This window comes from Humulus lupulus, chromosome 6, assembly GCF_963169125.1.
Source record: "Humulus lupulus chromosome 6, drHumLupu1.1, whole genome shotgun sequence".
NCBI classification, from domain to species: Eukaryota; Viridiplantae; Streptophyta; class Magnoliopsida; order Rosales; family Cannabaceae; genus Humulus; species Humulus lupulus.
In genome coordinates, this window is record NC_084798.1 from 54,354,548 (window position 1) to 54,426,636 (window position 72,089).

The 72,089-nt window shown below is 37.1% G+C and overlaps 3 protein-coding genes and 1 non-coding gene across 4 annotated transcripts; 2 read left to right on the plus strand and 2 right to left on the minus strand.

The window, feature by feature from the left end:
- Nucleotides 1–31,310: 31,310 nt before the first annotated feature.
- Nucleotides 31,311–42,176, plus strand: LOC133782180 (putative inactive cadmium/zinc-transporting ATPase HMA3). Its single transcript, XM_062221394.1, has 10 exons — nt 31,311–31,466; nt 32,025–32,246; nt 37,162–37,419; nt 37,553–37,650; nt 38,440–38,695; nt 38,781–38,918; nt 39,039–39,366; nt 39,481–39,683; nt 39,881–40,083; nt 40,455–42,176. The coding sequence occupies exons 2-10, from the start codon at nt 32,036–32,038 to the stop codon at nt 41,820–41,822; spliced, it is 3,063 nt and encodes a 1,020-aa protein (XP_062077378.1). The 5' UTR covers nt 31,311–31,466; nt 32,025–32,035; the 3' UTR covers nt 41,823–42,176.
- Nucleotides 42,177–50,181: 8,005 nt separating this feature from the next.
- LOC133785106 (uncharacterized) lies at nt 50,182–52,347 on the minus strand. The gene is made up of 4 exons (XM_062224363.1): nt 51,853–52,347; nt 51,404–51,720; nt 51,070–51,310; nt 50,182–50,616 (listed from the first exon to the last, which is right to left on the minus strand). Exons 1-4 carry the CDS (start codon nt 52,345–52,347, stop codon nt 50,182–50,184), a joined length of 1,488 nt encoding a protein of 495 aa, XP_062080347.1.
- Nucleotides 52,348–52,797: 450 nt separating this feature from the next.
- Nucleotides 52,798–54,780, minus strand: LOC133785107 (uncharacterized). The gene is made up of 3 exons (XM_062224364.1): nt 54,265–54,780; nt 53,544–54,126; nt 52,798–53,426 (listed from the first exon to the last, which is right to left on the minus strand). Exons 1-3 carry the CDS (start codon nt 54,778–54,780, stop codon nt 52,798–52,800), a joined length of 1,728 nt encoding a protein of 575 aa, XP_062080348.1.
- A 130-nt stretch (nt 54,781–54,910) lies between these two features.
- LOC133787701 (small nucleolar RNA R71) lies at nt 54,911–55,017 on the plus strand. The gene has a single exon (XR_009872704.1). It is a non-coding gene; the product is annotated as a small nucleolar RNA R71 (small nucleolar RNA).
- Nucleotides 55,018–72,089: the final 17,072 nt, after the last annotated feature.

Below are 72,089 nucleotides of genomic sequence, written 5' to 3' on the forward strand. Positions count from 1 at the left end.
CCCTATCAGATCGCAAGATCTTTAACGTTCTACCTAATTTGGTTTTAAATCCATAGTAATGAAATCTTTGAATTTCTTAACAAATTCACAAAATTCCTATGCTTTAGGTATTTACATGAGTCTCTAGAGGAATCGTCGATGAAGGTGACAAAATACTCATAACCACCCCTCGCTTGAACATTCATATGTCCCCAGACATTTGAACATACTAGCCCTAGTGGTTCTTTGGCCCTTTCTCCTATCACAGAGAATGGACGATTTGTCATTCTGCCCTCGAGACTAAATTCACAAACAGGTAGGTCACCCTAGGTGAGTTCCCTCAAAGGCCCAGCCTTTGTTAGTCTTTGAATCCTATCATAACAAATATGACCAAAGCGAAAATGCCAAAGGTACGTCATTTCTAATGTTATTGACATTTTGTCGTTTAACAGTCCTAGAATTAGCTGTCTTAAACAACTCATTATTTATAACATCCGGTTCGTTTAGTTGCAATAGGTATAGCATGTTTTTCATACATCCACCCCACAATTCATATCCATTTAAAGAAATAGGATTTTATTACCTGTGAAAGTAACTACAAATTGTTGTTGATGTAATAAGAAAAACTTAAATTAAAATTTCCATTGAAAATCGGAATAAAATAAACATTGTCTTAAAACAATATATTTATTTCCAAAATTCATTCAAGCTTATCCTTTTGCCTTGTTTGATACGAACAACCCTTGATGGATACCAAGCCGTGGCTTTTTATCCTTCATGGTTTTCCCAATGCTAAAAGTGTAAAAAGGTACATGCATGTGTTAGTAGATTGTGATTCAACGATCCAAAACCGAAGTATCATCCTCTAAAATCACATGCATCCAAGACAAATTTAATTATTTTGGGTTCCATATGCCTTGAGTTCCGGGAAATCTTGTTCCAATTCCCAGTCTCCTTGCAGTTGGAAACACTCCCCTTTTTGTGTACTTATAATCAGGCCTTGCTCCAAGATGCTTTGCAGCATTTGGTGCCTTGCCAGTTGACTTCTTGTTCTTTTTGTATGAATTTCTTCCTCTCTTGCTCTTCGAAGAAGAAGCTCAAAGCAACTTCTCCTTGAGCTTGTTTAGTAGTATTAGTATTCTTTCATTTGCTCGAACTACCATCAACAATCCTCTTTGAAGGATTTGGTGATCGTTGCATGGGAAAAATAGGAATATCTTTGATTATCACGAATTCGATGTTGTCTAAAATCAATACCATGTTGATGTTGGACAAACATTTCGTGAGGTTCTCACCATAGAGTAACATTTTAGAGATCAGAGAGAGTATGAGGTGGGAAGCCTAGAGCTTCTATTATCAACTAAGTAGAAATCAACGCATTGCTTGACAAACATTTATTCATTAAATATTTTATAAATAGCATAACATACAAAATGTTTTGAGATAAGCAAAATACTAAAACACTTATCTTTTATTTCTTAGGTACTTTAGCTAGCCATGAACCCATGTGTCCCGGTAGGCGAGAGTCACAAATATTCACGTAGTTAAATAGAGAAACATCTCAATTAATAAAACGTCATAGACTTTTATTAACTACCTATTCCATCCGATCAAAGTAACGGAAACTCATGTGTCCCGGTAGGCGAGAGTCATAAATATTTCTTACTTTATGAGTTTGACCCACGGTTTCGATTATTATAGACTTAATTCCTATAGTCACCGTAGGGATGAGTCTATAGAAGGTCCATCTATAACCATCTATCCTAAGAAATTTAACCATGTTAAGAAGTCCAGTGAACACCTTCCGTAGGGAGACGAAATCAAAGCGCCATGAGGGCCCACTAAACTCTAACCTTGTTAAATCAACGGTGAAGATCAAATTGAAAATTTTTAAAACCCATTATTAAATATTTTAGTATTTTATTCTTTTTGAAAAAATATCAACTTAGGTTTTCCAAATTATCAAAATAATCAATAAACCAACTAAGGTTCGCCAAATTATAAAAATAATCAACAAATCATAGTTTATAAAATTTTCCATTAATTCTAAAATTACCATTGAAAATTAATCCAAAAATTAGAATCAATATGTTTCTAATCAATTATTAGGTCCAACTAAAAAGAATAACCTAATACAATTAAGTCCAACTTAGGTAAATGGGCCTTAACAATTCGAGCTTGCATGGAGGAGAGCTGGGTTCAGTATGTCGGACCCACTACTAAGGCTCGCGAACTTCCACACAAAGCCCAGAAAGACAGGAATTTGAACCTTTGTTTTATTAATTGTTATTCAATTGATAAGGCTCAATCTAGTAATGCAAAGAAAATGGGCCTTCACAAGTGGAACCACCCACAAGAGAGGAATTTAAACTTTACATGTTCAATTGGGCCCAAATAAAACCTAACATTTTATGAAAGTTTTATTTGAGTTTTCCCACATTTTTTAAACAAAAAAATTGGGCCATCATTATACTTATATTTAAAGCCCAAATGCAAAAAATAACTTAATAATGATGTTTGATATGTTAATAATTGGATGGACCTAACATGTTATTCTATAAGCATGTATTATTAAATTATGCAAATATTCCACAACAATACACTATTTTGTAAAATACCATAATTAATTAACATAGAATTCATCGGAAAAAATTCAATATAATTAATTAAACAAGTTACAAAATATTAAATTAATTAAAATAGAATTTATCAAACAAAATTCAATTTCAAATAATTAATTTAACCAATGTTGTTAAGTTGTTAGGAATGATAAGATATTTTATTTTTAAATATTTTAACAAATTTTAAAATATCAAAATATCCTTTAACCAAATTTAAAATAGTATTATCTCATAACTAATTATATATATTTTAAACAATAAAAATATCTTGAATAATCAGATAACTAATTTTAATATTTTATTTATAAAAAAATAAAAAAAATATCTTAAAATATCTTGATTATCAGATAACAAATTCAAAATATTTTAAAAAGAAAAAATATCTATAAAATTATCAGATAATCAATTTTGAATATTTTAAACCTAACTGCACAAAATATCAAATTTAAAAAAAAAAAAAAATTACGAAAAAATGTCGTGCGCGGGTTCCGGCACCGACGCCGTACGGATCCGTACAGCGTCCGTACGGCCGGGTCCCGCCGGCAGCTCCATGCGTGCCCAGCACACACACTGCAAAAATCAGTCAAAAGAATTTTTTTTTAAAAAAAATCTGTGCAGTTTTTAAATCCAAAACAACCAAATTATTGCTAAATTTACATAAGAAAACATAACACATACCCGAATAACATGTACCATCCAATTAACACCTAACATATCAATCAATTTCATACATTTTCATTCATGAAAATAAACTAGTAACCTATGGCTCTGAGGCCAATTGTAGGAAAAACTCATTGCAAGATCTTTATTTATTTTCATGCAATTTACATATTATCAAAAAAACATGCAAATTCCTAGAACATGCTCCTATGAAATTGATACAAATACAGAGTAAAGTAAAAACTTACATCACGCAGCGGAACTGGAACAACTCCATCCTTCAATCTCTCTAACCCTTGATTTCTTTCTGTAGCAGAGTATTATCAAGAGATGGAACAAGATCAGCAATACAGTCTTCCTCACCAAGCCTTTGATCAACCTAGAACTAGTGTGAGCTGGTTCTCAACACATGAGAAAGAGATCTAGAAAAGAAGAAGAGAATGTGGCTAAGAAAGGATTAGAGTGTCTAGGTTTTCACTTACCCAAATCAACTGAGACTGACTTGCTTTTTTTTTTTTAAACCCTAGATACCATATTCCTTATATAGGCAACTTAATGGGATTTATTTAAATTTAAATTAATTAAAAATAATAAACAAAAATAAAAGCCTTGGGCTGCCATAAATGGACTTGGGCCCAATCTCTTTGTTTTGAATTTAAATCCCAACTGGGCCTAAATTCAAAACCTTGTATTTATTTATTTTAATTAATTAATTAAATCCTTATTCAAATTAACTAATTATAATTTGAAACTTGATTTAATATTATTTATTTATATTGATACCAATTTATCAATATTAATAAATTTACCCAAAGATTCTTTTTTATTCTCTAAATCTCATATTTCTGTAAATTTTCCAAAATTGACCTAGTCAACTTTAAAAATCCTAATTGATAATTAAATCAATTAATTGAGACATTCTAGATGATTTACTCAAAGGTGATGCGGGGACCATGGATCCATGAAATCAAGCTCCAACAAGTTACCATGAATTTATTTACGAATAATTTCACTACCTTATTAATTCCTCGTGACTCCACTATAGACTCGGAATTGAACTCTTGAATTCATAGAACATATTTTCAAAACCATAAATACGTTATCCATTGTTATAACCATTACAATCAGTCAATCCTCTATCGATGACTTACTAACGAGCTGGGTGCAAATTACCGTCTTACCCCTCATCAGTATTTTATCCTTAACTCCCACTATGTTCCTTATAAATGATATTTCCGTGAACTTAATCACAGAAATGAGATCTCAATCATTTAACCTTTTGAACAAAGAAATTATGGAAATCATCTTTTCACTTCTCATACAGAAGTTATAGATTTCATATCTATGAATAATACTCCCACCCAATTACACTAATAAATCTCCAAGATATAAGTATGGGCTAGACCGTAGGGTAAGCTGGTAACGAACAAGTCAAAAGATTTAAATAATATAGTTAGCAAAATATTATCACTCAGAATTAAGATCAACTTAATATATGGTCAACGTTGTGACATTGATTAGATTTGATAACAACGATACTTATTTATCAATCAATAATCAATATCGGTCCTAGTCCGATGTAACTAAATACATCCGATCTTATCTACTTGGTCGATGCCTTGGACAAGACATCACACCATGAATGTGTAAGTAGATCATATCGTAGATTGCCTAATCAGTGAAAATCCAATGCACTGATCTAATCTTAGGACTCGTTCTTTTGAACATATAATTACAACTATAATCCACTGTGACCTAGTCACTATAATTGTAACTATCCATATGTTCAGGATTTTATAAATGTTTGTATTATTTCAATAACCATGTAATAAAACAAGCAAGCAACACGGTTGTCAAACTAAATGATTTCTACTACTTTTATTGATAATATGAAATCATGCTACATGTCCGACATGGTTTTATAAGGGCATAAAACCCGACACGGAGTAGGCCTGGTGTCAAGACTTTCAAGAATAGAATAACCTAGGAAAACTAGTAAAACCTAGTGTTGGTAAAACCTAAAAAACCCACATAATGGGTGACCGTGAGTTACCTTTCGAGGACTGCACGCCCGAGTAACAATAATAATTTCTCAAGCCCCAAGTCTCCTGTACTCTGGTGCAAGCATCAAGCTACCAGAAAGGCGAAGAATTTGACCCACGTCCTAGGGACTATGAACCTGAGGATTGAAAACGAGTTTCTAATTTCAAAAACCTGAGTAATATCTACTAGGATGCGAAGCAATAAAAATGACCTAGTGTAACCTCCCGACGACTACGCACCTGAGGAATAATACTCTGTCTTCGAACGCTAACTAAGATTTACCTCCTAAGAGCCGAGTTGTTGGAACTCGTGGGTGTAAGGACACATCGAGTGCTGCCACTTGACAATGCACTAAAGTTACTCCCCAAGGACCGCGAGCCTGGGAAGCAATACTAAATGCTTAGAAGCATCATAATACTAGGTGAGTCGACAAGACTTGAGTCGCCATAACTCAAGCACAAGTCCCTAGCTGAGCTGACTATGGCAATTAAGACCTAAGTCTCGAATACTAAGGCCCATGAGTAGTGAACGAATTAAGGTTTATTGTTCTCGTGGTGTTAAGTTATGTTTAATTAGATGTTAAAACCTTGTCAAATTTGTAAGACCAAATTTCTTAATTATTGAACATTAAATATGCTAGTTATAAAGCAATACAGGCAAAGAAATATTGCAAGAAAAATTGTTGTACCCCAAAATAAATAAGAACTGAATTACTCTGCACGGGGTACAATAGACAAACAAGTGTATGAAGAAAGCATAAAGATAGAACATCTAGCTAACTCTGGAGTGAGTAGCTTGAGTCAAACTTTACAGCTTACGACAACCAGATAGTCTCCAGATCGCTTCTTGTGCCAACAACGTAGTTCGAGATGCATGATAGCCAAATCGCCTTTGTGAAACTCTAAACGTGACCTGTGTCAGATCAGGTTAGTTCTTCAACATCCAGCTCGAATTAAGTGCTCAGCTCGCGGAAGCCTAATCATGACGCACATTGAAGTATCCCAAAAGACTCGAAGATTCCTTATATACTCATTAATGCTTAGATATTATTCTGTATTTATTACTCGACATTGGGGGCATAGAATCAATAGGCAATAATGTATTTATGTGATGTTAATAGTTATGCATATTTATGTGTATTAAATATGCATGTGGGCACGTTTTTGTAAATTGGGACATATTTGCAATTTTTGATTCGTTGAGGGTATATTTGTATTATGTATGTGTTATGAGTGAGACCCCAGTATATGGAGATACATTTGAGATTTGTGGTCTGAGGCGATCCTAGTGAGGGTGCTTAGGGTGGCCGCTAGGGAGGCAATGATACATGGAGGAGTTACTAGAGTGCACGAGGTGCAAAAGATGCCATCTCAGCGAATTTCGGGCCAAGGCCTTTTATGAGTGCGGGGTGGTGGGACACCTTAAGAAGGACTGCCCAACAGTGAAAAAAGGGGAATCAAGGAAGGTGGAGAGCTTGAGTCCAGCTCGAGTGTTCACCTGACACAGGCAGAGGCCGAGGCTTGTCCCTCGGTGGTGACAGGTCAGCTTTCTAGCTCTGGCTCTCCTTTTACTGTATTGATTGACTCTAGTGCTACACATACATTTGTTTCTAGTAAGGTAATTTATGGATTGTGTATACCTAGTGAGTATTTTACTGTAGGGTTTGAGACTATACTTCCTACTGGGGAGCTGGTGGTATCTAGGAGATGGATTAGAGCATTGCCGGTGATGGTTGATGGTAGGAAGTTGTCAGTAAACTTGATTGAGTTAGGTATGGAGGACTTTGACATGATTCTAGGTATGGATTGGTTGGTCAGATATGTGGCTACCATTGATTGGAGGAAGAAAATGGTCACTTTTGAGCCTGAGGGAGAGGATCCCTTTATTTTCGTGGGTGCGGTATGTGGACCCTGCAGACCCATGATATCAGTGCTGAGAGCCAGGGATCTATTACAGGGAGGAAGTATAAGTTTCCTAGCTAGTGTGGTGGATACTACCAGAGTTTTGCCAACAGGGCTGGGAGAGACAATATTAGTTTGTTAGTTCTTGGACGTGTTCCCTGAGGATTTACCAGGGCTGCCGCCGCACAGGAGATTCAGTTCGTCATTGAGTTGGCGCCAGGGACATAGCCACTGTCGAGGGCACCATATAGAATGGCACCAGTGGAACTGAAGGAATTGAAGATACAGCTACAGAAGCTTCTTGATTTAGGGTTCATCAGGCCTAGTTACTCGCCATGAGGTGCTCTGGTTTTGTTTGTGAAGAAGAAGGACAGGACTCTGAGGATGTATATAGACTACAGGGAACTGAACAAGTTGACCATCAAGAATAAATACCCTTTACCAAGGATCGATGACTTGTTTGATCAGCTGCAGGGAAAGATGGTGTTCTCGAAGATTGATCTTCGATCTGGTTATCACCAGATGAGGATCAAGGACGAGGATATACCGAAGATGACCTTCCGAACAATGTACGAGTATTATGATTTTTTGGTCATGTCGTTTGGTTTGACCAATGCCCCAGGATCCTTTATGGACCTAATGAACAGAGTGTTCAAGGACTTCTTGGATCATTTTGTGATTGTCTTCATCGACAACATCTTGTTGTACTCCAGTTCGGAGGCATAACATGAGCGACATCTTCAACAGGTCTTGCAGAGATTAAGAGAGCACCAGTTGTACGCCAAGTTTAAGAAATGTGAGTTTTGGCTAGCAGAAGTGACATTCCTTGGAGATATTGTTGGTGAGGATGGGATTAAGGTGGATCCATCTAAGGTAGAAGCAATTAGAGATTCGATGAGGCCAAGGAACGCCTCATAGGTTAGGAGTTTCCTCAGATTAGCATGTTATTACAGGCAGTTTGTGGAAGGACTCTCGAAGATTGCAGCAACGATGACAGAATTAACACGGAAGAATTTGAAGTTCGTATGGTCAGACAAGTGTGAGAACAACTTCCAGAAATTGAAGCGACGACTTATTACGACACTTGTGTTGAGTCTTCCTTCGGAGGGAGGAAAGTTTGTGGTATATTATGACACATCGAGGTTGGGTTCGGGATGCGTATTGATGCAGAATGAGAAGGTTATAGCCTATGCATCACGATAGCTGAAGGAGTATGAGCAGTGGTACCCTACCCATGATCTGGAGTTAACAGTGGTGGTATTCCCACTAAAAGTGTGGCGACATTATCTGTATGGAGAGTAGTGGGAGATATACACCGATCACAAGAGTTTGAAGTACGTCTTCACCCAGAAGGACCTGGACATGAGGCAGAGGCGTTGGCTAGAGTTGGTAAAGGATTATGAATGGGACATTCTTTACCACCCAGAGAAAGCCAACGTAGTAGCAGATGCGTTGAGCCGGAGGGGTCTGGGACAGTTGTTTAGTTCTACCCAGATATCGAGAGAATTAGCAAAAGAAATATCCAGAGCGAAGATAGAGTTGGTGGTGGGCCAGTTGGTCAATATTGCTTTGCATTCGACCCTCTAGAGCGGATTAAGGAGGGTCAGTTAGTAGATGCACAGTTGCAGGAAATTAGAGGGAATGTCTTAGCGGGAGTGGCTAAGGACTATGCCATCTTTGAGGTTGGTTTGCTACAATATCATGGTCGAATCTGTGTTCCCACTTATATGGAGATTAGAAGTGAGATACTAGATGAATCCCATACTACGCCATACTCACTCCATCCAGGCACCATGAAGACGTATCAGGATCTACAGACGTTGTATTGGTGGCCCGGGATGAAGATGGATGTGGTGGAGTACGTGGCCAGGTGTTTGATCTGTCAGCAAGTGAAGGCTGAGCATCACCGACCAGCAGGGTTGCTACAGCCTTTGGGTATTCCCAAGTGGAAATGGGAGGATATTACGATGGATTTCATGGGAGGTTTACCTAGGATAGTGGGGCTACATGACTCGGTGTGGGTGATAGTAGATAGATACACTAAGTCAGCTCACTTTTTTCCAGTGAAGATGACTGATACTTTGGATCAGTATGCAGAGCTGTATGTGAGGGAGATTGAGCATCTCCATGGGGTTCCTAAGTCTATAGTGTCAGATCAGAATCCTGTCTTTATCTCCAAGTTTTGGGGTTGATTACAGAAGGCTATCGGGACTCAATTGATGTTCAGCACGACCTTTCATCCTCAGACTGATGGACAGTCTGAGAGGACAATTTAGGTATTGGAAGATATGCTCAGAGTGTGCGTGATGGAATTTGAGGGGTCTTGGAGTAAGTATCTCTCGTTGATTGAGTTTTCATACAACATCAATTATCAATCAACGATTGGAGTAGCTCAATATGAGATGTTATATGGATGAAGATGTAGATCTCCCATTCATTGGGATGAGATGGGTGAGAGGAGGTATTTGAGACCGGACATAGTTCAGAAGACTAATGTAGCTATCGAGAAGATCCGAGTTCGAATGCTCACTTCGCAGAGTAGACAGAAAAGCTACGCTCATCCTAAGCGTAAGGATGTGGGGTTCCAGGTAAGGGACCACGTGTTTCTGTGAGTCTCACCACTGCGAGGGGTGAATAGGTTTGAGAAGAAGGGTAAGCTGAGGCCTAGATTTATTGGACCTTTTGAGATCCTGGAGAGGATCAGACAGGTGGCTTATAGGTTAGCTTTACCACCGAAGTTGTCGGGAGTTCATGACGTATTCCATATTTCTATGCTTCAGAAGTACTTCTCAGATACAACTCATGTGTTGAAGTATGAGGATATGGAATTGCAGACATATTTGTCTTATGAGGAGCGACCGGTTCAAGTCTTGGACAGGAAAGACAAGGTTCTACAAAACAAGACAATTCCACTAGTTAAAGTGTTATGGAGGAATAGCAAGGTCGAGGAAGCGACATAGGAGCTTGAATTATCGATGCGGGATCAGTATCCCGAGTTATTCAAGTAAATTTCGAGGACGGAATTCTCAGTATGAAGGGATAGTTGTAACAACCCAAAATTTGCTAATAATGCTTAAGGGCCTTGATTAGTGTGCCGGGAGGGCATAATTGGTATATGTGGGATTTTAATGATTAAATGCATGATTATATGATTATGTGAATATGTGAAATGCGTGTTTATGAGTATTAAATATGCATGTGGACCCTGTTTAGCTTTTAAGGGCATATTTATAATTTTGGCCTGTTGAGGGCATAAATTTGATTATATATGATAAATTGTTGAGACCACATTATTATGTGGATACAATTACAGTATATGGCTTGAGATGGTCTTAGTGAGCGGATTGGCGAAATAGTCACGACTTGGTTTTATACCCGGCTCGGGGGAGCTTGGGGGTATTTTTGGGAATTTAGAAAAATATATTGAGGATTATTAGACATTGGATAAATAATTGGTAATTAATTGGATGATGGGATTAATTGGTAGATATTAGGAACACTCGAGGAATTAGTTAGAAATTGGGAGAAAAATGACCATTCTATCCTTAGGGGCTAATTGAGGATTAGTAAACCTTGGAGGGGAAAAAAGGTCTTTTGCTTGAGTGATATACACAGAACTTAGAAAAAATAAAGAGAACTAGAAGCTAAAGGAAATAATTAGAATACTCTCCTTTTCCCTCGCGGTTTGCTCTTTCTCTCTCACTCTCACTTTGCCTTGAAGCCAAGGAAGGAAAGGAAGGGCAGAAGTTAGGCCTTGGCTGGGAGTTTAAGCTAGGAAAACAGAGGAGAATTCAAGGAATTAAGCGAAATTGGTGCAAGGACTGTTGGAAAGTTCGGCTACAATTTGAGGTATGAACCTTGGTTTGAATCTCTAAGTTTTGCTGGGTTGGTTTAGGTAGAATTCTGGGTTCTTGAGTGTAAATTGAATGATGAATTAGGCTAAGTATGTGGGGTGATAATAGTTAAAGGATTGGGATAGTGATTGCGATATTGTTGCTAAGGTTTGGGTAATTAAGTCTTGAATTCGTAGCTAGTTTAGAGTTGAATTAATGTGGTTGGCTAGGGATATTTTGGGTTTGTTTCTTGATGTTCTTGGCTAGGAAGAAGAAGAGAAAACCTAGATTTTCTGGGTTCAAAGGCGGCGTGCCGCGACCAAACCTGGGGGCGTCGCGACGCGTGTGGCCATTTTGGCTTGAGGATGCCTCTAACTTAGGGCACGCCGCGACTCACTGGGCCAAGTCACGGCCTACCTTCCCTTAGGCTTGGGGTGCTTGCTCTCTGACTTGGGGGTAAGTTGCGACCCACTAACCCAAGCCGCGACCCGCCTAGGGATTCTAGCCTTAGAATTGTTTCAAGAATTGGTCAGGCTCGGGGGATCGAACCTAGGCGCTCGAGATAATTTCTACTACCCGGTTTAGTAGAAATTGAGGTCCCGGAGGCAATTTTCTATCTCCTAGGTATTTTATTTTGATTGGAAGTTGATGGATACCATTGGCCCTTGTGACTAGGTTTATTGCCAAGGCTTGGAGCTTAGGATCGTGCTCGGAATCATTTCGTTCACTTCGCTCAGAAATATAGGTAAGAAAAATCGCACCATTGTATGGCTGTGTTGGGACTAAGGTTCCCTATATTTGAATACATATGTTGTATGATTATGATATGCCTTGAGAGCATGAAATAAATGGCCTAAGAGTGTCGGGGCTGATATTTGCGCACAGGACACAGCTCAGCCACTGAGAGCTGGGATTAGCTAAGATTAACACTGAGCTCGGCCTAAGCGAGCCGGAGTCAATGGTTTAAATAGAGGGTGCGGCCTAAGGGCTTCGACCCTGAATATTGTATGATGATTATGATAAACTATTGAGTAATGATATATTTTCTATTGCTAATTTGATTCTTACAGCTTGTTAAATACTGGGATGAATGGCTTGTGAATCATTGATTGTCCTCTCTAATTAGGTGATTGTTACAACATGCTCAATAAATGGTTAACAATTTTATGGATCATTTGATTGTCATCATTGTTTATGGTATGCTATATAGTTTCCTTGTTGGGCCTCGCTCATGGGTGCTATTTGATGCAGGTAAAGGCAAGGGTAAGATGGATCAACCATGAGTTGAAGAGCTCTAGGGCGAGGTGTACATTGTCAGCTGCTCGTCTGCCACGGCCGAGGGTTTGTACAGGGACAGAAAACTTAAAATGTGTAATTTTCCATTAGAGTGGCCTTTGCTTGTATTTGACTTTTGGAAGTTTGTAAATTTGTCCTTTAACCCTGTTTTTGGGATCCCATGCACTAAATGTTTATTTAAATGAAAAATTATCCATTTATGTCCAAAATCTTTTAACCCAAACTTGTTATGACTTTAGGAGTACGTTTTCAACTAAACGACTTGATTAGCGTGTCTTGCACTACTTTAAACACACCGTGTAATGGTCTTGGTTACCCAAGGCGTTACACTCAGGTTGTGGTCAAGACTTAACCCCTATAAATGGATATGACTGTGGTTATAATTGTGATTATTTTGTTAGGAATGCTTGTAAATGCTTCATCTGATTGCGTGTTGTGCAATATATATGTGATTATATCTATTCTGAAGGTCAACCTAAGGGCGTCCGGGCCGACAGCAAGCGTGTGGAATGCAACCTCGCTTAAGCGTGCTGGGGTTGGCTATGAGACCAGAGGGCTCGACCTAAGGCCGCCAAGCCTGAACGTTATACAAATAAACACAAGTGATGATTGCACTTAACTAACTGCATTGATTGTTGAGATTGGCTTATGTGTTCGATTAGGCAGATTATTACTACTAAGATTATTGCTTATTGAACTTATTGATCTAAGTTTATTGTTATATATATTGTTGCTCATTTGTATCTGTTGATTTAAGTTTTCTTATTTATCCTTGGCTCATGGGTGCTATGTGGTGCATGTAAGGGCAAGGGTAAGCTTGACCAGCCATGAGTTGGAGAGCTTCGGGGGCGGTGTGCACATATGCAGCTTACTCGACCGCCATGGTCGAGACAGCTTGGGTGGAACTAGGGTTGAACCCTATTTTTCCGATTAGGATGACTAAATTGTATTTTATCTATCTTTTTCAGTCTATAACCACTTTTTGGGATCCTATGTATAAACTTAATATTTTTAATGAAAAATAATTACTCTGTTGACCAAAATTTTTAATACCTAACCTTGATTTAGTCTTTAATTACACATTTAAGTCCAAATGACTCACTTAGCAAGTTGAGCACTATTTTAAACACATAGTATAACGGTCTTGGCTAACCAGGGCGTTACAATAGTTGTATGCCCAGCACCTGTATAACATCTCTTCCAGAGCATTTGTTGCCTCAGCAACATCTTGCGTCGCCCTCTCGCCATCCTGCTTCGCCTTCTCGGTATCCTACTTAGCTTTCTCTTCGACCTTGGATAGTTTTTTTTGAGCACATCAACTTCCTCAAGTTTTGTTTTTAGGCTGTCAACCTCGACCTACAGCTAGTCTCGACACATGCTCACTTCAATGACCTATTCCTTGGCGATTTGCTAATTTTCTTGGGATACTACCAGGCCAGCCCTGACCTTATCTCATTGAGCTCGGATCTGGTCGATGCCCTAGATTTGAGCTAAACAAGACTACAAAAGAAAAATACATGGCTGGATTAGCTTGTGAAAAAATAAAGAATGTAGCAAGAAAGACTATAACTCACAGTTAGATTCATTTCCAAGGCTGAATCCAGGACGCTCCTTGGGGAATGCTCCTCTATGGCCTTGAAGTCCTTGACTTTCACCTGGTTGGTATGACCCAACATGTGATTTTCCATGTCGTGAAGCGATCCATGAAGTGCTTCCAGGATCCTTCTGACCTTGAGCGGCATGACTGGGAGTTGCAAGTTTGGGCGCTGCATGTCTAGGAGTTTCATTGGATTTCGGTATCCGGTGAGAGATTTTAGATGAGTCTCACACCACTCCATACTCTTTATATACGGGTACAACAAAGATGTACCAAGATTTGAGAACTCTATACTAGTGGCCGGGAATGAAGAGGGATGTGGTGGATTATGTGGCCAAGTGTTTGACTTGTCCACAAGTAAAGGTTGAACATCAGAGGCCAGCAGGGTTGTTGTAGCCTCTAGCGATTCTAGAGTGGAAATGGGAGGATATCACCATGGACTTCGTGGTTGGGTAGCAAAGACCGTAGGACAACATGATTCGGTGTGGGTAATTGTAGACAGGTATACTAAGTCTGCCCACTTTTTGCCTGTTAGGACAACTTATACTATGGAGTAGTATGCTGCTTTATGTGAAGGAAATTGTATGACTTCATGGGGCTCTGAGGTCGATAGTATCCAACAGGGACCCCACCTTCACCTCCACGTTTTGGGAAAGCCTGCAGAAGGCTATGGGCACACTGTTGCAGTTTAGTACTGCTTATCATCCCTAGACGAATGGGCAGTTTGAAAGGACAATTCAGATACTGGAGGATATGTTGCGAGCCTGCATGTTGGTTATTGGACCAAATGAATGTATATATGGTAGTTATGAAGCTGCAATTAATCAAAACCCAGGGTTAGATCCCTCAATTAAGATCCTTCATTATGAATTGTTTGTGGAAGTCCTTTATGCACCATGTCTTCATGCCCAATCCGGTTGTTGTTTCAATAGGGAGGAAGTCAAACCACTCACATGTGTAAATGGTTTCCTTGCATGTGGGATTCTTATGATGATGAAGAACCTACTCAGATTAGCAGCTTAATCGACATAGGTGAAAGCTCTATGTACATGAGTGTGTTTCACATTAGAGTAAGGACGAACCTAAGATGGAAGAAGCAGTGGAAGAGGAAAGAAAGGGTACATGCACAAGGGAGGAATAAAAGGGAGTCGAAGCCAAGGGAGAAGAAACAAAGGAACAGGAAGCGGAAGGGGAGAAGTCTGTCAGTGGTTTAACTCCAAAAAAACTAGATAGTGTACTACTTATTATAATGTAATGTACTGTACTGGTGACTAATGTTTTCTATTATGTTCTACTTTCTTCATATTCTCATTTCAATGTAAAGGTCAGACATATGACCTTTAAATTGTTTGCGTGTTTATTTCCATGGTTTCACTAGTTATTATAGATGCCAAAATTCTACATTGAGAACACTTAAAATTTGACATGTTCCCGGAAGGGTCTCCTTGTTACCAATGCAACACGAGGTCCGAACATGAGGCTCTTGCACCCCACTTTAGGAATTTCTCCAAAAACTACCAAGGCTAGACCACATTGTGAGGTCCTTCAAAAGACCCTGGTGTTTCACCAAGACAGGTGCCTCATGGAGCAAGACACCTTGTACCAAGAATGGACCTCGCCTCACAAGCCGATTGATTCACACCAAGGAGAGGGAACGCCACGCGGGTTGCTGCCTCACACCAAGGGTGGTGCTCTCGTGAGGAGGAAGCACCTCGCACCTGGGGTAGCACCTCGCGCCAAAAGGGGGGTTTTGCACCAAGGAAGCACCTCGCATCAAGAGCATGCCTTGCGCTCGAGGTGGCTTGACATAGTTTCAAGTGCTTCATTCCTCAAATTCTTTGGAACACGCGCCTCAATGATGGGGCCTTGTCCCATTTCCTGTGGTAGGTGCCACCAGCGAGGCACACTACAAGTAGTGTGATACATAGCAAAACATAAAGAAGCTTGAGGCGCATGAACATCGTGGATAAGTGAAACCATGCACTGGCCACATGGTATACGTATAGGTAAAAAATGCACCTATCAACCAAAAGAAGAAAATGATCGGATATGGTGTCCATGACAAACAAGTAATGGCAGTACAAGGATGGTGCATGGCAGAGACTCCTCCTAAATTCTTCTGACATTCGTACCAGACAAGTGGTGAAGGTACAACATGGTACAAGCCATGAGTGTTTTTACAGACCTCTAGTGTGTACTAGAGCCGACCACCACTCCTCCATCATAAATACCAACTGCACCATGACCACCTGCAGCCTGCATGTGAAGCTCTTTGTCCCTTTAGGACCACAATGTACTAAGAGCCAACAGTGCTCACCTATAAATAGGGCCTCACTTCACAAAGGAAAGGGGGTCAAAAAATTCATTTGTAAGCTGAAACTTCAAAGAATACAAACATTTTATCTCCATTTTTACTCTGCAACTTTACTGAAATTTCTTTTAAGTTCTTCATTTTCTTATAAACTTACATGTTTTTCGACTCAACTTCATTGACGAGTTCTCAGCGTCAACAGTTTGGCACTGTCTGTGGGAAGAACAACTAACAAACAACAGTTCTTCTATTAATTTCAGTAAGGAAACATGCCAAGGCGATCAAAACGCCTACAAGACCACAAAAAAGTGGATGTTCACCTAGGCGGAACCCAGCTAAGGGGGTCCATGAGGAACCTCCCCAGTCGATGAATGTAGTTGCATCGGAGCTGCCCAAAGACAATGGCGAAGAGAAAGAAGTATCATCCCTTACCATTCATTCTACACCGAATCTTAAAGCACATGCCATCGCTCCAACAAAGGGTCGTACAACGCACCCTCTGCCATGGTCGCTGGTGGTCCCAAGTCCAAACAATCATGAAGCAGGTCCCTCCAAAAAGAGACCCGGTAAGACCCCATGAGTACACTCAGTGAGTTTATGTTCCTGAAGTCGCCACTACAATATGAAATACGTGACTTGCACTTCAAATACCAAAAGTTTCAGACCATCGTGGAGAACATGAAAGAGGTACTCAAAGGCATGTTATAAGGAAAGAGTGATTCTCCCCTCTCTAAGCATAAAGAGAGGGAACATGTTGTAATGACCCAACTAATTCTAAGACTTTGGACCATTAAAACTACTATACATAGACACTATTCTTAAGAAAACATACATATGAAACATTCATAACTTTATTAAAAACTATAAAGTAAAAGTTGAAATACATAAATGCGGGGTATGGGATCCCATTGTTTAAAAAATAAAACATAACTTCAACTTAATTAAAGTTTTTTTACAAAACCAAGTGCGGAAAATACATAGAAACATAATTAAAAAGACTGAAAACAACGTTGTCCTCGAATCGTTCACGTAGTCCACCAAATCCATTCTTCCTCAATACACAACCCCAAGCTGCCAAGAATCCTTCCACCGCCATAACTATTTTCCTGCATACATAAAAATAAAGGAATGAGCCTAATGCCCAGCAAGGAAAATCTACTAAAAACATAAAACATACACATAAGCTATATCATAAACATATACTATAAACATATGTCATATACTACTACAATGGCCATTATACTACTTAGGAGTTGTTAACTAAGCAAGTCATATGCCCAATAGATTCGTGGGGCTTGCTAGACAAGAAAGTCATATGCCCATAAATTATTGGGGCTTGCTAGCTAGACAAGTCGTATGCCCAAGGTCTATAAACATATTAAATATAATGTAAACATAAGATCACATAAGATAAGATAGCATAACATATCATATATCATATAAAATTCTATCCTATTTTCCTTACCAAAACCGGGATATGAGAACAAGGACAGGATTTGGAACACTCCTAAAACCAACAATTAGAAGGTGAGTATTTCTAAAAGAAAGAGATGATAAAGAAATGAACTAAACCACCGAGAAGAAGAGCTTACCGAAAGGAAACCTTAGGTTCAAAGAACTTAAATACCTAACCAAGAATTGAAAACAATGAGTTAGGATCTGAACGAAAACTAAAGAAAACTAGAGAATTAAACTGAAATGAACTTAAAATTAGGAATACCTTTGAATGTTGTATGCCCTGAGTATCCAAACACGCCCTGGCGAGCTAGAGGAGGGCCTAAATTGATATGCCACATGTCAACCGTCCACCCGGAGCTGTTTGTTACGGTCCCCTATCTAACCAGCCCGAGCTAGTGGATGATTTAGCTGCTCCTTGGAGCCATCGTGTCGGCATAATAGGAGCCACGAGCTAGCGCCGCATTAAGCTCGTGATGCATCAGAGGTCTGACACCCCCGAATCCTTGTAAAGTCAACTACGCAATAAAAACGTGCATATATCAGACATCATGTGTCTGTTCTATTCATGAATTCTCGGATACACAGTATAAACATGCGTGTTCAGGCATGCCACACCTGATTTGGGCCATGCAGCCCATTACCCATCCTTACCTATTGATTAGCCCACACTTCATTGTAAGGTTTAGGAATTAATCATCGGTGTCACATAAATGACATGATGGATGATTAGATCACGGGATGACCCCAGTACCTACTCAGGGATCAATCTCCTATAAACACCGAAACCCTGAGTAATGCAAGGGGTTGGCTTCTTCTTGTAAGGCAAATACTTTGTAAGAAATAGTAAAGAGATATCAATAATATCGACTGGTGGACTAGGGGGATTTTAACCTTCGAACCACCTAGAAAAGGAGTGACCTTCTTTTCCTTGCAATTAGTTTCCACATTCTAGATTACTATCATTTTCATATTACGGTTTATCAATCTACACTAATCCATCCTATTTATTCGTATAATTATCTGTTGGCAAAAAACCGCGCCAACAGTTTGGTGCTTTCATTGAGAGGGTTTAGATTAGTGCTATCACAAAAACTTGACCATGGTGATTAGTCGTTTGAGGCATGGTAACGAGGCGGATCAACATGGTGGGCAGGAGGCTCATCATGCCGTCGTATCCAATGAACCAGACCCAAAGGTCCAGCAGCGATCGAGAAAGTAGCCGATGGGCCATGACGACACTAGAAGTTCGGCACCCCTACCACCAAATCCGAACCCGGGTCACCTGAGGCAATAGAAATGGAGAACATGCAGTTAAGGAGTCAGCTATCCAAAGCGAGTAAGCAAATCGAGGAGGTCTTGGCCCGACTACCCCCTCTTTAAACCGACGTTAATGTCGGAAAGAGGCAAAGAAGGACTTACAAGTCCCGCAGGGATAGTCGGCCCAGACCCAGTCAGTCGGTTAGAACCTCAACCCCGAGTTCTGCACCCATGTCGCACCATAACCATGAAACTATGTTTGAGAAGTTTCCCAGGGCCAACCAGGTAGTGAGTCGATCAGTCAGAACTTCAACTCTAAGTTTAGCCCCACCATCGAACGCACCCAGAAGGGCTCATGGCAGCTCGCAAAGGAGGTCCCGGGAAAGCTCGCGCAGACAACCTGCTCTGGCCAGCCCTCCCGTGCCACGGTCAGACTGCCGGGTGAAGGAAGCTGGAGGCGGTAGAGTAGAATGACCGTGAGCTAGTTTGATCTGGCCAGACGGGACTAGGATCGCTTCACCAGTTAGGCATCCCCCTTCGCCGATATGATACCCATCTCCTCCTCGTCCTCCTCAAGATATTCCTGCGCACGGGAGCAACAGGAAGAATCCTCCTCCCGTCGTTCCTACCCATCGCCCGCGAGCTAGCAGAAATGTCCCAGAACCTCACCCCTGGCCGCAGGCTCTGAGCTTTTCCAATGGGAGCTATTGGACTAAAATCCATCGAAGTGGCAAATCCGATGGAGACTTGCGCAATCATCTGAGTTCAGCACAAAGCCCTCGGGCCGCCTCGAGGACCGACCTTCGAGATCGCCTCAACTCGAAGGAGGAGGAGGGAGAGGAAGGTGAGGAAGGGTCACAGTCGGTCCGGCAGCGGGTGCAGCTCCTGGGCCCGAGCTTTTCCCCTTAGCTGGGGATTGAGAGATGGTGGCGTTTTCTTGGGAAAAGGCTGAAGCCTCTTGACGAGGGGACCCTTGAGTGACTTACTTCCTGGGAACATCGAGCGGATGTCTAACTCCCCCCTCTGTGCCATCTCCTTGCTTGAAAAGAAAAAAAAACGTTAAGGATGCATATAAGTTCTTCGAAAGGAAATTATTAACAATAGACATACGCGGAGTAGAAAAATTCCTACCCTTCGAGCTAGAGGAAGAGTCTATTTCCACGACCTCCAACCTCGGAGCTGCTACGGGGGAAGGAGAATCTAAAACAACCACTTCTTGGATTAGGGGAGGTGCCGGATCAGAATCTACCTTGGGGCTAGATTCCTCCACATATTGCCTATGTCCAGGGGCGACTATACCCTCTAGGAGGGAGGGCCACGACCTAAGATTGGTCTCATACTCCTCAAAAAAGGTCGACCTAAAAGACAGTGTGTTGTCTACTACTACAGTGCCCCTGGGACGGCCTGCGTCATCCCGCAGCACTAACTGATCTATGCATTGGAGCAAGGTAATGTTGTGGTCTGGATCGTTTCGATGGTGGTGCACGAGATAGTTAGGGTTAAACCTAGCTAGCCTAAGGTCCGCAGCATCCCTATCTAGGTCCCAAAAGGGATAGGGATTACCTTGGCCGGAGGGGCCGGTTGCTACCCCTGATTGAGCTCGATCCAAGTCCGGATCTCGAGCAGCCTCTGGAGCTCTTCTCTTTCGCATGAGGGGCACCTCGGACTCATCTTCCTGCTCGTCTCCGCCATCATCCGCGACATCGACCTCAGGAATGGTCTCCATCATGCGGGCTGCTGGATAATTGGCCCGCGTCCTCCTCAAGGCCAGAGTTTGGCCTACTGAGATCAGCTTACACGCTAACATCGTCTCATCAGACACGAGCTGGCAGTAGTCCTTCTCACTCGGCGGAAGCCCTGCCAAAGTATCGTACTGACCCCCAAGGGTCACGAACTTGGCCGTCCTTGCAAAGATAGTTGCACGACGATGTTCCAATCAGTATACATGCGAAAACAAAAAGAAATTTTTTAGGCGCGAGCTAAGGATAGAAAGCTTACGAGGATGGTTGAAGTCATGGTACTCGCAGTTGTGAAACCCAATCGACATGAAGAAATTGTCCTTGAAGTCGTTGGGATGGCTGGGCAGCTCGATGACTCTAGGAGAGTTCGGGAAGTAGGTCAGGTAGTAGAACCCGTCGCCTCATCCCCGTTGGTCCGGGCTGGCTTTGAGGCAGAAAAAATAGAGGATGTCAGCCGGGGTAGAGACTTCTCACTCATGTCTTAAGAAGAGATACATCAACCCCGCCAGCAGACGGTAGGAGTTGGGAGGCAGTTGAAAAGGGGCCAGCTTCATGTAATTAAGGAAGTCGGTGAAGTACTGGTCCAGAGGGATGAAGGCCCCGGCCTTGAGATGTTCGTCGCTCCAGGCTGCGAACTCCTCATCAAGAGGCGCATAGCTCCTCTCACCCACTAGGGGAGGTCGGGCTACAAGGGCGCCTGTCCTAACCTCGATGTTGTGGGATCGCAGTATCTTGTTAACCCTCCCCTGGGTCTTGATCTTTGAGACTATCCTCTCCGCCTCGAAGAAAGCGTTAGGTCCTACCTCGACCTCCTTCTCCACCGTGGGACCAAACGGGGGGATGGGAGACTCCACCTTGATCTCTTTCCCTTTGCTGGACTGCTGGGACGATGAGCTGGCCATGCTTTTCTTGGACACGTTCTTTCTGGGTCCCATCTGGTCGCCTAGCAAACAAGAATGAGGAAAAACTTAATAGGCGACCTAAAAAGTATGAAAGGAAAAACAACGCGAGGAGTGATTTTCATACACAGGCTAAGGTAATCTCAGCCCGCGCTGTGTGAAACTACGCGTTGCCATAGTCACGCGCCCACGTTTCCAACGGATCCCTCATCTTCAGGGATCTTTGTGTCAGGAAGGGCAGATTATTGCTTGCCTTAGAGGGGAAGTTTTGAGAGAAAAACCACCTAGGAAGCGTGACCCCTAAGCTACCCGATTTTACCCCCTAAAAACCTCTCACCTTCCATTTTCCGAATAGGCATTTCCTAAAGTTACCCAAAAAATTACTTTGAAAGTTACCCAAAAATTACCCAGTTAAGAACATCACATTCCTAGACATGTTTTAAAAAAATAATCAATACGCCAAAAAACCAGCCAAAAACAACCTATTGTTTACGACTGAGAAATAGATTTGCCTAACAAAGAAATGGGGAAATAAAAACATACAACAGACAAGGAACTTACAGTGTATTTTCCGAATGAAAGTTGCAGACAGCGTAGGAATAGGAATCCTAGTGGAATCCTTAAAGCTAGACTTCTGAAAGGCACTTGTGGCGAGAATGTGGGGATTTCTGGGATTATGACCAGAAGAAGAAGAGCTTCTGAAACTCACAAGAGAGAAAATAAGGAAAAAAATTCAAATGAAGAGTGACTAGTACTGAAGGTTGCCAACCTTATATATACGTAAGAGACATAAAGAAATGAGGACCGTCTGATCAAATTAATGCGAGATACGAGGGTCATAACTCGAGAGACGAAACAACGGCAGAAAAGTGGCTAAGCCATTTAATGCAATTCTTGGAATCTGAACAGTCGCCCACCACGGCGTTCCACATGTTCGGTACCCATGTAGCAAGTAGGACATGAAGAGTCGAAAGGAAGTTTAAAACCCCCCGATGTGAAGATCAAAGATGACGTCATAGGTCACGAGTAGGGGGGAAAATGTACACCCTGAGTATCCACACACGCCCTGGCGAGCTAGAGGAGGGCCTAAATCGATCTGCCATGTGTCAACCGTCAATCCGGAGCTGTTTGTTACGGTCCCCTATCTAACCAGCCCGTGTTGGTGGATGATTTAGCTGCTCCTTGGTGCAACTAGCACCTTTATGGTAATAGTCATTACCAGAGCTGGGGGCAGAGTTTGTTGCTGCTGCTTCTTGGTGCAGCTTCCACCTTTATCTTTTATAGGATATTCGATGGAGGCTCCGGACTTGGAGGCAACTTTCTTTGATACTATTGCCTTCTTGATCACGGGTCCAACTCTAGCCCCACCAAATTCTAAGGCACCTTTTAGGTCCATGTCATCGCCTGTAAAGCAATGAGTAGAAGATTTAGATACAAAAAATTGTTAGTCAAAGTAAATGCAAGGAAAAGAATAGAGTAAGAACCCTACCTTCTGAGCAAAACCTGTAACTCATTGATTATTGGGGGAGGGAGGACTCTAATATTATTATGTCTTGAGCCCTACGGGTTTTGGGCTCTTCAGCCAAGCTGGACTCATCTACGGTTTGCCTAAAACCTAGGGAAAATACACCCTGATGTAGGGAAGGCCACATCGTACGATTCATACCATATTCCTAAAAAATGGTGGACCTAAAGTTGAGGGTATTTTCTACCGCTATGGTGCATCAATGATAACTATGGTCTTGGAAAACCACCAAGTGATCCACACATTGTTTGAGGGTCACGTTCAGGTCCACATAGGATGTTGACTCACAAGCTGTCGTGGGTTGAATCGAGCAAGCCTAAAACTTGCAGCAGCATTGTCTAATTCTCTATAGGGGTTACCTTGGCCGGAAGTGCAGGCTTCTAGCCCCAACTCAACTCAAACTGGGTTAGGATGCTTTCCATCTTCAGGAGCTCTTCTCTTGCACACCAACAACGCTACCTCTTCTTCCTTTTCAGTGTCTTCAACAGCGAGGAGAGCATCATGAGGATGAGGGAGCTTGGAGGGGGGACCTCGGGCTCTGATGGCAACCGTTTAATCTTTCACTACCATTCGAAAATCATTCTCCTTCGGAGGAATACAAGACAGTGTCTCATACTAATCTCCAAGGATCTCAGATCGCTTTGTCCTATTGTATATAGCTACATAAAGAAGCAACTTAGTTAGGAGGATTAAACTCAATAAAAAAGGTATTCACGTATGAAACTCTAAGAGTTAGGAAACTTAGAAGGATGATTGAAGTACCGGTGAGTGCAGTTATTGAACCCATTTGACATTAAGAATTGATCTTTATAGTTATTTGGGTGGCTGGGCAGGTCAATGAGGTCGTAGAAACCATCACCATGCCCTTTCTGCTCTGGGTTGGCTTTGAGGCAGAAGAAATACGTTATGTCGGTCGGGGTGGGGACTTCTCACTCGTGCTTCAAAATTAGATATTTCAGCTCGCCAAAAGCCGATATGAGATTGGGGGGAGCTGGAATGGAGCCAGTTCGACGTAGTTTTAAAAGTCTATGAAGTACTGGTCCAAAGGGAGGAAAGCACCTGCTTTAAGGTGCTCATCCTAAAGTAGGGTGCAACTCCGTTCTCCTTCCAGTGGAGCTCGGGCAATAAGTCCATCAGGTCTCATTTCAATCCCGTGGCTCAGCAAAATCTTGTTCACCTTGCCTTGAATTGTTATTCGAGACACGATGTGCTCAGCCTCAAAAAAGGTATCAGGGTCGACTACGATCTCACAGTCCACCACTGGGCCAAAGTGGGGAAGAAGGCGTCGGGAGCAACCTGCTTGCCCTTAATCTTGCTTTGAGAAGAGGATCTCACGAAAAATTTCTTTTGATGGGCCATTGTAATGCCCTACTACCCTAGAGTCATTACCATGTGATTTTAAAACGTGCAATTAACTCGCTAATCAATGTATTAGACCAAAAAGTGTGATTAATTAAAGTAAAGACTCATTTTAATAAGATTTTAGTATAAAAGGTTGGACATTCATTTAAATCATAAAAGTGTTTATTGCGATCCAATAATATTGTTTAAAACATATTTACAACTCAAAAGTTACTTTGCAGTCGACTTGGGCGACAAAATCAAACATTTATAACACATTCCTCAAAACTACCCCAGCCGTGACGGTCAGGTAGGCCAAACATGTACGCACTACTCCATGCCCTCCAACTCATGCTTGGTTGACCTTTCCCTTGCCCTTACTTGCACCATAGAGCACCCGTGAGTCGAGACCCAGCAAGAAAACTTCACAGCAAAGTATATATTAATTTATTTTAACAAATGCATAATTATTCAAACAAAACAAACAATATACAAGTTCCTATTAGAAATCACAGCAGCGGCCTACGCCGGTCACAGTGCACTACCAGGCACCAAGTTTGCGGTCTTAACCAAACGGGTGTGTACAACACCCTTAGAGGGACCCACCCTAGTGGCCTGCATTCAGCATGCTTAATGGCGCTCCCGACATTTGTCGTTCCCAGCCTTTGTCGTTCTCGGCCTCTGCCGCTATCAGCCTTTGTCGTTCCTGGCCTTCGCTATTCCCAGCCTTTTTCGCTCCTAGCCTTTGCCACTCCCGGCCTTTGCTATCCTGTCACAAACACACGTATGACGTAATAGTTGCACACAATTACACATAAAACTCTCATAATGTGTATGGAAGTTACAAAAGCAAGCGGGAATGAATTTGGAACGTTTTGGCAAATTTGGAAAATTGGTTGCTGAAAAAATGACTTGGGCCACTGCCTATGTTTTTCAGGTCGCGGCCCAAGAGGAAAAAATAGGCAAAAAACACACCGTGGGCCGCGGCTCGTGTTTTTCAGGCTGTGGCCTGAGCGGCATACAACATTTTCCAACCTCGATTTTATCTAATTTTGAATGTTTCCAACAGCCAAGTAACTCTCAAATCTCTATTTTAATTCCATAAACACACAATTAATTATTGGTAACAGCCTGGGGGTTTGGTGGAATTTGAAATTCAAAGGGTGTCTCAAAACTCTATAAATAGGAGCCTAATGCTCACTTATAAGACACACAATTTTCCATCCACAAAGCACTTGGCTGGAAAATACACCATAGAGGCTTGATAATTCCAGAGAGCTATTTCCTAGAGAGATCCCTTAGTGCTTAGAGAATAGGGGGAAATAAGCTTTTCGACAAAGGTCTTGAACCTTGTTCAAATTGGTGATCCCCACTACTCTACACTTTGGTTGTGTGAGAGTTTGTTCTTTTTATTGGTTTTATTTTCATTCTTTTGATCTTATTGATCTTATTTACTTGTATTAATATTGTTTTGAGTTTGTAATCTTCTTCTTCTACATCTTTCTATTTACTTGTATTTTGAATAATTGACTTGTAATATTTCTTTAATCAATTACCTTGTCTATTGTATTTTTGCATAGAGTTGTATTTTGGTTTTTCCATATTTCCATTGAGTATAAAAATATATTCTCTAACATATCCTCTGCAGGTAGTGCCTTTAATTCGTTGTGTATATTTTTCTTTGCTTGAAAATAATTGCAAGTACTCCATTAGCACTAGTACAAACAAGACAAACTAACCTCTTTATGAGTCAGTTCTTTGTGCGCAACCAGATACAGTGTACATTGTGCTTTTCTGCATAAATACAAGTGAGTTAGCAAATTAAATATAATATAGCAACATAGGTAATAGTGAAAATGACAAAGACATTACAAGAAGTGTCACTATGCTGCAACATTGTCCTTCTTCGAAGTGTTCTCCACGTTCTCGGTTTCCACCTTTCGTTTCTTCCTACTTTTAGGAGCCATGTTTGGAGACCTATTAAGCATAATGTAATTTATTAATATACCAAATCTAATAATATATTAACTTACTATGAACATCTTGATTCACCAAACCAGAGTTTCAATTTAATGCCTCATTATTAATATAAAAAAAATCTGACTAAGTACACATTTTGAATGAAGTTGTACATGAAACTAAAATGTGATATGAAAATAATAATGATGGCAAAAAATAGTCATCTCAATAAATTCTTCTTAATCTCAATAACATAAATTCATCAACTTGTATCACATTACATACCTTACAAAAAGGAAAGCCAATAAAAAAAAAGACATAACCAATATAATGAAAGAAAAAAAAAACAAGATAATTCAACTCACAGTCCTAGGCACAAAATAAACTCAATTGCATACAATTCTAAGCAATTCTCTCACCAACAGAACCAATATTCACAAACAACAGAAAATGACAAGGACACTGTATTAGGGCTGAAGCACATTTAGTGAAAAAGACATAATATGTTACATCTTTTAGTTCTTAGGTCTATTAACATTTCCATGTTTAAAGTACAAAGTTCTAGCTCTACCTTAAATTTTTATGAACAAATTAGGACAAAGTTCTAGCTCAACCTTAATGTTTTATTTATAATGAAAGAAAAATTTGAAGCCACCTAAAACAAAGTCAAAAAGAAAAAAACTTCTTCTATTTATAATTCTTATCATCTAAGGCGCAGAAAGCAACCCAAAACATTTCATGGATAACAGTACATATCATTTTTGCAAAGATTTTGTACACTTTTGAAAACCATTTATGAATAAACAATGATAAGATGTGTAGCATCCCAGGCAATGAATAACATCATATTTCAACTCCGAATAAAAATACTCGTGCCCATTCTCTTTTTCTTAGAACCAAAAATTAAATCAATAAATAAACTAAAACATATATTCAAATGATCCAAACCAAACTAAAGTATATTATAAACACATCAATGCAAAATAATTCCCAAACTCAGAAACACTATGCCCCTATACAAATTGAATAAATTCCTTGAATAAAAAATTAATAACAAAATAAATCCATAACTTTAAAACCTAAAAAATTCAAGGTCTCAAATAGTAATAAAAATCCTAATCGACATGTACTTAGAAATTTATAGCCCTTGAATACTTAGAAAATCATAGGCCTTTAACAAATGGTTATCTCAAAATGCACCCTGTTGACTGTCTTTTTAGCCAACGACGTGAGAACGTCAAATACGACAAGCCTTCAAGAGAATGTAAAAACGACACAGACGGTTTTATTTATAATGAAAGAAAAATTTGAAGCCACCTAAAACAAAGTCAAAAAAAAAAAAAAACTTCTTCTATTTATAATTCTAATCATCTAAGGCGCAGAAAGCAACCCAAAACATTTCATGTATAACAGTACATATCATTTTTGCGAAGATTTTGTACACTTTTGAAAACCATTTATGAATAAACAATGATAAGATGTGTAGCATCCCAGGCAATGAATAACATCATATTTCAACTCCGAATAAAAATACTCGTGCCCATTCTCTTTTTCTTAGAACCAAAAATTAAATCAATAAATAAACTAAAACATATATTCAAATGATCCAAACCAAACTAAAGTATATTATAAACACATCAATGCAAAATAATTCCCAAACTCAGAAACACTATGCCCCTATACAAATTGAATAAATTCCTTGAATAAAAAATTAATAACAAAATAAATCCATAACTTTAAAACCTAAAAAATTTAAGGTCTCAAATAGTAATAAAAATCCTAATCGACATGTACTTAGAAATTTATAGCCCTTGAATACTTAGAAAATCATAGGCCTTTAACAAATGGTTATCTCAAAATGCACCCTGTTGACTGTCTTTTTAGCCAACGACGTGAGAACGTCAAATACGACAAGCCTTCAAGAGAATGTAAAAACGACACAGACGGTTTAAACAAGAAAAGTAAATAACACAGGAGATTTTTATAGTGGTTCAGCCTCGATTGTCGGTAATAGCCTAATCCACTTAGAGTTGTGAATTATAGATCTATACTCAAGATCAGATGGACTGAGCCAACTGAGTTTCTTCAATATAGATTGCAAAAATACAAGAATTCTCCCTCTAGAATACTCAGACCCAATTTTCTCTCTCTAGAATACACAGTCCCAATTTTCTCTCTCTAGAAAGAAGCAGCTCAAGAACCCCTCTCTCATCCCATAAGCTCTCTATTTATAGGCCTGGGATCCTCAACTGATATCCCCTTATGATAGGGATATTTTATTATATTTATTACATTTAAACATTCAAAAATTGTAATGTAACAAACCCCCCATTTGTGGGAAGAATGAGAGATTCCCGCGTATGTTGTTGAAGCTGTCTCTGGGAATCTTGACTTAGTCTCCTCTAGCTAGTTGATCCACCTCCTACTGACCACTCATGCAAGTGTTGGTCGGACGTGCATGGTGGTAGGACATGCATGGTGGTAGGACATGTTTTCGTGGGTTGAACGTGCATGGTGGTAGGACATGCACTTCTCTCCTCTAACATGGCACTCTCCTCTAGCATGCCATGTTCCTCCTTGAACCAATCTCCTTGGCTTCTCCTCGGACCAAGGTGGTCCGAGGCAACCTCCTTGGCACCTCACCTTGGACAACATTGAGGCAACCTCCTCCATGACATCTCACCTTGGACAACATTGAGGCAACCTCCTCCATGACATCTCACCTTGGACAAGTTCAAGGCATTCTCCTTTAGCATCTCCCAAACATGTCCGATCGAACATTGTATAGGCTCTCCTTATCAAAATCTAAGTCTCCATCCTCTTGCATGAGACTCCTCCTCCTTAGCTACTTACCTTGGACACGTTCGAGCCAACACTTAGGAAACCTTGGGAGGCTTGCCTCCTACACACCCTTGGGGTCTCTTAGGACCACACCCTCCTTGGGGTCTTCTAAGACCACTTTCTCCTTGGGGTCTCCTAAGACCACTCCCTTGGGGTCTCCTAGGACCACATCCTCCTTGGGATCTCCTAGGACCACTCCCCTTAGCTCTCCTAGAATGCATTCTCCTTAGCCTCCTAGGATGCATTCTCCAATTTTTGGGTATAACACACCCAAAATACAAAACAAATTCTGAAATTGAGTCCCAACTAAGCCTAACCCACGACTACCTACAACGACAAAGAAGAAATAACAATTTAAAAAAAAATATTGAGAAACACAAAATGTACATAGATACTTAATCGACACTAACAATTTCTAAATATTTTTTTGTGAGAAAAAACGACAAACAAAAGAAAAACGAGAAGAAAAAAATCAGTAGTTGATATAAATGATTTCAACCCCTGCAAACACGAATTAAGAAAAATGAGAAAAAATTGAAAAAAAGATACCTTAAAATACAATCAAAACCTCTAAAAAAATCCTTTCACTCTTTCAACCATCAAGAAGTTCGATGCAAGCCCTTTTTCTACACTGGTTACAGAGAAATAACGAGTAAACACAAATTTGAAAAATGGAGTAATGATGGCAGTGGTGCTATGAACGAAATTTGAAAAAACATACCTTAAAGTACAATCAAGATGTCTAAAAAACTATTTTACTCTTTCAACCCTCCTCAAGAACCCTCCTCATGAACTCTGTTGCATCTGTGAGGTTCTCGACTAGATACAGAGAAATGAAGAGTAAACAAAATTTTGTAAAACAATGAGATAAAAAGGGAGTAGTGAAGACACTATTGTTATGAATGATTTGTGAGCGGTTTTGGAGAGCAATTAGGGTTAAGGGGTAGTAAAGTAACTCTCACGTTTGTCAGTTGCTTTTTTAAAAATATAATAATAATAAAAATGAAATTGGTTGCCCTTCACTTGATTTACCAAGACCCCTACTTACCAGTATTTTCCTACCATGAACCCTAAAATCGATCCTAGCCCTTAGATTTAAATCAAACGACTATATTTGAAACACAGATTGCATTCAGTTATTACAGGGGCAGGAACAAATCGTTCCCTATTTATGTACTTACCATGCGTATATATATAAAAATAAGAACATTATTATGGAGGACCAAGTAGCAATATATTTTCACGTAGTCATTACAACTATATAAATGTGGTGTCCGACTTCTGAAGTAACTCCTTAATTAATTCACACGTAAACTAACAAGTAAATATTCTATTTACTTTGATATAGCTTTGTATATGTATGCACTATTTTTTCTCACAGTTTCCAACATTTAAGAACTTCTTTGCGATGGTTTTAGTGAGGGCATATCTTTATATGTCTTTTTTAGAGGCATATCTTTATTTCAAATCACTTTTTTTTACCTATCAATTAATGAAATTGGTTAATTATTCTGGTTTAAATGTCTCCAGCTTCATGATGATTTTTTTCATTTGTTCAGCTCTTTGTTTTTTTATTTCATAAAAAAAAAAGCCAATAACATGCGTATGGAGGATAAGAAAGTAAAGTGATCGCGGAAAGAATAAGGAAAAAAAGGAAAAGAAAAGAAAAGAAAAAATAAAGAAAAGTTAGCTAGCAAGAATGGTAGAAAAAAGATGGAAGAAATCGCGTGATAAAGAACAACACGATAAATCCAAAAAGGGACAAAAAAGTATTAAATAATTAAACGAAATTCTCTGTAAAGAAACTTCAGTTATTTTTTTCTTTTATCACACATATATATGGGCTCTATAATGAGCCTAATAGTCTATAAATGAGAGAAACATTAATTAATGTGGATTCATATGTGGATTCCATTCTCTCCCTGCTTTTATTATTTATTTATTTTACATATTCCCCACTATATATTTTTTTCTTGAGAGAGAGATAAATTGGCCAACCCCCAATTATTCTCAAGAGAAATTAATTAATCTCTTTTAATATCCACACACATATACATATACGCCATCACCTTTTCTATCATCCTCTTCATTATATAAACCCTCCAACTCTTCCATGTTCCCGTACTTAATCATTTCCATCTCTCTTATATTTGAATAAGCTTTGAAGTTTGAAGAAGCTAAGCTCTTTCTTTCTCTCTTTACAAAGGTTGTTTTACTATCCCTTTCATCTAAACATATCCGTGCTTAAATGCTATCTATTAATTCACAGTGACAGTATTGTGTTTTATTAAAGGCTGGTTTGATTATTAGCTTCATCTTTTTCTTCTTCTTCCTTGATATCATCCACTTGTCTTAATTTCATGACTACGAGTCATGCATATAGTGTTGGGTTGTCTATGCGTGTCTAGCTCCCTTTATATCTCTCTATACTATAGCTAAACAAAACAAATACAAACACATGTATATCTACACAATACTGGAGACCATCGAAATAAGATCGTGTTGAGCTCGGATTACACAACTCCTTTCCATGTTTTCCACCAAACCCATTTTCACAAACCAAATCAATTTTTCACTTTTCACCACTTAATAAAAAAAAAAACGAACATCATTTTATTTTCATTTTATTTAATTTTGTCTTAGTTTTCCTAGAAAATGACGACGAAGATATTAATTCTAATCGTATTACAAATATATTCATATATATATATGTTTTCTTTTTGAAAAACAATCTAGATCTGACAAAAAAAATATTTTGTTGCAGTTGTAAGAGTGATGAGTTCCGAGGACATGAAAACGAAGCAAGGAGCGAAGAAGTTTCAGAAAAGCTACTTTGACGTTTTGGGACTGTGTTGTTCCTCGGAGGTACCTCTGGTCGAGAATATCTTGAAGTCTCTCGACGGTGTCAAACAGGTAACAGTTGTAATCGCCACAAGAACAGTCATTGTCGTTCATGACAGCCTCCTCATTTCTCAGACTCAAATCGGTAAGACCCCCACACTAACTTTACCATCTATATATATATATATTATATCTATATGTATATGTATATAAAGCTACAAATAAGGTTGGTGAATATAGTTTTGATTGTAAGGTACTCTACAAAATTTTAACATTTGATTGTGGCCTGAAATTAATCTGCTTTTGCCATTGTCTTCAATGATTGGGTTAAAGCCCAAAGTGGGGGTTGATATTCAATTATAGGAGAGTAGTAGTAGTGACCAAGAATAGAAAATGAGGGTTGCCTATTCTGATCATTGTTCACGGTCCTGTCAGTGTTCGAGTTACAGGTAATTAAATGGGTTGGAATAAATTTAATATAATAGACATACAAGAAAATATAGATATATTATGGAGCTGTACATAAGCTAAAATGGTGGAAGCTGACGTGGGATGGGGTCAGTCAGTTTGGTGGACCTATGTATCATTTTTGTGGTCATGACTTCGTTTTTGTTCATGAACTGGCAATTTTGGTCATTAGCGTATCATGGTGCTAAAGCTAAGTGCATTAGTCTTGCAGCTTTTTTATTTGGCCATTTAATTAAGTTTAATACTTTTTTAACTTCCAAATGATTTTACTTTGCACTGTAGTTTTTTTAGTTTGTTCATGAACTGATATATTGGAAATGGTATATATATTTATAAATATTATAATTTTTGCTTTTAATTCTTATTGGTATCCTAGTTGGGGACAACCAGTCATAGGACATTATGTCGTTTAATTGCTTTTTACTTTTTCGAAAATTATTGGGCTTTAATTTGTGTACATAGTACTTTTTAGGGAAATCTACAAAAATGCACTAAAAGTTAAAAAAAGTCTGAAAAATACGGTACATTACAAAAATACGGAATTTTTGGATAAAAACACGGAATGGCAAAATTGTAAATACAGAGTGGCAAAATCATATATAAAAGCTGTAAAATACAATTTCTTGTGATCAACGTTTACAAACTAGTAAATATATGTTACGAACTTGTAAATATCTGTTACGTGTTTGTAAATAATATTTACAAAATCAGTTATAGAATTGTAGATTTTTTTTTTTTTGTAGATAAAACTTACAAACAAATTCGTAACTAAAATTTTTATTATTGTAACAATAGTTTACAAGTCTAGTTTTACAACTAAGAAAGATATTTTTGTAACTAATATTTACGAAAATATTTTATAGTTAAGAAATCATAAACAAAATATACATAAAATTATTATACTTTTTCATATTGTTACAATATTGTACCAAAAAATTACATGAACCATCATATTTATGCTATACAACTTTAAAATATAAATTTAAAATATTCATTATTTATAAAACACTTTATTGAATATAGTTGTGAAATACAATATTTTTTTAAAAACAAGTTTTATATTTTTGTAACAACAATTTACAAAACTAATTTCACAACTAAAAAATTTATTTTTGCAACTCACATTTACATAAATATTTATAAATTTATTTAATATGATTATTACAAAGATTTACAAAACTAATTTTTTAACTTTAAATATATTTTTGTAACAAAACTTGAAACTTGGATTAGATTATGATTTTGGTTTAACATTGAGTGTTGAGACTTGACTAGCTATGATTTAAAAAATATATATAATATTTTTATAAAGAATAATAATATTGTGATTATCTTTAACTATATATTATAACATATAGTTATTAATATTAATTTTAATTAACAGCATATTGTAATTTGTATAAATATTTATTTATTTTTTGAGTAATTGTATAAATATTAACTTTAATATTAATAAATATATTTATTTTAAATAAAAATAAATTAATCTACTTTATTTTATTGAAGGTAGTAATTATAATTATTATTACTTTTATTATTATATTAATTGATATGTTAAATTCTTATTAAAAATTAAGACAAAAAAAAATAAAACAAAGGTAAATATATATATATATATACAAACTGGGTGGGGAGAGCCGTATATTTAGAATTTATGGATGGGAAAGCCGTATTTTTGTAATTTATTAAAGCTACCGTATAAAACAAATTTTTTTTTAAATTACCGTATCAGATGTAATTATCCCTACTTTTTATTAATATTTTTTTTAAAATATTGTTATTTGTGATCCTTTAATTTATCCGGGTGATACTAATAATTTGTGATACTTTATAATACTTATTAAATTTAAATATGTAGGATTTGATATTAAATTACACCAATAATAATATGTCACTTCCTTGTCATATCGGGCAACGATTATACCGTTTAACATTTCTCATTTTTTAAATCTTTTATGATTAATTTCATATAGCGTTTTTTTAAAAAGAAAGAAAAAGAAAAACAGAAAATATTTAATGATTCATGTCATATAGTGCTTTTGAAAGAACTTTCGTATATATGCTCATTAAGTTTTGTCATATGTACCCCATTTCCACAATATTGTAGATATTTACACTTTTATCCAAATATTGTAGATATATACTGTATTAGCCCTAAAATTACAAGTTCTCGTACCCTGACCCTGAGACAATTTCCATTAGTCAAACTAACGGAAAATGTATCATCGGCTGTTACAGTACCTTGTTTATAATAAATATATAAAAAAACAACTGTTACAACAGTGTTGATATATATATATATTGAGAGAGAAAGGTAACATATATTTTTTTCTAGAAATTTTGCTTAATTTACTTTTCCTCAAAAATTATTTATTGCATAGTCCACTTGCCATATTAGATGATGCAACTGTTATAAGATTTCCCTAAAAAAAATACTGTTGTAAGGATAAATACCACGCTTCATTTAAAAAAATAAAAAAGAATAGTAAATATAACCTCCAATTGTAAACACTAGACATGAATTCAACGTTTTTTTGCTAAGAATGATATGTCTTATCAAGTGAAGTAGCTGACTGAAGAATTACGTTACGAAAAATAAATGAATTCCTTTTCGAAATTTTTTTTTTTTGAATAATCCTACTCATATGTATACCGAATGATAAAAATATCAAAATAGTATAGAATCTTTGCTTGCTCTGAGAGAACACCAAATTGGTGTGGTGGATGAATAGTCCACAACTTATTTGGTATGGAGTACTATAGATCTTTTTATTTCTCATTTTAATCCCCCCTTTTTTTTATTTTGATTTAAAAATCAACCTAATAATTTAGTCCTTCAATTAAATTGATCACATTAATATCTTTAATTTTATTTTTAGATTTATTAAAATTTTTATTTATATTTGTTTGATTATTTTGTATTTTAATAATAATAATAATATAATTAAAAAATATCTAATTTAAAGAAGAAAAAAGATATATCACTAAAATTTAGAATACTAACTTTTAAAAGAAAACAATAATAATGATTGATTTAAAATACAGACATGGCTTTCAAAATTTTCTTGGTTGACATGGACAATCAAGGATATAGATGCTCACTATGCCTTTCAAAATGCATTAATTTATCATTTGTGAGAACAACATACTAATTCAAAAAATTATCAATTTGTGATTTTTATTTTTGTTTTTTATTTTGTCGTTTTAGATTATGTATATACTGTTTACTCAATACATGTAATGTTTAATAGGTTTAATAAATAAATACTTTTACTAAATTGGTTTTAGATTTTAAATTATAATTAATTATTAAAAATAATAATTATGATATATTATTTAATCGAAATACATATTGATCATTACCATGTATTAGTGTTTAGCTATTAATTTATATAAAAATAAAAAGTATGTGTTTTAGAATTTTGTCTGGTATAATATTTGGTAGATGTTAGGGAGTTGTAAAATACTATTTTGATACATTTGTCGTTATCATATCGGTCCACTCCAGTCAAGATAGCAGCCTTTTAGTTTTTACTTCGGATATTAACATTAAGCTCCACCACAAGTCATATTAAGGACCCACAATGAATCTTTCGTTGTAGTCTCCTCTCCTTATTACCCAAAAACAGAGAATATATCTAGGCAGTTGCTACACAAAATTTGAAATATTACTTATTTCATATCAAACTAATATCATTCATTCAACATATATTCAAAATTTACTATACATCTACTGTACAAGTGAAGGACCCCCTAGTTTTTTTATTAAATTTTTTAGTTATATTAATTGTAAAAAATAACTTAATTGTAAAATAAATAAATAAATAAAATGTATTAATTGTAAATTTCATAAAAATAATATAAATAATTGGACATAAACTAGCTAATGTAAGCAATTTTGTAGATTACACATAACCTAATCATTCTTTGATATTATATTTTCTCCTACCTTGTACCTAGTTGATTATTATTTATGTAATTATGTACATGTTATCTGTGTTTAATTATTTTCGCAACAGAAGTACATTCATACCCCAAAACCTTACCGCATATGTTTGTCTCTTACCTACAAATTTAATATCATTTCTTTATAATGTTAGTTTATTTTTTTATGTGGTGCAGCGTCTCATTTCAATACTCTGAACAAACAAGATTAATAATTTTTTTTTCCTTAAAATGTCCCTATCAAATAAGGAGATCAGTAAATTTGCTATACCTTAAAAGGAGCCTAAATTCAATAAGGGCAAAAGAAATTCCATCGAGTGGTTAAGAGTTGGAAATTTGCACAAAAACTAATATACAAGAAATCTCATCTTGAATTCTTGATCTTTATTTTTCATTCCCCTTCGTTTATCTACTTAGGAACTTTAATTAAATCTTGTCCCTAGTGAAGATACGATTCGATTCTAGGACATATTATTTGATCAAATAAAAAATATACATGCATGTCATATCAATATTATAGCACTAAGAATTAAGCAATTAAGCTGACATAGTCTAGATTTTTTTTAAATAAGTAAAAAAAAAGAATAGGTATATATGTAAATGTTATAATTTTGGGTGAGTGACAAAGTATTTACATGATATGGCAGCCAAGGCACTAAACGATGCAAGATTGGAAGCAAGTATTAGAGTGTATGGAGAAAAGAACTTGAAGAATAAATGGCCAAGCCCTTACGCAATGGCTTGTGGTGTGTTACTTACGTTGTCGTTTCTCAAGTATGTGTACCGTCCACTTGAATGGTTGGCTCTTGGGGCTGTAGCCATTGGAATTCTCCCCATTTGTCTCAAAGCTGTCGTTTCCATTCGGAATTTCAGTCTTGATATCAATATTCTTGCTATTGTTGCAGGTAGCTATTCCTCTTTTTCTCTATAATAATAATAATAATAATGATAATAATAATAATACAGTTTAAAGTTTTTGGTGACTCTGTACAGGTACTATTGATATGTTAATTAACTAGAGTTCGGTATATTTGGCAGTGATTGGGACAGTTTCTATGAGGGACTATTTAGAAGCTGGCACCATTGTCTTTCTCTTCACTGTTGCAGAGTGGCTTGAGTCAAGGGCAAGCCACAAGGTTTGCTCATAACAATCCTTGTTTTTTATAGTTGTATTTGTATGTATATGTTTTATACATCATATAATATTATAATTGTATTTGTATTTGTACTTGTATATATATATGTGTGTAGAACTATATAATTGAAAAAAAAAATTACATTAGTCTGAGTGGACCCGATTCATTTTGGAAATGTATGACGTATCATTACATGGTCCAAAGGTGTCATAGAGAAGTGAGATTGTATAATTGGTGTCTTTGGTTATATATAATTATAATTCAACCACGACATTGATCCTTCTAGTTTGATAATTTTTTCCTAGTAAAATTCTTAAAGAAAATACAACAAGTGATCATAATTGACAATAGTATTAGGGATTGCGGCAAGTAATTTACAAAGTTTGATTGAAATGAAAGATTTTTATGTGATGAAATTTAATGTGAACGGGAACAACAAAATATTTGGCTCAAGCTACTTATAAGTTAAGACAAATAAGGATTCAAGAATTATTTGCTGAGAGCGGAGTTCAAACAGGGCAGCGTCCATTGCTTTGCTAACAAATGCTACAAATGATCTATATGTTTATATCTCCAAGTTTAGCAAGTGAAAATACCACTCTCTTCAAAGTTCCCAAGCATTCTTCCCATTTTATAATGATTCAATTTATGTCACATATATGGTTATGTATTAATGGTGTTATTATACTAATAAGTGAACCCAGTCTAATGTGTGTGTGTATATATACATGTTTTTCATGAACTAAACATTTAATATTGAAAAAAAAATAATAGACATAAAAATTTCAGGCAAATGCAGCGATGTCGTCGTTGATGAGCATGGTACCACAAAAGGCAGTGATAGCTGAAACAGGAGAGGTTGTGGAGGCCGATGAGGTGAAGCTGAATACCATTCTTGCAGTCAAAGCCGGAGAAGTGATCCCCATTGATGGAATCGTCGTGGAAGGTAACTGCGAAGTGGATGAGAAAACACTTACTGGGGAATCATTCCCTGTTTCCAAACAAAAGGATTCCACTCTTTGGGCTGGCACCATTAATCTCAACGGTATTCATTACAAACCCCTATTAACTTCAACAAAAGGGTTTGCATTTACATTCTTTACTTAATTACTATTATTTTTGTTTGATAGGCTACGTGACAGTAAAGACCACAGCCTTAGCGGAAGACTGTGCTGTGGCCAAAATGGCAAAGCTTGTGGAAGAGGCTCAGAACAGCAAGTCAAAAACTCAGAGATTTATTGACAAATGTGCCAAGTTTTACACACCAGGTTAAAATTGTTCTATTTTTCATTATGGTGATAACATTATACAAGGGATCATTTGCGTTGAATTTGTGTTTTTATTATTATTAACATGTTACGATTTTGTTTTGTGGGTTTGTTTTTCAGCTGTTCTACTCATATCAATTTCTGTAGCTGTGATTCCGGCTGCATTACGGCTCCACAATCTCAAAAATTGGTTTCACTTGGCTCTTGTGATTTTGGTAAGCGCATGTCCTTGTGGCCTCATCCTCTCTACACCTGTGGCTACTTTCTGTGCTCTCACCAAGGCAGCAACTTCTGGTCTTTTGATCAAAGGAGGAGACTACCTTGAGATCCTGGCTGGGATTAAGATCATGGCCTTTGACAAAACCGGGACAATCACAAGAGGTGAATTTGTGGTCACAAATTTTCAGTCTCTTCGAGAAGATATAGGCTTGGAGAGTTTGCTTTACTGGTAAGAAACTATAACTTTAGACTTCTTATTGCGGTTGTTTTTCATTCCTATTAATGGTTTCAAGGTAGATAAAGTGTTTAATAAGTTGCTTGTACTTTGTTTTGAACTTCAAAGGGTATCAAGCATTGAGAGCAAGTCAAGTCATCCCATGGCAGCTGCACTAGTCGACCATGGAAAATCGATGTCGGTTGAGCCAAAGCCTGAAAATGTGGAGGAGTTTGAAAATTTTCCTGGTGAAGGCATCCATGGAAGAATCGACGGGCAAGATGTTTACATTGGAAACAAGAAAATTTCTGCGAGAGCTTCTTGTGAAACAGGTGAAAAGCCATCAAGTTCTTTGCATCCATAACTAGAAGAAAAATATTTCTGAATTTTGTGTAAATTAGCTAGTTGTTTCCGAGATTTAATCTCATACATAACTGATGACCATAGAACTAATTAGACAATGTATTTTACCTAGTCTTTTGAGGTTTTAACTTTAAAGAATCTAATCATTGGTGCTTCAAAATCTCAGTTCCCACCCTCGAAGGTTATGCCAAGGATGGAAAATCTGTTGGATACATATACTGTGGAGGAAAGCCAGCTGGAATTTTTACTTTATCGGATGCTTGTCGATCTGGTGTTGCAGAAGCAATAGCAGAGCTCAAGAAAATGGGCATAAAAACAGCAATGCTAACTGGTGATAGTAATGCAGCAGCCATGCATACACATGAAAAGGTACATCTCTAGATTCTTGGTACAAATTTTGTTTAATTAGGGAGCAAGTTCTACACTTGTTTGTTTAAATTTTACTTATTTCTAATGTTTAAAACTATACTATTTTTCGGTTTGATCAAGATATCCTTTTTGGAAATTTATGAAATTATTTTATCTGTTTAATTATCTTACTAATGGTTTCATTAATCTATTGGGATACAATACAAGTCATGGAAGGTCCGCATAAAACACTTGCGAAATTCAAAGGAAGCCTCGAACGAAATTAAATTTTGTCATAGTGCTAGACTATATATGATCTGCATTGGCTTGAATGTATTTGCAGTACGAATAGAAAGAGTTGACAAACCATGAAAATTTAAATTGGTGTGCAGTTAGGACATGCTATCGAGGTCATCCGTGCAGAACTTCTACCCGAAGACAAGGCAAAACTCATCAAGGAATTCAAAAAACAAGGACCAACAGCCATGATTGGAGATGGACTGAATGATGCCCCAGCTTTAGCCACTGCTGATATAGGTATCTCAATGGGAATTTCAGGCTCTGCACTTGCAACAGAAACCGGGCACGTGATTCTTTTATCAAATGACATAAGAAAGATACCAAAAGCTATCAAGCTCTCAAGACAAGCAACAAGGAAAGTAATGCAAAATATATTTTTATCGATCACTACTAAGGCCGCTATTGTTGCGTTGGCCATTGCAGGCCATCCTCTTGTATGGGCTGCAGTTCTTGCTGATGTTGGGACATGCCTACTTGTCATTTTTAACAGCATGCTACTTCTACGAGAACCCCACACACATGGAGGGAAATGTTGTAAATCTTCTTCCACAAATCACGTCCACAAACATGGCTGCAGTGATGGTCACACCAAATTAGTACCCCACAAGGACCAAGAATGTTGCTCCAATAAAACATTAAAGGTTTGCAAATCTCAGAAGTGTTCATCACAGACGAATGTCTCGAAATGCCAGGCTAGACCAATCAGTTCAGGCTCTTGTTGTGAAAAGAAGCGTGGGAACTCGGCCGACAAGCATAATGGCTGTGCGAGTGGTAACGAGCACCATGAATCACAACACCGTCACCACGGAGGCTGTCAAACAGCAAATCATGATCTGGAGTCACAACATGCACATGATCACAGTTGTTTAGGCTCTCAAGCTCTTGTGAAGTCGTGTTTGGAAGAGACTAATCATGATCACGTACACAACTCAAATAAAAGGCAAGATTGTTCTGCAAAAGATGATCACCACGGTCATCATCATCATCATGGTCATCATGACTCAAAGCATTGCGACCATTCTGTTTTCGAAGAAAGCGAAAACCTCCCTATCAGTGATCATATCCACTCAAGCAGCCATGGTAAGAATCATATCAGGAACGAATCATTTCAAAACGCAGATGAGCCAATTTGTGGTCAACAGCATCATCAGGAGGTTCATTCTTGTTCGAAGAATCATGATAAAGATCACACAACCATTGATGTAATGCATGGGGTAAGCCAAGCTGAATCAGATACTATTCATCAGGCCTGTTTGATGACTGTAGAGAAGAGCGAATCTATAGGGTGTTGTGGGAATCATAAGGAGTTCCCAAATTCAGCAACCATGAAAGCTTGCATGAGCTTGGAGAAAAGAGAATTTGGAGGCTGTTGCAAGAGTTACATGAAGAAATGTTGTAATAAACATGGACATTTTGGTGCTCCCATGGGAGTAGGCCTATCAGAAGTAATTATTGATTAGGTAGAACATAACATTTGGAAAAAGAATAGAATAATATATCTCTTGAATCCTGTGGAATGAAAGGGGTTTAGAAATTTTTAATGAGATGGCAAAGGCTTCTGGTTGACAACAAAGAGTATTAAAAGCATTGGGAAAGTGTATAAAATATATGTTTATATATCTTTATATCAGTGGTAGTGGTAGATAATATAAATATATATGTAACTTCTCAGTACATGGTTTTAGTTGCTTAGTATTACCTATCATTTTTAATATAAATCAGTTATTATGGACTGCAAAGTAGAAAAACAATTGATATATACGGTAAGTAGAGATCTTTAACATATGTAAAGGGGATGAGGATTCTCTGTCTAAGTTTGCTGTCTTCTTCTCTGTCTATCATATTATATTTTGACATCTCATCAAGTTGAAAATGATAAAATTCTGCCGTTACTTAACGTTAACCACCCTTCAATCCTCATCAAATAATTTTTATTATTTATTTCTAAAGTTTCTATTCTCTCTCTTCAGCCATATACTAATCATTTCTTCGATTCGGTAGTACTTTATCTCCTCCTCCAGCCGACCAACATTTCATATCATTAAATTGTATTAGTCTCCAGCTTGACAAAATATAATATCCTACTCATGATGGACTAAAACAAATATCTTGTTGAATACAAAAAGAATAATTTCTTTGAAATAAATCTCATTGAACTTTTTTAGTGAATTTTTTTTCTTTAGTGTACATTGAAATTCCACCCCTGTAGTAACTTAGAAAGATATTATTTTTTAGATGTAATATATTTTGGAGTTACAAAATCAGTTACAAATTTGTAATTCTCAAATATCACCTAATAATGTGTAGATTTTATGTTACACATTTTGATTTGAATTCATCAAAGTCACAAGTGAAATAGTTGTTGGAGACATGATTCTAACCCCATAATGTGTATGAAGGTTACAGAGTTATGTGGGAAGAGGAAAGAACCATTTGGAAATGCAAAAATGTGAGTTTGGCTGAAACTCATGGTGTGGTCATGGCCACGGGTGTTCTAGGCCGCGGCCTAGTGAGAAGAAACACAGTCGCGACCAGACACGCTGATAGCCAATCCCTTTTTCTTTTTTTCCACTTTGAACGATTCTAATACCTCATGTAACTCCCAAAACTCATTTTTTAATTCCATAAACTTCCAATTAAATATTGGTAACAGCCATGAGGGTTGGTAGAATTTGAAATTCAAAGGGTGTCTCAAAACTCTATAAATAGGAGTATATTGCTCACTTGTAAGACAACATTATTTCTATCCACTAGAGCACTTGGCTAGAAATACATCAAAACCTTGATTATTCCATAGAGTTATTTCCAATATTGAGATAATCCATTAGTGCTTGAGACGAGGGAAATAAGCTTTTGGAGAAATGATATAAACCTTGTTCAAGTTGGTGATCCCTAATGCTCTTCACTTTGGTTGTGTGAGTGAGAGCGATTTATTTCATTATTCTTGTTGTTTATTATTTCTTCTATTGTTCATCTTGCCATCTTTCATCTATTTCCTCTTTCTATAAGAGTTGTATCTTCTTCTACCTGCTACTTTGCTTTACTATTTATACTTTATTTGTAACATTTTTCATAGAGTTGTGATTTCTTCTATTTCATCTTCTCATTTCTATATTTACTTGTATTTTTGCAATAGATTTGTAAACTTATTTAATCATCATCTTGTCTTTTGTATTATTTTGCTTAGAGTTGTAATAGTTCTTATTTTCCATTGAGGCAATAACATTATCTATAACAATCAAAAGCTTATGCCCTTGTTTGTTTCAATGGAAGCTAAGACAATCAAGATCATGAACCAAGACCTAGTGAGGTTGGAAAGGTTTGATGGATCCAATTTCACTAGGTGGCAAGACAAGGTGAAATTACTTTTGACAACACTCAAGATAGCTTACATACTTGAGTCATCCTTGGCACCTCCAACTGAGCCATCCGACAAAGACACTCCCGAGGTGGTGGAGAAAAGAAGGAAGAAAGAAGAGGACAACCTTTTCTGTAGGGGTCATATCCTTATTGCCCTATCCGATATGCTATATGACCTCTATGCCAATTCCAAATCCATGAAGGAGATTTGGGATGCCTTGGAAAGTAAGTACAAGGTTGAGGAAGAAGGTACAAGAAAGTTCTTAACCTCTCAACATTTTGAATTTTCTTTCGTTGATGGAAAAACTCTTTTACCTCAAATTCATGAGTTGCAAGTGATTGTGAACATGTTGAAAGTTCTCAATATTGAGCTTCCCGAGGCCTTTCAAGTTGGTGCAACAATGGAAAAATTACCACCAACTTGGAGGAGCTATAGGAAAATACTCCTCCATAAGAATGAGGATTACACTTTGGAAGAGATCCAAAAGCACAGTAGAATTGAAGAGGAATAGAGAATTAGAGACAAGGGTGTGAATGAGTTTAAAGATGATACTTCCAAGTCCAATGCGGTTTCACACAAGCATTGCAAGGGCAACAACAACAAAAAGTGTAGTGTGAACCCTTTAGGTGCAAATAAAGATCATGGACACTTCAAAGACATGATAGGTCATTGTTTTGTTTGTGGAAAATCTGGTCACTATGCTAGAGTGTGTAGGTACTGAAAGGACCCACATTAGAATGATGTAAATGTTATTGAAGAGGAAGAAGAGATCCTAGCATGATTACCATGTTTATGTGCCTTATTGGGAAATGGTTGTTTTCATGAAATTACCTATAATAAATATTGTACTCTTGAAAGCTATCAATAAAATTAAAGTATTATTCTATGATAATTCTTTGTTTTGTTATGAGTTAATTATTGTGATATGAGACATTCGTGTGAGATATTAACAATGTTTCAAAGTGAACATGTTAAAATAATAGGTAAGAGTGTAGACCTATTATTCCATAATGTGATTATTTGTTTGAGAAATTCTCACATTACATTTTGTGTTCACATTTTTTATTTTGTGAAATATATAAAAGAAAGAAACTAAGTGAAAGTTACTTTCAAAGAAGTGTGTATTTCTTTAGCAAGTAAATAAATCAAAATAAACATTGAGGTTTTTGTTTATCATGATCTATTGAGAGTTTATCATGTGGCTTAAATGACTCATGTTGAACTTTGCGAATTATAAGTCTTGATTTATCTTGGAGGATAAAAGACTTGATAGAAGTAAAAAGATTTCTATTTAAAAGTGATATTTTAACTTTATGTGAGAAATGTGGGGGCGATGCTCCAAAGTTAATCAATTTATTTTCATAATGGTTGATTAATTTGATCACTCTATTAAATAGGTGACTTGGAATTCCACATTCTAAAATCACTCTGGTTATATGATCGCCAAAAAATTACACACAAGTATACGTGGTCTAATCAAGTAATATATGATAAGTAAAGTGTCGATCCCACGAAGACTGCTATTAATTACCAATAATTAACCTCTAATTCTAATTGATTTGAATAATAATTTTAGATTGATAAATAAAATAACTATTACTAAAAATTAAGAAAACTACTAAGCACTTAAAGAAATGCAAAGATGAAATTTGATTTAATTCGAATAGATGCAAAAGTTAGGGATTTAGTTTCATCAACCATCCACTTATGATTTCTAACCAATTCTCAAGATTTCTTAAGTCTATTGTGGTAGCAGATTACAATTATAAATTATAGTCTTGTTAGGATCTATAATTCTCTACAATATACTATTTCCTACGTCTCTGTGGTAAATCAATATATTGCAGACTTTAAACGCATAATCCCTAAACTACACAATTCATAAAAGTACTTTCGTCTAATATAAAATTGTGATTATTTATCTATAGCATAATTATCCTTATCTTTTCAGAGTTCAGGTTAAAATCATATAAACATGTAAATGATGATCAAACATTCACAAGCATTAAGCATATGATAAATAATCCACAGCAGAAGAAAGAAATTCAAGAAAATTTCATTAAGATATCAAAAGTTTCAAGAAGAATCCACTAAAACCCTAATGACAAGATTAGTTCAAAGCAGACATAATGACATCAATCAAATTAAATATAAACATGAAATCCAGTGAGAAATTACAGAAGAAAATAAGAATTCAAACTCTAGGTCTTCAATGTTTTCCTTCTCCCTCTAATGACTTCTCCACACTTCTAATTATGAATCGAATAGAATAATTAACTCTAAAAACGTATTTAAACAAAAACCCTAAAAAATCTAACAAATTCGACAATTCTGAAAGTCACGCTCAGCCACACGCGTCGCGGCCCTAGCATCCGGGCGCCGCGACGCGCATCTATGCCCAGCGCGCCCCTTCTCTGACTTCGACAAGCGCCGCGGCGCTTCCCTCAGGCGCCGCGGCCCTTCAAAAATTCCAGAATTTTCCTTCTCTGTTTCTCCCTTGCGCCGCAGCTCTCCATTCAAGCACCGCGGCCCCTCTAATTTTTTCCAAAAACTGGATTCCAAACTCAGAATCGAACAATTATCTCCACAAATGAGTCTTCAACTTCATTCTTGTCAACTTTTAGCACAAATTTCCCAATTTCAGCTAATTTTTCAATCATTTCCCAACTTTACGATTTCTTCTCCTATTTCCTGCAAACATACCAAAACAAGCATAATACCGCATAACACTCCACCAAAATGACTCAAACTTACCCTAAACACATGTTAAAACTATGCTAAAAACGGACTCATCAAATTCCCCCAAACTTGACTTTTACTCGTCCTCGAGTAAACCAAAACAAACAACTCAACAAATAACTAAAATACACACACACAGTTTCGAATCAAGCCAACAACAATACTAAGCCTCAAGCTATGACAAATAACTCACTTATATAATCTTCAAGGAACTCAACTTGTAATCCAGAATTTCAGTTGAAACATTCATTCCATTCAATTAAACAACAAAAATAAAAGCTCTCAAAATCATGATTAACAAATAATATGTAATCGAATTCATTTATGCTCACTAAGTTTCCATTCCAATCCAACAGCCAAATAATATCCCATAAGCTTGCTATACTTGCTAATCTCCACTAATGTAGACAAAACATGCTCAGAAATCAATAGGTCTTTTCAAGCTTATAACTGAATGGCTTAGGCAAAGGTGGATGAGAAAGTCATTTAAGCTCAACATATACCATGAACACTAACCAACCAACTCTAAATTGAATACAAATCACAAGTCCAATCCCACTATTCCCAATATCTTATCATTTCGAGAGAAATTACATAAACAAATATATATTTTTTTATTTAACATTACACTCCCCCAAACTTATTCCTTGATAATACAATTTAGAGTGTAATGTTATCTCATCATTGAAATATTATTTTTTTCTTTTTTTTTTCTTCTCTCAAAATGTATTTTCTCCATTGTTCACACAACTTGTCATACATAACCCCCCTATTACAAATCAATCCCAATTATTATTCATATGTTCATGGTACACGCAAGGGAAAGACAAAATAAAAGTTAGGTTTTCAAGTTATTAGCTCAAACAAATGTCAATCAATAAAAGGGTCAATTTAGGCTCAACAATGGGTAACTAAGGATTAAACATACTAAGGTTGGCTTGAAAGGCTCAAACGGTCCAAAAAAATTGCCTAAATCATTTTTCTAAGCATGCATGATCTACAATTTTGCCTCAAAAAGCAAGCAAACAAGTTCTAGGATAAACCAATCCAATCTTCCCTTCCTATTTCAAATTTAGCAAGCATAAAGTTTATTCCATCACATAAAATTTATCAAAATCATGATTAAGCTCTCAATTATTTAAGTGTTTAATAAAAATAGAACAAATTATTCAACCAAGCACACGGGTTTTTTTTTTAGCTTTATTCCCATTTAATTTACACAGTTCATCATTCAATCATATTATCATTGGCTAATCATTGGTAACTTGATTCAAATCACACCCTAAACAAAACACGACTAACACAACTAAAACCAAAACAACACAACACAGAAACCAAAACAACACAAGCACGACTCAAACAACAATAAATCTCTTCCCCCAAACTTAACCTAAACATTGTCCCCAATGTTTGATAACACAATAAAAAAAAAGTAAAGGAAAAGAGACTTACCAAAGACATTTAAAATGGTGGAGGCGGCGGCGGCGGTTGATACGGGACAAACTGAGATGGTAAAGAAAATGGAGCCACATCTTCATCGTTCCGGAGAGACCACCGATTTACTAATGCATTTAGCTGGTCCACGTGAGCAATTTGATACTCACTTTGCTGCGCCATGTATTGCTGCATATGCTGCTGCTGTGCAATCTGATAATTGTTCTGCTGAACCAAATACTGGAATTGATTCTACATCAGCTGCATATAGGGATCAAAAGTACCAGCCGCAGGTTGAATAGGAGGCTGTACAACCGGTACTTCTTGCGCATGCTCCTCCGGAATCGTACCCTCCATATCCGCTTCATTATCCTCTTCGTCAACTTCATCTACTCGGGGTCTTTTATCAACGGCACGCTGCCGAGGTGGTGGTGCTTCTGAGGAAGGTAGTTCATACCCCATCACCCTATTCTTAGAAATTGCCGACATGGGTTTCCGAACAACATCACTTCCAAACATAACCACTCCATAAGTTCGGCATAAATCGGTGATTAAGGAACCATGACCTAATCCTCCCGTAGTGGTCAACATACTGATATCCTTCATACTCTTCCTAACCACTCGGCCTACATCAATTGTCATGCCAGTCATAATGGCATAAACCAACAACAGCCGCTCCTTGTTGATATCCGACATATGAGTTTTCGGCATTAGCCTTGCACTCACAAAGTGCACCCAAGCCCGCGCAACATGATTCAATTGATAGCGCCACAGATATTTCGGCACACCACCAACAACGGTAAACCGAGCTCCCAGTATACTTAAAGTTTCCGCCACCTAGACCCAATTAATATTATCCCCATGAGCCCATTGATGATATTCATCATCCTCCCGTTCATACGTTGGCATACCATATAATTCAGCAATAGTGTCTATACCAACCGGAACTTGAACACCTCGAACAAATACTTATGTATTCTTCATCTCCACATAGTTTGCATAAAATTCTAACACCACGAAAAAGTTGGCATGACTAACATCCTCTGCAGCAAACATAGCCCAACCCCTTCTTTGAATTTCCCCCCTAATTTCTTCATAAGTTGAGAGTGCACATGGTGATTCTGTATATTCAAAACCCCTCTCACTGATTACCTTCCTCTTACGAATCCTTGTATAGCGTTCAAAAGTGGCCTTACTTACGAATTTTGTAACATCATATTCTGGGGGTGGTTCGGGTTCCTTAGAAGTGGATGGCCTAGAAGAAGATGGTCTATTGGTGTTCCTAGAAGATGATGCCCTAGAAGGATTTCTTTTAGGTCCCATGGTATGCTACGAAAAATTGGACAACACCTCCCCTGTTTTTTCAATATTCCCCCAATTTCCAAATAATTTCTCAAACAGAGCAAATCAATTCACTTCAATACTACACTATCCCCACTATACTCTTCAATCAAAAACACCTTCACAATGCCTTCTATATAAAGAAATCACCAACAAAACTTGAACAAATTGGAGAAACACTTACTTGATAATGATAAATTCCACTTGCACCCTTCAATTGCACCAAGTAATCACAAACTCATCACTCCAATTGATAAAAATTGAAAATTTAGGGTTGAAGAAATTTTGGGGATTTAGGGATTTCAAAATCAGATTAGGAATTGGGAAGGAGAAAGGAATATGTGGCTGAATTTATATGTGGATTCAAGAGATAATAGGGAGAATGGAAAGGAATTTCTGGGTAGAAGAAAGGAATTTAGAGAGAAAATGGAGAGAAATGGGTTGTGGATTTTTTTTAAAATGGGGAGAATGGCAAAAAAATGGAAAAGGGAAATCCCCTTTAAGGCTCGGACCCGCATACGCGCCGCGGCGTGCTCCTCCAAGCGCTGCGGCGCTCCCCATAATTTTTTCTGGGAATTTTCCAAGCGCTGCAGCGCTTCCCATAGGCGCTGCGGCGCGCTCCTCAAACCCGAGCCTCCTTCTCTGACTTCGTCAAGGGCCGCGGCTCTTGTTGCATGCGCCGCAGCCCTCTCTCCAGAATGCCAAATATTCATTCTTTTTTTTTTTTTTAGAGTGTTCACGATTTCCACGGTTTTATTACATTCAAAAATACTAAAAACTAAAAAAAATAATAAGTCCACCCACAACTAAAAAAAAAATAAAAACTAAAAATTGTTCATACTTTTTACAAACAAACTAAACTAAAAATTAAAAATAAACATAGGAATGCCTCCTAAGAGCGCTGTTGTTAACGTCATTTAGCCGGACGCTGCTTTAGTTTCAGATCAAATCAGTTCCAACTCGACCACGGACCTACATGTCTCCACCGGACCCTCCAAGTAATGCTTCAATCTTTGTCCGTTCACCTTAAAATCTCCCGTCTTTTCACTATGAACTTGTACTGCTCCATAAGGAAGTGAGAAGACTACCGTATACGGTCCAGACCATCGCGACTTCAATTTACCAGGAAAAATTTTAAGCCTAGAATTAAAGAGCAAAACTTTATCCCCTGGTTGAAAATCCTTCCTTAATATTCTCTTATCATGAAAAGCCTTCGATTTCTCCTTGTATATCTTCGCATTCTCATATGCTTCATTTCGGAATTCCTCAAGTTCATTTAACTCCATAAGCCTATTCTGCCCTGCCATGAAGAGATCAACATTAAACTTTTTCACAGCCCAATAAGCTCTATGCTCCAGTTCCACCGGTAGATGACAAGCCTTGCCAAACACCAATCGATATGGTGACATACCAATCAGAGTTTTAAATGTCGTGCGATAAGCCCAAAGTGAATCATCAAGCTTCTTCGACCAATCCTTCCTCGAAGTATTTACTGTCTTTTCCAAGATACCTTTTATTTCTCTATTCGATACTTCAGCTTGGCCATTTGCAATTGGGTGATAAAATAAGGCTTTTCGATGATGAACACCATAGCGAGCACAAAGAGTGGTGAACCACTTATTGCAAAAATGACTTCCCCGATCACTAATAATAGCTCTTGGAGTACCAAATCCAGTGAAGATATTTTTATGAAGGAATTTAATAACTTCCTTCCCATCACAAGTAGGAGTTGCTGCGACTTCTACCCATTTAGAAACATAATCCACCACAAGAAAAATATATTTGTTATTATACGATGATGGAAAAGGTCCCATAAAGTCTTTCCCCCAGACGTCAAATAGCTCAACCTCCAAAACACCAGTCATCGGCATTTGATCTCTTCTTGATATGTTCCCAGTCCGTTGACAACGGTCACAACTTTTGACAAAATCATTAGCATCCTTAAATAATGTAGGCCAGTAAAACCCACTTTGCAAAACTTTTGCAGCTGTTCTTGTTCCGCCAAAATGACCACCACAATGCAGACTATGACAGTGAGTTAAGATTGACAACATCTCCTCCTCAGGCACACATCTTCGAATAACTTGATCTGGGCAATGCTTATACAGAATAGGCTCCTCCCAATAATAATGCTTCACCTCCGAATAAAATTTCTTTAATTGTTGCCTTGTCATTTCAGGGGGTATAACCTTAGCAGCCAAATAATTTACATAATCCGCAAACCATGGAACCTCCTTGCCAACATTCACTTCGAACAACTGCTCATCCGGAAAAGCATCATTAATCTGAACTTCTTCATTAAGAGAATTTACCCCAACCTCTAAACGAGACAAATGATCAGCCACCAAGTTCTCAGTACCTTTCTTATCCTTAATTTCCACATCAAATTCTTGTAATAGCAAAATCCACCGAATAAGACGAGGCTTGGAATCTTTCTTAGTCATAAGATACTTTATTGCTGAATGATCCGTATAGACTACCACCTTATTTCCAATCAAATATGGACGGAACTTATCGAAGGCATAAACTATGGCTAGAAGTTCTTTTTCCGTTGTTGCATAATTTAGTTGAGCATCATTTAAAGTTCGACTAGCATAGTATATAGTTCAGAATACCTTGTCCACTCGCTGCCCAAGAACCGCTCCAACCGCATAATCACTAGCATCGCACATAAGCTCAAATGGAAGGTCCCAATTAGGTGTACATACTATTGGCGCTGAAATGAGCTTCTCCTTGAGAGTCTTGAAAGCAATCAAACAATAATCATTAAAATCAAAAGGAACCCCATTCATCAACAAAGTAGACAGCGGCTTTGAGATCTTAGAGAATTCTTTGATAAATCTCCGATAAAACCCCGCATGGCCCAAGAAACTCCTCACTCCCTTAACTGAAATTGGCGGTGGAAAATTCTCTATAGTAGAAATCTTGGCCCAATCCACTTCAATTCCTTTCTTAGAAATTTTGTGCCCCAATACAATTCCTTCATTAACCATAAAGTGGCACTTTTCCCAATTAAGCACCAAATGTGACTCCTCACACCTTCTCAACACCATCTCCAAATTAGTCAAACACGTGTCAAAAGAGGACCCATATACCGAAAATTCATCCATAAAAATTTCAATCCCCTTTTCAACCATGTCAGAGAATATTGCCATCATACACCGTTGAAACGTGGCTAGTGCATTACATAACTCGAATGGCATCCTCCGAAAAGAAAAAGTCCCATAAGGACATGTAAAAGTTGTCTTTTCTTGATCCTCCGGTGCAATTACGATCTGGTGATAGCCCGAGTACCCGTCTAGAAAACAATAGTAATTATGCCCCGCCAATCTATCCAACATTTGATCAATGAAAGGCAAAGGAAAATGATCTTTCCTCGTTGCCTTATTCAACTTCCGATAATCAATACATATCCTCCAACCCGTCACAGTCCTAGTTGGAATCAATTCATTGCTTTCATTCTTTACCACCATCATACCCCCCTTTTTCGGTACCACTTGCACTGGACTTACCCAAGCACTATCAGAAATTGGGTAAATCACTCCAGCATCCAACTACTTCTAAATCTCTTTCCTCACCACTTCTTTCATTGTTGGATTAAGCCTTCTCTGAGCGTCAATAGTCGGTTTCGCCTCATCTTCCATAAGAATTCTATGCATGACTGTCAATGGACTAATTCCTCTTATATAAGCCAAAGTCCACCCTATAGCAGTTTTATGAGCTCGTAACACTCTCAACAATTTCTCCTCCTCAACCTCCGAAAGAAATGATGAGACTATAAATGGAAGAGTCTCTTTTTCCCCAAGATACGCATAGCGGAGATGGTCCGGTAAAACCTTCAATTCTAAAACAGGTGGCTTCTGAATCGATGGTAATGGTCTGTTTGGTCCTGCACCCAATTCTTCAAATTTCTTATGCTTCCACGGCTCAGCTGATTTTATCCACTTTAAATAACTCATCACCTCTTCATTCTCCTCACCATCTACATCATCAACTGTGAGACTCAACTCAAGAGGGTCCTCTCTTAATTTTTTTCTTTCTACTACTTCTTCGACCACATCAACAGAGAAACAACTATCACTTGCTTTAGGATAAGTCATAGCCTTGAACACATTAAATACTACTTCCTCCCCTTGAACTCTCAGCTTCAACTCTCCCTTTTGCACATCAATCAATGCTTGCCCAGTTGCTAAAAATGGTCTCCCCAAAATAATTGGAACATTCTCATCCTCCTCCATATCAAGAACTATAAAATAAGCCGGAAAAATAAACTTATCCACCTTTACCAACACATCTTCTATAATACCACGGGGATGCTTCACAGATCTATCAGCCAGCTGTAATGTTACTGCAGTTGGCCTAGCTTCCCCCAAACCAAGCCTCCGGAATACAGACAAAGGCATTAAATTAATACTCGCCCCCAAATCACAAAGTGCATGCTTACATTCAAACTCCCCAATAGTGCATGGAATGGTAAAACTCCCAGGATCTCTTAACTTTTGAGGAAGCTTTCTTTGCAAAATTGCACTACATTCTTCTGTTAATGCCACTATTTCGTAATCACCCATCTTTCTCTTATTCGAGAGAATCTCCTTCATAAACTTTACATAACTAGGCATCTGGTCTAATGCCTCTGCAAATGGTATATTTATATGTAGCTTCTTGAACACCTCTAAAAACTTTGCAAACTGCTTATCCAAATTATGCGTGCGAAGTCTTTGTGGATATGGAACTCTCACATGATGCTCAATAGTTACAGGTGGGGTCTCCTCTTCTTCCTTAAGGTCTTCAGTAACCTTTTTATCATCCAACTTCTTTTCTTCTTCTTCAGACTGACTCTTCTTTGACCCTTCATATCTCGTTCCACTCCTCAAAGTAATAGCTTGGCACTGTTCCTTAGGATTAACTTCTGTAGTGCTAGGCAAATTTCCTTGAGCTCTATTAGTCATTAAAGTAGCCAATTGCCCTATTTGAGTCTCCAAACTTCTTATGGATGCCCTAGTTTTAGTCATGAATTGGTTAAGTACATCAGGTTGGGCTTCAGCTGGTTTCATTGGCATTTGGGGAGGTGGTCTATTTTGTGGTTGATAATAGCCCGGTGGAGGATTTTGGTGTGCATATTGTTGTGGATAAGGTGGCCTATTTTGGGTAGGTTGATATGGTGGCTGAGGTTGAGGATAAGGTTGTAGGGTGTTTTGGTTGTTAGACCAGGAAAAGTTGGGATGGTTCTTCCAAGCTGGGTTGTAGGTCATAGAATTGGGATTATTAGGCTGTCTGTGGTAATTTCCTATGGCTTCGACTTCTTCCATGGGCATATTATTCATGTCTATAGCAGGGCATTGGTTTGGTTGATGGGATGTACCACACACTTCACATAAGTTTTGAACTTGCATAGCTTGAGATGGGAGTGTAGTCTTTTGTAATTGCTTCGTCAAGGCTGCTACTTGAGCTGTAAGCATGGTTATGGCATCCAATTCCATCATTCCAGTCACCTTCTTTGGCTGCCCCCTTTCATTTGGCCATTGATAATTATTCATCGCCATCTCCTCTAATAGCTCATATGCCTCATTAGCACTTTTACTCATAAAGGCACCTCCCGTTGCAGCATCTATAATTGTTCTTGTCGTCCCATTCAACCCATTATAAAAATTATGCACCAACATCCACTTTTCTATTCCATGGTGCGGACACTTCCTTAGCAACTCCTTAAAGCGCTCCCAAGAATCATACAGTGACTCTCCATCCAACTGATAAAAATTATTAATCTCACCCCTTAACTTTGCAGCCTTTGCTGGAGGAAAGAACTTGGCAAGAAATTTCTGAGCTAACTCCTCCCATGTAGTGATCGAATTTTCTTGCAAGGAAATAAGCCAACTTTTCGCCCTATCCCTCAATGAAAATGGGAATAGCCTCAGTCTTATAGCGTCATCACTCACCCCATTCATCTTGAGCGTTGCACATAACTCCAGAAAATTAGCTATGTGTAAATTAGGGTCCTCCGTCGGCATACCTCCAAACTGAACAGTTGTTTGAACCATCTGAAGGATTGCTGGCTTAATCTCAAAGTTGTTGGCAGCAATGGTTGGAGGTCTAATGCATGAATGCACTCCTGTAACAGTAGGGAGTACATAATCTCTTAATGTTCGTGCCCCTTGCTCCCTTGGAACCTCAGCAGCCCCTTGACCATTATTAGCACCATTTCCCAAATTATCAGCCATGGTAAATTCCAATTTCCTTTTTATTTTCTGGTTCTGCCTGCATGTTCTTTCAATTTTTCGGTCTATTGGTATAATCTGTTTTTGTCTATTGCTTCGCATATACCAACTAGTCCTGAAACACAAGAGAACCTTGATCCAAATAAACGTTAAAAAAAAAAAATCAACTTAGAACAAAAATTAACTTATTGATATTAATAAAAATAGTCCCCGACAACGGCGCCAAAAACTTGATCGCCAAAAAATTACACGCAAGTAAACACGGTCTAATCAAGTAATATATGATAAGTAAAGTGTCGATCCCACGAAGACTGCTATTAATTACCAATAATTAACCTCTAATTCTAATTGATTTGAATAATAATTTCAGATTGATAAATAAAATAACTATTACTAAAAATTAAGAAAACTACTAAGCACTTAAAGAAATGCAAAAATGAAATTTGATTTAATTCGAATAGATGCAAAAGTTAGGGCTTTAGTTTCATCAACCATCCACTTATGATTTCTAACCAATTCTCAAGATTTCTTAAGACTATTGTGGTAGCAGATTACAATTATAAATTATAGTCTTGTTAGGATCTATAATTCTCTACAATATACTATTTCCTACGTCTCTGTGGTAAATCAATATATTGCAGGCTTTAAACGCATAATCCCTAACCTACACAATTCATAAAAGTACTTTCGTCTAATATAAAATTGTGATTATTTATCTATAGCATAATTATCCTTATCTTTTTAGAGTTTAGGTTAAAATCATATAAACATGTAAATGATGATCAAACATTCACAAGCATTAAGCACATGATAAATAATCCACAGCAGAAGAAAGAAATTCAGGAAAATTTCATTAAGATATCAAAAGTTTCATGAAGAATCCACTAAAACCATAATGACAAGATTAGTTCAAAGCAGACATAATGACATCAATCAAATTAAATATAAACATGAAATCCAGTGAGAAATTACAGAAGAAAATAAGAATTCAAACTCTAGGTCTTCAATGTTTTCCTTCTCCCTCTAATGACTTCTCCACACTTCTAATTATGAATCGAATAGAATAATTAACTCTAAAAACGTATTTAAACAAAATCCCTAAAAAATCTAACAAATTCGACAATTCTGAAAGTCACGCTCAGCCACACGCGCCGCGGCCCTAGCATCCGGGCGTCGTGACGCGCATCTATGCCCAGCGCGCCCCTTCTCTGACTTCGACGAGCGCCACGGCGTTCCCTCAGGCGCTGCGGCCCTTCAAAAATTCCAGAATTTTCCTTCTCTGTTTCTCCCTTGCGCCGCAGCTCTCCATTCAAGCGCCGCGGCCCCTCTAATTTTGTCCAAAAACTGGATTCCAAACTCAGAATCGAACAATTATCTCCACAAATGAGTCTTCAACTTCATTCTTGTCAACTTTTAGCACAAATTTCCCAATTTCTGCTAATTTTTCAGTCATTTCCCAACTTTACGATTTCTTCTCCTATTTCCTGCAAACATACCAAAACAAGCATAATACCGCATAACACTCCACCAAAATGACTCAAACTTACCCTAAACACATGTTAAAACTATGCTAAAAACGGACTCATCATTATATGAGTATAGAATGGATAAATCTATACATGCTTGGTGTCTAAAGTTATTGTTTTTAATATTTTAATTCAAGAAGGAATCAATTTAAAACATAAAGGATAATTTTTAGAAACAAAGAGGTTTCTAGAATTAATATTCAAGAAATGTTTATCTTGGATATTGAAGTATAAAATAGTTGGGGTGTTGACTATGGTCAAAATCACTATTTTTATGGTGTAACTATTTTAATCAAACTACAGCTAGCAACAAAGTTTGAATAAAATAACAAGAGTGTTTAAGTATGCATACATGAGAAAAGAAATGTCTGAAATGAAATCATTTCTACATCTCAGGGGATGGGACTTAAACTCCCTAAAGAGATTTGCGGTTGATAGTAGCATATCTTAATACTAGTAAACAAACTAGTATTATGTTCAATAATTAATAACAAGTCAATCAAGTGAATAGTAATAGTACTCAAATTTTGTCTAATCTGAGATGTGAGTACTAGTGTGTTACCAAAATGAAGGTTAAAACGAAATATTTTTTTAATAGAACTCGGTCTTGAAAAGACAAGTATTTTAGGGTAACAAAATACTGTAAGAGTTATACCTATATAGACCTAAGGGTGGTGCCGCCCCTCATGAGAATTGGGAGTCAGTCTCAAGAAAAATCTTTGAATGGAATGTGCACATGACCATTAACGGTGCAAAAGGATACATTGAGGTCTCAAGTGAACATAGCGAAGGTGTGTATGTTGTCACCAATTATTATCAAGGGATAGTGGTTCAATGCTTCGGCAACCAAAATTTCAACAAAATTTGTGATAGTTACACTAAGGTAAAATTCAAATCAAAAGACATTTTACTTTATGCGCAAATGCAGAGGTTTCTATAGAGAGTAATTATTTAATCAAGTGGGGGAATATTATATTTTAATATAATGTTTGATTGATTAAATAAGTGTTACGAAAGTGATTATTTAATCTAGTGGGAGAATTTTATATTATTTTATATAATATAATATTAGATTAAATAATGTGACAAAAAGTGATTTGTCACAACTTGTAACATATTTTGGAGTTACAAATTCGTAACTCCCAAATATCACCCAAGAATGTGTAGATTTTATGTTACACATTAATTTTGATTTGAATTCATCAAAGTCATAATTGAAATGGTTGTTGGAGACATGATTTTAACTCCCATAATGTGTATGGAGGTTACAAAATTATGGAGGAAGAGGAAAAATCTAGCGCACCAATTTTCTTTTTATTTCTATTTGTGTGCATTATTTTTTATTATTAATTGTTAAGTGTTAGAATTTTATTTTTATTGTTTGAATTGTTTGGTAGAAATCATGTGAATTGAAATTTGTTAATTGTTTTATTTTGTGAACTTGCTTGAGTTTTTCTTGTGTGCATTAGGGTGCATGAGTAGTAGAGATACTCTTGAGCACTTACGTTTGTGCATGTGCATGGTATGCATGCTGAACATGCATTAGTTTCCATGCATAGACATTTTTATTCTCAATTTATTTATTTTATCAATTAAGAAAAAGGAAAATGAGAGAAATAAAGAGGGAATGTTCTAGAAGGCTTGTGTTCACACTAGTGAGAATGGGAAACAAATGGTAAGAAGAGACACAAAGCGAGCCCTAAAAATTTTTTTAGGGCTCACGGAGCGTGAGTCCTCTATTTGAGAGCCTTAAAAAGTGAGGTTTATAGGACTCGCGTGCATTGTGAGTCCTAAAAATTTTTATTTTTAATTTAAAAAAAATTAATTGATAGCCAAACCTCGCGTCAGAGCTCTGACGATGACGGCGATGCCACCATTCCACAGTGGTGGTTCGGGAAAACGATGAATACCCTTCGAAGCTCAACTCTCAGGGAGCATCGTGGTGGTGTTTGTTCTTCTTGGAAAGTCCTATAATGGTCGGATTTGCAATATGATTTCTCAAACCTCCATGGATTAAGGCAAACGTCGATGGCCGTTGAGTTCAATCCTTTAATGGGTTTTGACGCCCAAAGCACAAGCAATATAGTGGTGGTGGTCGTTTGGGTCGAGGTGGCTCGAGGCGGTCAGAAAACACTCGGAAGTGTTTGGGAAACTTAGCACCACTGCGAATTTGAAAGAATCTAGGCGATGGAGGACGACGCGTGTGGGGCTGGGATATGTCCTATGATCCAGCGCGTGTCGATGGTGGACGGTGGCAGGGCGGCGGTCAGGCCTCGTATTGACGCAGGAGGGAAAGAGGCAGCTCCTGCTTGTGTTCATCTTCCTTTGTGTGCTAATGAGAAATGATGCCCTAATTTATCCCCAATTCGAAAATGATAAGAAAATTTTGTCTTTTTCTACTTAATAGTTTTTTGGACACCCAAAGTGAGCCCTTAATACTCTTTTAGGACATCCAAAGTGAGCCCTTAAAAGTCACCACTCATATTATACACTTTAATTTTCTATTCAGTTTTTTTAGGACCCACATATGATTTTAGGACACTCATTGCGAGTCCTAAAATCTGTTTTCTAAGGAGTCTCAATGAGTGTGCTAAAAAGTCCATGAACTTTTGTAAAAAAAAAAATCAAACTTTTAGGACACACATAAGTTTTTAGGGCTCGCACCGCGTGTCCTAAAAGAAATTTTGTAAGGACTCTCAATGAACCTCCTAAAAAGTCCAAGAGCTATTTTTAGGGCTTGCATCTAGGAGAGTGCCCTAAAAAAGTGTCCTACAAGACTATTTTTTTAGTAGTAAGAGTTGCCTATTTTTTTTGAGTTCACGTAACTTTGGACCTAGCCTCAGTAAAATAATCATAACTTGCATTGTAGATGTCTAACTTAGGCAAACTTGGTACCGTTAAAAATCTAATTAAACTATATGTAACTTCCCATAAAATCTCTTAACACAATTTGTGGAAAACATAACCATTTTCTACAATAAGGAAATAAAAAATCCATATAAAACACAACTTTTCAAAACATGCAAGAGTTCGAAAGTATGCGCATAGTTAAAAGTAAATTAGAGTGTCATAATTTTAAAACATTCAACAAGCCCAAAACAATTTCTTAGTTATCAGATGGGTTCTAGTTCCCAAAACATAAATTCCCCAAAAGGGTGGTCCACATGTACATCCTTGCATATAAACTCCAGCGCTCACTGATCCACTTTGCCTTTGAGCTTACCTACAACACGAAACAACTAGGTAAGCGAAATGCTTAGTAAGAACAACTTAACAAACATAACCATATAAAAAGAGCAAGAACTTAACTAACTATAACTAGGCAGTTATCAACCAAGAATGGGATTCTAATGAAACCGAACACTAACATACAATTTAAAAACGTGCGAACGTCCTAGAAAACTTATGGTCATGTGTCATAACCAAAAATTGTATCCTGGAAGTACACCTATGTGACAGTTAGAATCCTGTGATCCGTGAGGGGAAAGACTGGGTAAAGCTGTGCAATCCCACACCGCCTAGGGAAGGTCAAGTGTGATGATTCTAAGACTGTGTAGGTATGGGACTACACAATTGAAGAGGGCTTAAATGGATTGATGGGTACTACTTATGCCAACAAGATGCATCTTCTTTTTGGTAGCCCATCACTTGAGAACTGCAAAGTTAAGCGTGCTTGACCTGGAGTAATCTCGAGATGGGTGACCTCCTGGGAAGTTTCCCCAGGAAGCGTGTGAGTGAGGACAAAGCACGCTAGAAAGACTCGTGTTGGTTTGTAGGGCTTGTCGTCATTCTAGGAAGCATCCATAGTGACGTGGGGAATTACAAATGGTATCAGAGCCTTGACCCAGCCGGAAGTGTAGTCGACGGGGACGTTGGGCCCGTACTGGGGGGGGTGATTGTGACAATCAGAATCCTGTGATCCGTAAGGGGAAAGATCGGGTAAAGTTGTGCAATCCCACACCGCCTAGGGAAGGTCAAGTGTGATGATTCTAAGACTGTGTAGGTATGAGACTACACAGTTGAAGATGGCTTAAATGGATTGATGGGTACTACCTATGGCAACAAGATGCATCTTCTTTTCGAAAGCCCATCACTTGAGAACTCCAAAGTTAAGCGTGCTTGACCTGGAGTAATCTTAAGATGGGTGACCTCCTGGGAAGTTTTTCTCAGGAAGCGTGTGAGTGAGGACAAAGAACGTTGGAAAGACTCGTGTTGGTTTGTAGGGCCAGTCGTCATTCCAGGAAGCAGCCATAGTGACATGGGGCGTTACAAATAGTATCAGAGCCTTGACCTAGCCGGAAGTGTGGCCGACGGAGATGTCGGGCCCGTAAGGGGGTTGATTGTGACAGTCGGAATCCCGTGATCCGTGAGGGGAAAGACTGGGTAAAGCTATGCAATCCCCCACCGCCTGGGGAAGGTCAAGTGTGATGATTCTAAGACTTTGTAGGTATGGGACTACATAGTTGAAGAGGGCTTAAATGGATTGATGGGTACTACCTATGCCAACAAGATGCATCTTCTTTTTGGTAGCCCATCACTTGAGAACTGCCAAGTTAAGCGTGCTTAACTTGGAGTAATCTCGAGATGGGTCACCTCCTAGGAAGTTTTCCTAGGAAGTGTGCGATTGAGGACAAAGCACACTGGAAAGACTCGTGTTGGTTTGTAGGGCCAGTCTTCATTCCAGGAAGCAACCATAGTGACGTGGGGCGTTACAACCTCCACACAGAAAATCCTAGAGCATACATACAGTCTTAACTGGTAACTTACATAATTACGCAATTGTAACATAACATACGTGCTTACTTACTCATTGATATCATAACATACATACTTACTCAGGGTTCCTGATGAACCTTTAACATAGCTTATCATTTCTTAACATATCTAACCATAGCGTCGACGGGTGTAAACTAGTTACAACGGTTACCCAGACTCCTAGAGGAATTCAACATACTTTCTTAGCCATAGAGATTTGATTCCAGAATTAACTTACTTACGTGTCACGGAGTTTAACCAGACTCTTATGTCACGGGTGTTAAGCCGGAATTCTTACATATTGCAGTGGCCAACTGACCTTAGTCACAAAGACATCGGCGGGGAACCAATTTCTCACATAGTTCCCCAGTGGCTAGCCAAAGTTCATAGTTGTCATGGTAGCTAGCCGAACTCTTATGCCACGTCTGTTAAGCCAGACTTCTTACATATTGCAATGGTTAATCGACCTTAGCCACACATGCATCGGTGGCAAACTGGTTTCTCACATAGTTCCCCAGTGGCTAGTCAGAGTTCATAGTTGTCACGGTAGATAGCCGAACTCTTATGTCACGGGTGTAAGTCAGACTTCTTACATATTGCGATGGCCAACCGACCTTAGCCACACAGGCATCGGTGGTGAACTAGTTTCTCACATAGTTCCCCAGTGGCTAGCCAGAGTTCATAGTCGTCGCAGTAGATAGCCGAACTGCTTACCTTAGTCATGAGTATGCGAATTCTCTAGGACCACGATCTTGAGTAAAACTTCTAGGACTAGTTCAAATTATTAACTACTAGCTCAGTTATCTAAACTAGTCATTAATGTGTTGTAGCCAAACAAATCATAAGTTGTCTTAACTGGATTCCTTAGCGCTTGCTTGTGGAAACCTTCTATCTAGAAGCGAGCCTTCATGCTTAGATAACACTGTAGTGAAACCACCCAATGACTCGGATTAAACTATGGTATATTCTTATAGTCAATATTCCAAAATAACTACATGAAATAAATTCTTTGGGGTTCTATACTATAGTCTCTTATACACTTCACAATGTATAAGGCCAGATTTTGTTTTAGTCTTAACAGTATCATAGGAAAATCGATCTTGTCGCAACACGCTCACCGTGCCATGCATTTTTAATATTCTTTAAATGAAGAACTCACTTATCAGATAACTCATATTTTGGTTTTAGGAAAAAGGAGTTATAGTCAACTCATATCTTTAGAAAATACCTACTTGTCGTATTCTTATGAAAATTTATTGTTTTCTATCATTTACCAAAATACCACTTATTCATCTGTTTCAAATAATATCTAACAATGTCATATTGCTCTCTTATAGGTTCTATAAAACCCAAACTCCCATTCTTACCAATTCTTACCCATAACCTAGGATCTCTCTTTATGTTGCTTTTTGAAAAGAATGGCAATTGGACCTTTAACTTATAATATGGTAAAATTAACTTTTCGTTAAAGTTCAAAATTGCTACCTGTCAGTTTTTTAGGGAAACTTGGAAAAATTATTTCTCTTAAACCGTAATAAAGTTTTCTCTCAAATTTTACAGGAGTCCTTGTACACATCTTAACTAATTCCCTTCAAAATTTTGTAATTTTTGGGATGGCGAAGCCCATTCAAATTTTTAAAGCAATCTGGGCAAAGACTGCGGCCCAAAAGTTTTTCCCAGGTTTTGTGGTAAATTTGAAAATTTATTTCTCTTACATTGTAGCTCAGTTCTTTCTGAAATTTTACGAGCTTTATAAATGTCTAAATTAGCTTTCTATAAAATTTCATAATTTTTGGAATAATAAAACACAACCAAATGTTTAAAGCCATCTGGGTAGTGCTCACTGCCCAGAAGTTTTGTTTCTAGATTCTAGGGCAAACTTTGAAAAATCATATCTCTTATTCCTTAACATAATTTCCTTTAAAATTTCACAGTGACCCTTATACATGTTTCATAGCTTTTTGATTAGTAAAACCCGTTCAAAAGTCAAAACAATCTGGGCAGTGCATCCTGCCCAGAAATTTTCTAGATTTACATCAAAATGCCAAAACATGCATAACTTTGGTTTAAAAATATCTTTTCATGATTTTCCAAAGCCTAACATCAATTAATCTCAACGAGCTATGAAACTACACAATTATTTTTCACAATTAGAGGCAGTAGGGTACGATCTGACTCGTTGGAAGTCAGACCACGAAAACTTGGCAGCATGCATTTCTATACATTCTAGCAAAAATAAACACAACTAGAAAAACCCTAGCCACATGCATGCAAGAAAATAAAAAAATCAACCAATCTAACCCTCAATCATATAATAAACTTAAAAAACCAACAAAATAACCTATACAAGCAGATCTAACATCAATAACCAAAAATAACTCAAAACCAACCAAAGATCTACCTTTGATGGTTCTAGCTTGGAGATGATAGTCCTTCGCTTGTCTAAACTTCCTTCTTGGATTCTATACCCTCAAACTGAGCCCCATAGGTTTCACATGAAGATTTTTAGAGAGTGTTAGGGTAGAAAATTGAGATGAGTGGAAAGAGAAAAAAAAAAGCTTAACCAAATCCTAAAATCTTACCTTGATTCTCACTAAAGCACCAAAGAGCTTCCAAACCTTGAAATCTCCTTAGAACCACTTCCCTTTTTTCCCTAGAACACAAGATCCATTCCATACATGTGCATTAGAACAACATTCATGCACATAAAATCCCCTTAAGGTTTCAGATTTGAAAAAAAAAAGAGAAGGAAGAGCTATGATTCGAAACTTACAATGCTAGAACTCTTGAAGATCTCTTCCTTCAATGGAGGTGAGTACTCTTGAGCTTGTGAAAAAGAGAATAAATTGAGCAATGGAGGAGTAGGGGACTTAGGGTTTCGGTTTTGGTATTGTAGGGGAAGAGAGAAAGTTTGTTTGAGTGGAAAAAAAATGATTTTTGAGGGAAGTGTGTAGTTTTGGTGAAAAAGGATTAATGAAAAAAATATGGAAGAGCACTAATCATTAGGGTAGTCTCTTAACTTGTAGGGTAAGTGAAACTCCTGCTCTCCCCTAGGGTATGTGTCATAAGACACTTGAGTGCATAGGCATAGCCTAGCCACTCACCTTTCTCTCTTCTCCCTTGTGAAAAGACTTTTATGCCCTTGCTCCTTTTACTCACTTCTAATGCACTCAAAGGCCCTTTGGTAATTTCACTCTCCAAATTTAACCAAAATTTTACTATATAGTTTTTAAATATCTCCAAGCTAACATAAAATAAATGTGACCAAAAATAAAATTTTTCACATAACACATAAGTTTGGTAATTTTATCAAATTGACCAAAATGCCCTTAGAGGCTCGAGCAAGAAATTCTCATTCTTATGCCCAATTGATTGAGATTCAAACCTCAATCATTTTTTCTTAAACTTATTGGCTCAACTATAAAGTCCCAGTGCCGGACAAAATTAATATTTCTTATGTCATAGTATTTCCTATTTAATTAATTCGAGATTTTTCCTAGTAGTCCTGGGTCCACGACCAAAGGTCTTGGTTTCTAAAAAAACCGCACTTAAACCAACATGGCTAGCATTGAAACATCACAACTTCTTGTAACATAAAATGTTCACCTGACATAATACATAATATAGGGAATTAAAAATACCCGAACTAGGGTTTTACCCGATGTCCTAAACCCGGGGCATTACTATGACACCTTACTATCGAGGGACCGTTGCGTTGTGCATTTTAAATAGTGCTAAACTCGCCAACCGAGTCATTTGTCCATAATCCTGTAGCTAAATGTGATTAATGATTTAGGGTTAAAATTTTTGGTTAAAGATACAACGTTTCTAAAAAATGTTTACGGTATACATTGGGATCCCAAAATATATTTTAAAGGTTAATTATAATAAAATATTTACAACTAGCCGACTTATGCGGAAAAATAGGGTTTAACCCTAGTTCCTCTTTAAACCCTCGGCCGTGGTGGTCGAGCAGCCGCATATGTACACATCGTCATCTAAGCTCTCAAACTCAAGGGTGGTCCAACTTTCTTTTGCCATTGCCTGCACCACATAGCACCCGTGAGCCGAGGCTTAGCAAGAAAACTCAATATGCTCATGAACAGGTAATAATATGTCACTGAATCATAATAGCATGCCTCGCAAATATAGCCCTATTCATGCATGCAAGTAAGTTCAAGTAAATGATTGTGGGCCTTGCCCTCCTATATAGATGACTATCAAGTCAATCCGAAGTGAGTATCACTAATGATTCTGATAATAATACTGGGGCTTGCAGCCCATTCAAATAAGTGACTAAGGAGTCATGAACTTGAACAAGATAAGTGACTATGGAATCATGAACTTGAACCAAATAAGTGACTATGGAGTCACAAACTTAAACCAGATAAGTGACTCTACAGTCACGAACTTAAACTAGATAAGTGACTATGGAGTCACGAACTTGGGCTCCTCACCCTAAGCCATGTGACGTTACATTCACCTGAGCCTTTTGGCCCTGGCTCTAAGTAACTAGCCTTTAGACTAGACAAGCGCTTTTGTGTTCATCTAACTTAAGGTCGGTCAAGCATTTCATACTTATGTTGATAATGCTTATGTTGATTAGATCTAATCTTTTCAGCTTGCATTAAACACGCTGATACCGTTCTTGACTCATAGGTCAATTCCATATGACCAGTCCTTAGTACTACTGCAGAACTTGACTAATAAGTCACAACCTTACAATCAATACTGACACCCTTGTCGTTTCCTGACTCATAGGGCAATCTCATACACAGATAAACAAAGTTTCTATGCATTTACTATGCAATCAATGTCAATATGTAGAGCACTCAACATGCCTCATCATTAACCATGCATGTCACATACTGGGTGTTGTTTTCTACCTTTGGTCCAAGCACAGGTTACCAATTAAAAATCCTTAAGCACGACCCTGATTCCAAGTCCCTAGCGATAACCTAGTCACAACCATAATTTAAAACCTCATCAAAAAATAAGTAAATAAATAATTCCTGACCCAACCCAAGCCTCCGAGACGTCGAATCCTACTCAACTGGATAGTAGGATCGATCCTTGGCCCTTAGAATTAAGTTCCAACAACTAAAAACCAAATCTAGGCAAAAATCTGTGCCTAGCAACGCGGCGCGCCACCTTGCGTTGCAGCCCTAACTGCCCATCATCCAACTTCACCTTCTTCGTCAAGCCTGGGCCGCAGGGCCCAAGAACAGGGCCACAGCCCAACCACGAACCCAGCAGAAAACCTCATTTTCTCCATTTAAAAACCTTCCAAAAACCTATCCAAACATCTCCAAATCCCAAAATCAAAGTTCCCAAACATCCTAATTCTCCAACACCAATAAAACCCAAGCTTCAAATCATCCAAAAGCTCATGAAAACATAAAATCCAACAAAGCTTAAAATCTCAAAAACTTCAAACTTGGATTAGCTCTGATTGATTTATTTTCCAACTAAATCCTCTGGCTAATAAGCTTCTAATCTTTCCTAGAATCACTATGCCTCAATCCTTGTTTGAATCCGAGTCCTAAAACTTAAGTTTCCTTTGAAAATGTGATTGGGTGTCGAAAAGGGAACAGGAGAGAGAGAGAACGTTCTGAATGTTCTTTTTATTTTCTGATAGGTCACTTCGAGCTTAAGTAACCTCAAGTAAATCCTAATGCTCGGGGACCCAAAAACGGCCCCGGGGGTGAAATAGTAAAAATTCCCTGAATTTCCCCTTAATCTCACTAACTCCCAATTTATCACCAAATATTTATTCCCATTACCCAATATCCCAGTATTGTGCTAAATACCCCTTGACTCACTCCGAGTCAATTATGAATCCCGTTGTGACTTTCCCACTGGCTTGCCTCCTAGGATCGTCTCATGCTGAGTAACCCATGCATAACCAAATAATAATGAAGCACCACACACATACCACATATATGCCAAATATACCCAAAACGGGCCAAAATATGAAAATTGCCCAATTAAACAAAAATGGGCCTACATGCATATTTAATACACCTAAACATGCATATCAAATCATATTATAATATTATTCACATTATCACATAATGATACACATAGATATCACATAATCATATTATTCCAAAATTTTCCATCCTGACCCTCTAATCAAGGCCCTAAGCCTTATTAGGAAACTTGGGTAGTTATAGTTACACTTTCTATAACATTTTAGAAATATTATAGTTCCAAAATCATGGTGTAATTGGGACAAAAATGGGTCTCAAGTTACAATTTGGATTACGAAAAACCCACTTCGAATTTTAATTCTTCTTTTTCCCTTAACCTAGGTCCTTAAGTCTCTTCCTATCAGTTTTGAAACCCTAGCCACCCATCTAAAGAAAGAAAGGAAGAGAAAGAGAGAGAGAGAGAGAGCTTGAGAAAGAAAGAAAGGAAGAGGGAGAGAATAGAGGGCTTTAAAATCCCTAAGGTAAGCTTTGGCATTCATAGCTTTCTTCTTTCCTTCCTCCTTCTTCTTGATTCTAAGTATTTTGGGATGCAATGGTGTTGATAGGTTTAATTTCACAAGGACCTAAAGAGGGTGTTGGATAGATAATTGACCTACACATACAAGGAGAAGATGTTCCTTTGATTTGTTATGCTTGATTGATGGAAATTTGGTTTTGGGTTGTTCTAATGGTTTGGTGATCATATAAGGGTGTTAGAGCTAGCAATCAAAAGGAGAGCCTTTAGATTTTGGCACATTGGTGTACTCAATGTAAGGACGGACCTTGTTTTGGTGTTATATTGATCATTGGTTCACCTATGTAAATGTTGTATTAGATGCGTTAGGGTTCTTGTATGAATTGAGTTTGGTTTGATTTGATGTTTTGGTCCTTGTTTGTGATTTTGATAATATTGGTTGATGTTATTTGACAAGAAATGTTATGTTTAAATAGTTAGTGTTAAAGAGTTGTTGTTTAAGTCTTGAGGTTCTTTGCTGTTATTAGAAACATGATAATATTGGTTTTGAGGTTGTTTCTTTCAGGGTTTCAAAACCCTTTTGAGAATTAAGAACCTAAGATTAATTTTTGGGTATGTCTTCATCATATCCAATTGGTGGAATATTTGTTTTTTCTTTTCTTGTTGATGTATTATAGGTTTGGTCAAGCCTTGTTTAGGTCCGAGGTTCTTTTATTTTTATTTTGTTGTTAAATTGTGCATTTATAAGCATGATGAGTTTAGGTATTCTATTGTGAAAGAAAAGAAGCATGACTAGTTGTATTTTATGTTTAATGGTACATTTGGTTAAAAGTTTATATTGGAGTTTATGTCTTGAAAATGGTCTAAATTATTGGTGCATGCTAAATGGATTTTTAATGCATAGAAGCTATAGAAATATGCTAGGTGATTTGAAGAAGTGATATTGGTATAAAGATTTTTAAAAGTGTTAATTGAGTTTTGTATTTATGGAAGGCTTAGATTCTTGATGCTTGAATAATTTTACTTCTTGGAATACTTGAATGGTAGGAACATGTTAGGTGATAATTTAAACATGGTCAAAATTGTATTTTTTTTAAGTAATTATGCTTGCTGTAATTTTTCTTATTTTGATGGTGATGATCAATCAATGATTTTAAAAATACACAAGTTATGCACAAATTAATATTTTAGAACCTAGGTAAACAAGAGATAATTTTTTATTTATTTTAATGAGACTTTTAACTAATTAAACACATGCAATCTTTTTTTATTTTGTGAAAGAAAATATGATTTGTTTAATTATGTGATTTTAAACAAATGAAAGTGCTTGCTGGAATTTTTATTTTATTGAAAGAAAATGACTTTTTAAATATAATGTATAAGGTATGTTGATATAGATTAAACCCTAGACTATATACATGAAAAATATAATTTTTTATACTTTAAAATATGGAATATTTTAAATAAGATAATGCTGTTTTTATTTGTAAAATAATTAATCAAATAGAATTATTTTTATGACGCTATGTATTTTTTTTTAGTAAAAGATGGTATAAAGAAAATTTTCAAACTTAATTAAAATTGTTATATTTATGAAATTGTGGTAACCTTGAGATATTATTTTTATTTATTCGGTAAAAGGAGTGAGTGCCAATTTGTTTTATCTTAAATAACTATGATAAATTATTTACTATTGCTTAATTTTGTTAAATTTATTATTCTATGAGAAAAAGAAATAGAAAGAGGGAACTATACTCTTGTGATTATTTTATTTAAGTTATGAATAGTAAATGAGATTAATATTTCGAAAATGACAACTAAAAATAAAATTATTTTTTTAGTAACATTTTAAAGAACGATTTTAGTATAACCTTGCAATATAAATCAAGTTTGTAAGATATTTGTTTAACAAATTCTTACACGATTTTTAAGAATTAAAAAGGCTAAACTCTACCATTTTTCACACAATTTTAAGGACTTTCTCACGTACGCATGTTGCATGCAAATTTAGTTTTATGTTTAAATATATGTCATTTGATTAAGTGCATTATTCTTGTTTTGCAAACATTGAGGATTCACTAGTAGACTTGAAATTATTCTTTTATGATTTCATGTGAAATTATTGAATGTTTATAGTATGGTGCAACATGTGCCACGTGTACATGGCCCATGTACACGTGGGGTGTGTATGTTGGGCATGTGTAATCTTACTTGATATTAAGACGAACGTTTGATTGTGATTCTAGGCTCGTTGTGAAGTAACCCGCATTTATTTTTGCTTCGACTTGAGGTAAAGAAGTTAGCTAGAATTTCTATGATTTGTGTTATGAAAGGTATAAGCTATTATGTTATCAGATGAATGAGCTATTATGTTATGAGATAAGCTACTTGCATATGTGCTTGTATGTTGTATGAAATGTAGTAGGTTGTTATCGTGTTGAAGGCGACACAAGGGGTTATTAAGGATATGATGTAACTAATAGGGCGGACGCATCGAGGTTATTTGAGGACTAGAGTTCCTGTTTACCTCATATAGGATGTTTTACCGGTTTATGCTTTTACTGGTTACCTCATGATGTGATATGGACAATAAGGGTGCCATGATCACATGATGTATGATTATGCTTATGTTTATACAGTCTTATGATTATGATTTATTATGATATGCTATGTGTAACGACCCAACTACCTATAAGACTTAGGTCATTAAACGTACTAGACATATCTACAATTTTGAAAAGAACATACTTAAGAAAATTCATAACTTTATTGAAACTTTGAAGAAATAATATTTGTAATACATAAATGAGCTTATTGTTTTGAAATAAAACATAACTTTAAATAAAATTGTTTACAAAACTAAATGCGGAAAAATACAGAAAAACATAATTTAAAGAAACTAAAACAAAAACAGTGTCCTCGAATCGACACTCAACCCATCCACTCCATTCACCTCCATACACACACCAAGCTTCCAAGAATCCTTCCGCCTTTGCATCTATTTCCCTGCATCACACTAAAAGAAAAGGAGTGAGCCTAATGCCCAGCAAGGAAAACTACTAACAACATAAAACATATACATAAAATCATTTAATAACATATGCTCAAAACATATCATCACATATATTATAAACATGTCATATCATATATTGTAAACATATTATAACACATACTATAAACAAATTATAACATATTCCATATAAGACTATACTAATAATGGCCATTATGATATGTGAGAAACCATCTACATCCTCTGTCTAATATTTGAGGTAGGTTAGATCACATGTGGTGTATGATAACCCATCTACGTCCCCTGTCTAATATTTGAGGTAGGGTAAATCATAACATATTAAAACATAAACTTATCATAAAATATTATACATAACATAAAAGCATAACATATCATACAAACATACAAGGTCCAGCCTATTTTCCTTACCAAAAATGGGATATGAGAAAAAATGCGGGACTTGGAACACTCCTAAACCAATAATAAGAATAGTGAGTATTTCTAAAGGGAAAAGATTAAAAGATTAGAACTAAACCACCAAGAGAAAACTTATCGAAAAGACACCTTAAGTTCAAAGAACTTAAAAACCTAACCATAAAAGCATAACAAAAGTTAGAACCTGAATATAAACTAGAAAGGCTAATGAATCAAACAGGATTGAACTTAAGAATAAGGGTACCTTTGTTGACCTTATAGATTGGCCTAACTCCAATACCGAAATACTCTAATCCTTACTTCCCAAGTGTTTGGTAAAGCTTAAGAATGATAAGCTTTTTTTTTCCTTTCCCACCCAAGTGTATCACTCTTATGTTCTCACTAACACCTTGGAGTATGATCACAGCTGAAGAGTAAGTGAAAGGGCTGGGTGCTAAGTCCTATTTATAGAGTTCTAGGAATAA

Coding starts and splice junctions, on each gene's coding strand:
- LOC133782180 (XM_062221394.1), top strand. CDS start 32,036: ATGAGTTCCGAGGACATGAAAACGAAGCAAGGAGCGAAGAAGTTTCAG. Junction 37,651..38,439: donor AGTCAAGGGCAAGCCACAAG/GTTTGCTCATAA, acceptor TAAAAATTTCAG/GCAAATGCAGCGATGTCGTC. Junction 38,919..39,038: donor TGCCAAGTTTTACACACCAG/GTTAAAATTGTT, acceptor TTTGTTTTTCAG/CTGTTCTACTCATATCAATT.
- LOC133785106 (XM_062224363.1), bottom strand. CDS start 52,347: ATGGATGAATTTTCGGTATATGGGTCCTCTTTTGACACGTGTTTGACT. Junction 51,311..51,403: donor ATACCCCCTGAAATGACAAG/GCAACAATTAAA, acceptor AGTTATTCGAAG/ATGTGTGCCTGAGGAGGAGA. Junction 50,617..51,069: donor TGGAGGTTGAGCTATTTGAC/GTCTGGGGGAAA, acceptor GTGTTTGGCAAG/GCTTGTCATCTACCGGTGGA.
- LOC133785107 (XM_062224364.1), bottom strand. CDS start 54,780: ATGGCGATGAATAATTATCAATGGCCAAATGAAAGGGGGCAGCCAAAG. Junction 54,127..54,264: donor CAGCTGAAGCCCAACCTGAT/GTACTTAACCAA, acceptor CCTAAGGAACAG/TGCCAAGCTATTACTTTGAG. Junction 53,427..53,543: donor ATCTGTGAAGCATCCCCGTG/GTATTATAGAAG, acceptor GACCATTTTTAG/CAACTGGGCAAGCATTGATT.